This window comes from Ictidomys tridecemlineatus, unplaced genomic scaffold (assembly GCF_052094955.1).
Source record: "Ictidomys tridecemlineatus isolate mIctTri1 unplaced genomic scaffold, mIctTri1.hap1 Scaffold_103, whole genome shotgun sequence".
NCBI lineage: Eukaryota > Metazoa > Chordata > Mammalia > Rodentia > Sciuridae > Ictidomys > Ictidomys tridecemlineatus.
In genome coordinates, this window is record NW_027520990.1 from 590,029 (window position 1) to 642,315 (window position 52,287).

A 52,287-nucleotide genomic window follows, 5' to 3' on the forward strand; every position below is an offset into this window, starting at 1 on the left:
AGATTTGGAGATGGATCAAAGCATAATTTGAAGGTGCCTGGTTAAATGTATGCATTCATAAATATTTTCTTTTCTGGCTTTTTCTTCGAAGAAATGACATGAAACTATCTTAAGATGGTGGATTTATTATAAGAAACTCCTATGGAGTTTGATAATCTTTGGAGAGTAAAGGGGAAAAAAGGGCTATAGGATTATTTATACTACTTAGTCAGTGGCTAACTGAGAAATCCTTGGGTGAATCCTTCACTCAATCTATTATATTTAATTTGTAAATCAACCCTCCACTGCTCCACTACACTACTGGGAATTCAATGAAGTCAGAGATGTTTGTTCATCATTGTATTCATAGAGCCTGGAATAGAGTTTCACATAATATTTACTAAATAAAAATTAAGAATAAATTTTATTTACTAAATGGAATAAAATTTACCTGCTAAATAAAAATGAATGAATTAATAGTAAATTTTATTTGCCAAATAAAAATAAAATTCATTTGCCAAATAAAAATGAAGGAATGGATGAAGCAAAAAGCTACCAATGTACTACATCCTGTACTTTAGTATAATTAAATCAATCAATGAGTTCCTTAGGAATGATTATGTATTGCTTCCATTATTTTCTCTGTGAAAATTAATGCTGCAATTTGCATGCTCTTATTTCCATGAGTGGAAGTAATGGGTCAAAGTGCAAATGCATTTTAAATTACAATTGATAGTAGATGTTACCAAACTTTTAAGTGAAAATCTGAAGGCATTTCCAATTTTGATCAGTAAGGTATGGAGTTAGTATTTGCCTGCATCCCAGTAGCAAAAAGTATTATCATTATTTTTATCTTTTGCATTTTTTTGAATATAGTATAATATTTTCTTTTAAATTTAATTAAATATTCTTTATTGGTAGTGAATTTGAACATAGAATATTATTTGAAAAGCTTACAGTTAATAAAAACAAAACACATCTGAAGATGTATCTTCTTACCTGTTGAATTCTGAAAAAAGCATATTGACAGTTTCCTTTGTAGTTCTACATGAACAAGTCCCTTCAGCATTTTTAGTAGATTTTGCTTCACATGTTAGCTACTCTATTTTATAGCACACTAGATTTATTATTTCATATTAATGAAATGGCTTATTATTCTATTTTCTTATACTTTATCCTACTTACTGTTTTCCAGCACATATTTTACCCTAATTGACAGTAGTATTACCATTTTTCCATTCCAGTTGATTGCATTTTCCTGAGGTCCTTGATATCATTTGTTGTCAAACTTTTTTTTTAATCACTAATACTTGTATCTCTTGTATGAACTCCCAGAATTGGGTCTTCACTTTATTTTTTTGATATGGCAATGAGAAGAATTTGCACATTATCATGTTTTTGAAAATTAAGGATTTGATGAAGTCAACATAAATTGCAGGGAAATATTGCAATGCAAAATGTTTTGCCTTTCAGTTGCATAAAACAAAAAGCAAAATGAAATTAACTTTGTGATCCCTTATTAATAGCAGACCAAAATTCCAAAAAAATTGTGTCATTGCAACAGAAGAAAAATTAAATTTTAGTTCTGCATCAAATAAGACTTGACATTACTTTTAAAATATCATGAATAAACCATTTTAAGAATTATCTATTATGGACCAAGACAAATATTGATTTTGCTAAATCTCATAATGTTTAAATTTACTTAGGTGTAAATTTCACATATTTTAGAGGACTTAGATATTTTAGGACAAAATTGTATTTTTAATAAAATATTTTCATTATGTAAAATTGTGGATGTATAACCAACGTGATTCTGCAATCTGCATTTGGGGTAAAATTGGGAGTTCATAACCCACTTCAATCTAATGTATGAAATATGATATGTCAAGAGCTTTGTAATGTTGTGAACAACCAATAAAAAAATAAAAAATTAAAAAAAAATAAAATAAAATATTTTCATATTAAGTTATTTGCCTAGATGAGTCCTATACACATATATAATTGTTAATTACAATAACTATTTTTGTAGAGAAAACTATGAGGTGGATGATTATAAACTGTTATGCATCAACATTTTGCAATAGATTAACCAAGTTTATGAATATATATTTCATACTATTTTATAGCCATATGCTTCTTTATAATATATCTTTTTAATGTGGCAAAAATGAACATGCTTATTAACAAACTCAAGTATATAAACTTCTCAGACAAGCCATAAAAATAAGAGGCAAAGTAGTATGTTACTTTAAATGCATGTTTTACTGTTTTATATTTTTAAGAATTGACCTAGCTATTATATTAGATATCAGCTAAGTAATGGCCAGTGATTAAATTAATCTAAATTAGGTAAAGGTTTTAAGTACCAATAGATCTTAGAAATCATTTTTAAGATCTTAGAAATTATTTTTAGTTTATTAAAAACATAACTACTCTTGAAATAAAATTCATCTGAGTGATTTAATTGGATAAGAAACAAATTTAAATTTCTTAGAATTGTAAATTTCTAATGTAATGCTTGCTAATATGACAAATATACTTATTAATTTAGGAAAAAATATATCCAAATACAATAACAGCATATGTGGTAACATTCAAAAATCTAGTAAGTGTAAAATCATTGTTATTTCCTTGAGCAATATTAAAACAATTCATTTGTAATTTAAATGTCAGAGTTCATTTAAATTATGCTATTTGATTTTTAAAGCATTGTGATTATTCTTCATATAAAAGACTTTTGAGTTGGGCACAGTGGTGCAGACATGTAATCCCAGCAATTCAGGAGGCTGAGGGAGGAGGTTCACAAGTTTGAGGCCAGACTGAGCAACTTAGCAAGATTCTAAGCAATTTATCAAGACCCTGTCTCAAAATGAAAACTAAAAATGACTGGGCATGTCACTTAGTACCCTTGGGTTCAATCCACAGTACTGAAGAAAACTTTTCCAAAAAAAATATTTTTTTAATATCTGCAAATTAAAATTTATATAAGCACTTATTTATCTCTGAGTTGTGAGTCAATAAGAATACAACTTTCCAGATTTCCTTAAGGTTTTTATGATCTAATTTTGTTTATACCATCTGGAATTCTAAAATAACAGCTCATTTATGCACATATATACACTCTTACCAAAGCTCTGCACCAATTTGTACTGATTTGTCTGTAGACTCTAACTCCCATCTAACTGAATGAAAGATTATAGGTTGAAGTTGATCATGACAATGGATTTTTCTGTATTTGGGAAAGTCAGAATATCTTACCTATTCTGATCAACTAACTTCAGCCTTAATATAGAAATGTGATGATATACCTGAAGAACAGTTTAGAGAAAAAAATGTTTTTTTTTTCATTAAAAATGAATTCTATTGATTTTATAGATTTCTAAAAATCATTTTTGTTATTCATACTCCATGAATAGAATGATATCATTTTAATGGTAAATATAATAATAAAATGAAGATAATCATCTCTTTCTTGTAATACCAATCTCTAAGTTATTGGACATCATATACAAAGCATTTGGGGTTTTTATCTGTAATTATCAATACTGTAAAAGTAGGGGCAAATATGAAAAAAAAGCCAAAATATCTATTTATTCAATTGTGCAATGAAGTGTGCTTAAAAGCCAATACTCATTGTTTACTGTGTGTAGTATTTCATTTGAGATGGACCTTTGATATTTAAATTATTAATGTAATTTCCATTAAAATAATAAGCTTTTTTGCTATGCTCTCTTAAAATATTACAGACCTTGCTTTCTATGACATTAGAATAAATGGAAATTACTTTTTTCTATAGTTTCTTGGAAAATATTGATTAAAACTTATACCTGATAATCTAGTTTTATAAGTAAACCTACAGTAATGAATGACTTTGAAAGGTAAACACAAGCTGGTGCCAAACCCTTTGCCGTGCAGGAGAGAAGTGGACAGGGATTAATTTGGCACAAGTGTCCTTTTCAATACTTTATAACCTTAAATAACCTAAAAGTGTACCTCACTTCAAAGAAAGCCTTTGTGGGGCTGGGGATGTGGCTCAAGCGGTAGCGCGCTCACCTGGCATGTGTGCTGCCCAGGTTTGATCCTCAGCACCATGTACAGAGATGTTGTGTCCGCCAAAAAAAATAAATAAATAAGTAAATTCTCTCTCCCCCCCCCTCTCTCTCCACCCCCCTCTCCTCTCTCTTTAAAAAAAAAAGAAAGCCTTTGATGTGATGTTTCCTAGTATAACACAGGGAGCATCAAAGGCCCAATTCAGAAAAACTGGCTCTAAACATTGGCCAAAAGAAGACCCAGGGCTTTGTCAATTCTGTTGAACATGAATGCATATGCATTCATAAAACTTATGAACCAGCAAATTTGGAACTAGAAAACAACCAAATTCAATCCAAGAGACAACCTAATACAAGTCATCTGAAAATTCACAATTATATTTGTAAGTTAATCTGTGATGTGTTAATAGTGTATATTATTTTCTTCCCGGCAGTATCACATACTTTTTTATCTATTTAAGTTTACTGTCCAGTTATAAAGATTAAAAATACAAACTAAGTCATAACATCTTTGTTTCCCTGTATCCTTACCTCAAAACAGGGCAGTGTAATATCATCCTTAGTATTTATATATTTTCTACATAGCTACTATGATAGTTAAACTAAATGCAAAATGGGTGATATACTCTCTTATTTTTTTCTACTTTTACACCAGATTGCTAAGAAAAATTAGTCCAAATTCCTCTTGTAATTTTGATTGTCTGCTGAAACCTGAGTATTCTTGCAGGTGTAATGGGAGTTTCTGATGAATGCATTTTCTCACAGTAGAGGAACTGGCTTCATATTTGCTGTTTACAGGTCCTAGGATATTGCACCCAAGTATCTGCATGACTCACTCCCTTTACTTTATTCAGTTGTTGCTCAGTAGCCATCCAGGCACCTTCCTCCCACTCCAGGTAAACACCATCAGGGCCACTCAGCCTTAGCTTCCTCATGATGCTACTTGGTTTTTCTTCCTAGTTTGTATTGCTACTTCACAATCTTACTGCATTGTTTTCTTTTTCTTCAAAATAATATGTAAGCTTGAGGAATTAAAAAATGTTCTACTCTGCAATCCCCAACTACTGGGAAACTATTGTCACATATTATGGACTCAATAGCAATTTGTATAATGCATAAGTTAATAAATCTTAACACACATTATTATCTAGACAGGAACCTAATTTCAAAAGTGTGACAAGCAGCCTGTAGCTGCTTTCTTTTGATCTCTGAATAACCTGCAGTTTCCAGGAGGACAAAATTATGACAATAGCAGGATTAGATTAAAAGGTTCAAGACTTGACACTTCAATGGAAAGATGCCTTACTTAAAAAGGTGGTATGTCCTGAAAGTGGAATAGGAAACCATATGCAGAACAGTTGGTACACTCTCTAACTTAATTTTTTTCTACTCTTACACCAGATTGCTAAAAAGGATTAGTCCAAATTTCTCTGATAATTTCAATTGTTTCCTGAAATCTGTCCATTTTTAAAACATTTGGTTTCATACTCCACTTTTAGGGAATCCTGCACTTTTATTTATTTATTTTTTGGGGGAGGAGGGTACTAGAGATTGAACTCAGGAGCACTCAACCACCCACCGAGCCATGTCTCCAGGCCTATTTTGTATTTTATTTAGAGACAGAGTCTCACTGAGTTGCTTAGCACCTAGCTTTTGCTGAGTCTGGCTTTGAATTCATGATCCTCCTTCCTCAGCCTCTGGGATTATATGCGTGCACCACCATGTCCAGGGGTATACTGCCTTTTTAGAAGGGATTTGCTAACCTCATACACTGGTCATCAAAGCAGAATTGCTACACATTTTACATTATTTAAACATCACATTGCTCTGACAAAAAAAGTATATTATGGTAAAAAAATGATATATTATTTTCTAATAGTTGTTTTAGTAGTTATTCATAGCTCTCAAACACAATGTGGCACTAATATGAGATTTTAGTAAACTATGTTTTATTTTGTTTATTTATTCAGTTTATTTTTTGGTACTAGAGATTGAGGTATTTACCCCCTGAGTCACATATCCAGCCCTTCTTATTTTTCTTATTTTGAGACAGAGTCTTGCTAAGTTGCTTAGGACTTCACTAAGTTGCTGAGGTAGGATTTTAAATCAGGATCCTCCTGTCTCAGCCCCGAGCTGCTGGGTTTCTATAAGAGGGCCACTGTGCCTAGCAGTTAACCAGATTTTCTCACAGACTTTACATAAAGAATTACCCATGCCATTGCCCCCCAAATTGCTTTTTATTTTAATCTTAGTGTAAATATTTCATAGTTAAATGGTTTTCAAAAAGAGGATGATGAAGTCATAGCTTTTAAATAAATTAAGCCAGATGATAAATTTACAAATCGTATTTATAATTTAAGTCCATTTGGTTTATAAAAGATATCAGACCTCTGGAATATATTTTGTTGAGATGGACTTTGAAGTGAACTGAAAAACAAATGAATGACCATAGAAAACCACTCAGATAATAAAACGTTAAAATGGGTTTTTGGATAAGAAGAAATGGAGCTGTGTAGACCTGATTCTATTTATCATTACCTTGAAAATACTTGTTTGAGGTTTTGTTGAATAAGTGTATTTTACAGCTATTATAATTTATATACTTTGATTTGCTTCTATTGCTTAAATCTTCAGAAGTCGAACAGGAGAAATACATCACCCAGTGTTTTTAAGAATATGGTTGCAATGGAGAATATCTACTTTTTTTCAAAGTGTTATTGTATTTATTTTTCTTTTTCAATTTGGAAAGCTTCAGGATATCAGCATCATATGCAAAACTCCTCAGATCATTATGATATGATTATGATAATGTTATATCATTTCTTTCTTACGCACCAAATGTTCTCAGTCAGAGAAAATGATGGAATTACTTAAACCCCTAGGGAAAATGAACACATTCTAATTTTTTACTAAGATATTGCTCTCTTTATGTCATGCTGTCTTCACACTGAGAGGAAGATTGAATTTGGAATCAGATGGCTTAAAAATAATGCCTCATTTTAATGCAATTAGGAGCCTTCTAGGTAGAGCAGAGAACTCTAGCTTTTGAAAACAAAGGTTTAAAAAGTTCAAAGATAAATTTTCTTTTCTTATTTTAAGCAGTAAATTGAAAGATACAGATCATTGCTTGTTTTGGTGGTTCTAATTATTGAGACATCTGGCATTTTCTTCTTTTATTAGGTGGAAACTGTAACTCTGTATACTAAAATTTAATTATATACTTTAGTTTTAAGAAGGTACTGTCTTAACCTATGGATGTTTTAATTTTATCAAAATAACATATTTCATATTAAACTGAATTATGTACTTCTATTTTACTATTATTTACTGAGGAGGAACTGATTAAAACTTATGGATTCATATCCTGTTTTAAGGAAACTATCATTTAAACATGCCTCATTTTTGCAAAGTGTAGTGTTTTCAGTAGTATAGTACAGCATTACTATGTGATGCTATGCTCACATTCAATTATTGGGAGCACTTATATGGTGTACAAGACCCTATATCATCTCATCACTAACAACTTTCTATTTTCATTCACCAAAGTTTTCATTCATATTTTTCAAGATCTTTTCATGCCACGTAGCTATTACCACTCAATTTAATGCTGTTTCACCTTTTTTACACACTGCCTTTTAATATCAACTGGAATCCCTTTTCTTCATTGTTTCATTTTAAGACTCAACTTAAATATGCCGTCAATATGAAGTCTTCTCCTAAACTGGAGGAGATGACATATCTTCCATCTCATGTGTGTGTGCATGTGTGTAGATTATCATTGGATACATTCAAAACTACAATTCCATATCCTCTGTTTGGAAGTGTTTGGGTTCTCTTGACTTTCATTGTTGTATAAGCATCTCTTAAATTCAGTCTTATAGAACACAGTTTAGTGGGAATGGTCAGAAAGAGATATTTATTTCTATTTGTATAATATATAGCACAGTATATGGTATATTCCTAAAGATAAATGTTTAGTTAGTAATTTATAAGTATGATCATACTCCGCACTAAATACTTAAACATTAGAATGTGAGTTCTAGAAAATTAGAAACTTTTCTTTTTTTCCTGAACTTTTTTTTCCTATGATGGAAACATCATTTTTATTTTTTTAAAAAAAACCCTAAATATATAGTTAGAATATGAAAGCCATTTATTCTTATACCATATTAGATCATAATTTTACCCCCTCCATAAGTTTTACAATTTTGATATGATAAATAGGTGGTTGATTTAAGTTTATAAATTATAATTCATTTGAACTACTAATCTTTCAGTGAAGCAGATGGAGTATCTCCAATAAGGAAAACTTTGAAACATTTTCAATGGATCTAAGGCCACAAAAAATAAGAAAATCAAATTTCCAATATTTACTACTTTAAAACAGCATTTTTTTGACATAAACTCTTATGTATTTTATGCCAGTTCACTTTGAAAGTGAGAGAGAACACTAATAACAGAAATATGCTAGTTTATATATATATATATATATATATACACACACACACACACACACACACACATATTTTAATTACAAAGATAGCTCATCAAAATGTAAAACAGATTAATTAGATCCAGAGTCATCATTAGGTTACATGCCACTAAGTAGACAAATGTATTAGCATACTTAAAAGACACACTGCCTGAGTTTTGTCCTGCTTTATATACCAAAATGCAAAAAAAAAAAAAAAAAAAAAACCCTGTGACAAAACTGGTGTAATCCAAGTAAAACCTGACCCTTATAGCTGCCAGGATTATAGAAATATTAATTTCTTAGATTTTTACAAATGTGCTCTGATTGTTTGGTGCATGCAAGAAATTATCTTTAGGAAAAGTTGAGTAAAGGATTTCTGGTAACTATGTACTAGTTTTGTAAATTTTTAAGAATTTAGCATTATTCTAAGAAGACTTTATTTAAAATGTTTAAGCTTAAAGAAACATACAATAATCAAAGTTAATGGTTTGATGGTGTCTTGATTACCAAACATTCAAATAGTTCGGGGCGCGTGGTAAATTTGCAATTATCTATTTGTATGTCGGTCTATCTATGTACCTACCTGTTTACCTATCCATTCATCCACACATATATTCCATTGCTAAAAGTAACATAGCCAAAAATACTCATGAAAACACTAAAGAATACAGTCCAACTTCTCTGAGGCACTCAGCATTTTTCACCCCATCTTTAAAATATTTGCTTTATATATTCTGAGTGTATATCTATCTTTATCTATCTGTATACCCATCAATTCTTACATTATTAACCACAGAATTAGAAGTTTCTGCTGACGTTTTAACTTTATTATTGTTTAAATCTCTTTTTACTTAATAACTTTCAAATGAACATTATATTAGGGTAATAAAACAGACATAATATCTTTCAATAGGTGAGGTAATAAAAGTAAGTTTAATAGCTTTCAAAAAGTTCATTAATTTTTTTGCTGAAATTTAGTGCAGTCTATCTTTGTTGGATTAATATTGATTTCATGTTGCTGTTTCCCTGGGGTTATTTATGTAAGCAATAAAGCCTTCAGAAGAATGAGCTATGACTCACCTAGGAGTTTCTGTATCCCTTGTCGCTTCTGAATATTGCTGAGCTCCGTCTGGCAAGGTGGGTCTGTAATGACATTAAAAATGTCACCTTTAGGATTTTAGTCAAACAGAGAATAGGTAACTTCTTTGATATCAATCTTCACTTAGTCTTTACATGCTTTTAGATGACACATTACATATTGGTTGTGTTATATTCCTTACTTATACAGATAAATGTTCATATAGATTGTGTGTCCGGAATGAGAGTTATCACTCTCCCATCATCTTGTTTTTTCTTAGAATGACTGAATTGGATGAAAAAAGAAAAAAGCAAAATAATTATATGATGAAAATATTTCCCATCATGTACTATTAAAGCATCAACTGACTTGGCAATGAAATTCTAACCAATTGATGAAATTTCCCTCATTTAAAAGAGTTGCTAAGATATAGAGAAATAATTTAGCATTATGATCTATGGAAAAGTTGATACTTCTTTTAAGATGTGTCAGAGAAACTCATAAATTCTAATATTGAATAATGTTAATAATGTACCTTGGTCTTTCTATTGTCACCCAGATGCTCCAAATATATGTGAAATTTAGAGAGAGGAACAAATTTTTACTCCTCACACTTCAGATAGAGCCCTAATATCCAGAGTATACAAAGAACTCAAAAAATTAGACAGTAAGATAACAAATAACACAATCAACAAGTGGGCCAAGGATCTGAACAGACACTTCTCAGAGGAGGACATACAATCAATCAACAAGTACATGAAAAAATGCTCACCATCTCTAGCAGTCAGAGAAATACAAATCAAAACCACCCTAAGATATCATCTCACTCCAGTAAGATTGGCAGCCACTATGAAGTCAAACAACAACAAGTGCTGGCGAGGATGTGGAGAAAAGGGTACTCTTGTACATTGCTGGTGGGACTGCAAATTGGTGCGGCCAATTTGGAAAGCAGTTTGGAGATTCCTGGGAAAGCTGGGAATGGAATCACCATTTGACCCTGCTATTGCCCTTCTCGGGCTAGAGCATGCTACAGGGATGCTGCCACATCGATGTTCATAGCAGCACAATTCACAATAGCTAGACTGTGGAACCAACCCAGATGCCCTTCAATAGATGAATGGATAAAAAAAAATGTGGCATCTATACACAATGGAGTACTATGCAGCAATAAAAAATGACAAAATCATAGAATTTGCAGGGAAATGGATGGCACTAGAGCAGATTATGCTTACTGAAGCTAGTCAATCCCTAAAAAACAAATACCAAATATCTTCTTTGATATAATGAGAACAACTATGAACAGAGCAAGGAGGAAGAGCAGGAAGAAAAGACTAACATTAAACAGAGTCATGAGATGGGAGGGAAAGGAAGAGTAAAGGGAAATTGCATGGAAATGAAGGGAGACCCTCATTGCTATACAAAATTACATATAAGAGGTTGTGAGGGGAATGGGAAAATAAACAAGGAGAGTAATGAATTACAGTAGATGAGGTAGAGAGAGAAGATGGGAGGGGAGGGGAGAGGGGATAGTAGGGGATAGGAAAGGTAACAGAATACAACAATTACTAATTGGGCATTATGTAAAATTGTGGATGTGTAACCGACGTGATTCTGCAATCTGCATTTGGGGTAAAATTGGGAGTTCATAACCCACTTCAATCTAATGTATGAAATATGATATGTCAAGAGCTTTGTAATGTTGTGAACAACAAATAAAAAATAAAAAATTAAAAAAAAACCAGAGCTCTTAACATCTTGAATATTGTTTTTTAATGTATAACCAAAGTGATTTTTATTGTTGGTTTGTCTTATTTTGTTACATTTGTCATATATTGCAAAGGAAATAATTTTCTTTGTTAAAGCAGTATTTTTAAACCCATTTTTTTGTGGTATCAAACAATATATTTAGCTACATTTCTAGCATTTTCAAGAGTGTCAGATAGCCTTGTCTCTTTTACAAATACATAGGCATAACAGAATACAACTGTGGATTGGTTGAGATAATATCAAAACAACAATTCTACCCACACATTTAACAAATTAATTCAAAATAACAGACATGGTGCTCTTGAATTTAAACTATTTTCTAAATTGTCTCCTTTCAGACTCTCAGGAAAGAAACTAATTCAACAGAAAATATTAAACTGAAACATTAACATGAATGAACTTTATATCCATCATTTTATGTACAAAATACACTTGTATATATGTATATAAAAATTCTTCTGTGGCGAACTTTAGATCTCATGATCATACTTCATTTTAAATATTTTGCCTCAACATAATTGTACTTTTATATTTTTCATAAAAGTATAAATGCTGGGCATCTGTGGTAAGCTAGTCATGCTTCTCAACACTAGAGATTCATCAGTGAACCTATAGTCTTGCAGTTAATATTCTAGTTTGAAGTACAGACAATAAGTCTATTTCCATTTCACACTACAATGTAGTTGATGCTCCAATAGAATAAATCCAACAGATTTTTTCCCTAGATTTAATTTAAATAGAACAAGATATTTTGAATCCAATTAAAACTCCTTAATACTAATCCAAAATCCTAAGGGAGAATTTTCAATTAAAAAAATTAACTACCCTAATATTTTGTTCTTCTTTAAGTTGATTCTGATTAATAGGCATGAAACCATGCTAAGGTGAGACATCAAGCAACCTTATTCCAGTGTTATTTTGGAAAAGACACATGCAAGTCAAAAACTGCAGGATATTCAGGATCACAACAAATTAAAAATTAACACTGATGAAAATAGTAGAAAAGAAAAAAATATCAATTGATTCTGATATATCACAAATCTAATAGATAAAGTTATAAATGCTTTCTTATTTTTATAGACAGCACAAATATTTACATATGCTGCATAATACCATTTAGAGAATTAAGCTTAAAATAAACATAAAACATCTTAATATTGATCAAAATGATATGCAGTCTAAGGCAAACCGTGTTTCTGCAAATCATTTAATAAAATAATATCCAAGAATCCATAACCAAGAATATCCTAATTAATAAGTAAGACAAATATTAAGAGTGTATGCATTTTTATATTAACCTAAAGAAGATATGAAAATAACTCATAAACATTGATCCTGTTTAATTAAAGCAGTGGCTAATTTAAAGCCAGTTTAGAAGATTGCAAAAATAAACAACTGATTCATAACAAATATTTTGATGAATTGTTTATATGAAATCAATGCCTCAGCTACATGCAGCAGGTCATTCAGGACCTTGTACACAGATCACTTTTTAGATGCCTAATAACAGAAGAAAACATGTAGAACCAAACCAAACCAAACAGAACCTCTAAAGAAAGTGAGTTTATTTTGCCTGTTTTATACTCACACATTTACACACCTGATTAGTCCATTTTTTTTCTTGCAGTTAAGAAAAAATGACTGAACTGACTCACATTTATTTCTCTTATCTCTTGTTCACTATGAGTAAAAAGAACTGGACTGTATCACAGGTTTTTCAATTGAAATAAAAGGAAAAAACATAAGTCTATCATATTTAAGTGCATGAAGATGTAAATAGCTGATGATGATGTGAATTCCCTGCAGGTTATTCTTTTCAACATTGTTTTAAACATCATAGTTGACACTGAGGTAAATATAATGGAAGAAGACATTTTTATTCCTTCTAGTACACATTTTTTATACTAAACATTATTAGCTTTTTACTCATCTTTAAAATATTTTATGAATTATAGCTTGACTTCATAAAATCTTTATCGATATTTGAGTCAATTTACACCTCAAAGAGAGCATCTTAAGCATTAACTCTCTACAGTATATATGTCATCCCTCCTGGGGCAAGGCAATTTGAAAAAGTCTTTCTGTATGATGATTGTTTTCTCTGCTCAGTTGTGTATGATTTGTTCTATCTTTGTGGAATTTCTCTGTGTCCTTATACTAATCTTAGCTAGCAAAATTAGGATAAATCAGTACATAATAAAACATGATTTAAAGTGACATAGTAAAAGCTGTAGGTGAAAAATCTAGTTGAAAACAATAAGAAAAAAATAATAAACTTATATAATTATACCCATATTCACTTAGTTCAAAGGCATCCTTTAGGATTTATTTTTAATATACTTGTAATGATAAGTCACCTTCTTGATATTTAGAAGCATAAACAAACACACACTTGGGTTTAGAGTCTTGCCATGTTATGCATTTCTCGCTTATTGAATGCAGTTTAATATATTCATCCTATAGGATATCTGTGAAGGTTACATGTGATACAAATTCAAATCAAGAACTTTTCTGTCACTTATTAGGTTGGCACTGTTAATTTTTTTCAAGTCTTTAAAATAGGTTAGTAAAATTAGTCTTACTGAAGTTTGTAAGACATACTTCCAAAATCATCTTTTTTTCCAGTTTTGTTTATCCAAATAAATTACCTAGCTTATAATATGCTTATATAACAAAAAAGTATCATAAATAGTGCTTGCATCATAGGATCAGTCTGAAGATAAAATGAATTAAGTCATGGTATCTGGAACACAGTAAATACTAAATAATTGCAATTTGTATTGCTACATGTAGAAGTGTGGTATTCAAAATCACATTAAGATATGAAAAAATTAATTCCAAACTTGAAAGGCTTAGTGTTAGATTTAACAAGAATTTCTTAATTGTTAATAAGTATATTGTGTACTTTTGCTATATGTACTGTACATTGAATGGTACATATATTAAATACACACAGTGATCCAATAGCTGTGTACTTTTTCTCTTGCATTAAAGATAAAGATTTTCAGAAATCACTGGCACTAACACCCATGTCCCCTCTACTTCCTTGGCATATGAGGCAACATTCTTTTTTTTTCCCTAATCAGGTTGAGGTCTTACAATAGTTTTGACCAACTGTCAGCTGAAGTAACTTGTGTGTTGACTGGAAGGGCAGATCACAACCACCAGTTTATATACAGTTGGGATTAGTGACAAGCTGTGTGTTTAACCTGCCTTCCCAGTTCCACTGTCATTTCATATAGTCATGCTACTTCTATATTTAAAATTGCTACCATTACATAAACCTTATTCCTTATTCTTATGTAACATACAATGTATTTTGAAAGTCAAATTTCTCCAAAGTGAAGCACTGGCACTAGTTAATCTACTTATTTTGGGGTGGGGGCGGTGCTAGGGATTGAATGTAGTGCCTTATGCATGCAAGGCAAGCACTCTACAAACTGAGCTATATCCCCAAACCCCAATATAGTTATTAATGGAAGGAATTTACATAGCAGTACAGGAACAGCAGTTTCTAGAGCCAAATCATTGAACTCAGTCTTGTATTGCTTTCTGACATTGTACAAACTCTCAACTTACTTTACTTCAATTTGTTCATATAAAAAATAAAAATAGCATTAAGTTTTAATTTATAACTTCACAGTGGAGGTTCAAAGAGAATCCTAATAAAATATCAAACTCAAAAACTTAGCTATATTATTAAAAAAAACTAAGAAAAAAAGAGTATGCATAGTGGTAAAAACCTTTGGCATACAGTTTGACTCCTGGGTCTTGATATTGGCTGTGGCTCACAGACATTAGGCAAGTTACTTCTCATCTTTGTGGATCAGTTGTTTCATCAGTAAAAGAGATAAGATATTAATTCCTATCTCACTGTAAGACTATGGGAATTAACACACGCACACACACACAGACATACACACACACACACACAAAACACTTAAACAGTACCTGGCTACTTAATAAGCACTAACTAATAGTAACTATTAAGAAAAGAAGAAGAAAAGAAAAATCTATGAACCACTTTACATAGAATCATCACATTTTTCTTTTCAAATGAGAATACAGAGAGTATTATCTTGGTTTCATTATAGGAAAACTATTCCAGGTAAATTAGATGACCTCTAAAAGTCACCAGGGACATCAATGTAGAAACCAAAGTACAAACTCAGCACCAACTCACTCACTCCTCCTTCCTTCCTTCCTTCCTTCCTTCCTTCCTTCCTTCCTTCCTTCCTTCCATCCTTCCTCCCCCTCTTTCTTTATTTTGTATGTGTGATTTGGGGGATGGAACCTAGGGCCTCACCACTAGAACACAAGCACTCTAGTGTTGAGATGCACCCCCAGGCATCTCAGTACTGTATCATGTTAACTATCTTTTATTCTCTCACAAAAGTTCTCCCTTAAAAATGTACTTTTTATTGAAGGGATAAACTTTCAGACATTGATTATCTACAGTTTAAGATATCCTTTCCAAAAGAATAGGTGTTTATAAAAATTTCTTAATATAATCTTTCTATATCAGTAATTCTTGGTGTGTTTTCGATTGGGTTGTCAAATAATTCTAACTTTCATGAGAGTTTTTAGCCCCTTTGAAGGTAAGATTTATAAATGCCTGCATTGAAATAAAAACAATAATTAGATTCTGTAAATCTGTTTCAGAATTTAGCAGAGGTTGCACTAAAGTGTTATTTTGAATTTAGACTAAAAATCATAAATTTTGTGGAAAGCTTTAAAAATAAGATTTTGTGGGAGGAGAAAAAAGTAGAGGTAGAACCAATAGGGGACAGACAGATGATGAGAATGATGGAACATTAGGTTAAGGGGATTATTCTATAAAATGGGGCTATGATGTTCTGACCTCCACATGTTGTCTTTTGCAAGAAGCAAGTTACCTGCAGCTCTGTCTGTCTTAAATAGACAGGATATATCACATTCCTCAACAAACTACTTGTTATCTGCAGGAGAAATGTAAGCTCCAAATATTGTCAATAAGAGGCACCCAAGTTATCCTGGAGGGGGAGACTTTTATGACCCTTTTCATACATCAAATCCCAAAATTCATGAAGATAAGAATAATTCCTCCTAACCATAAACTCTGTAAGGATTTATAGTTAACAATCCAATTAGAACTGGTCACCATGAGTCAAAGTGACCTAGAGAGCTCATGGTAGTGGGGATTTGAGTCTGATGTCATCCTGCTGTCAGTCAAAAGGCAAGAGGCAGACCTGGGTAGGACTCTCTGGTAACTTCTCTGGGATCTCCAATAAAATTGGAATGCAGGAGATGCACTCTCTCTTCTTTCATGGGGACCCACTCTCTCCATTGAGATTGTCCCCTTTTTTCTCTTCTCTGTGCCTTTAATAAATTCATTCCTTTTACTCTGAGCAACATGTCATAAATCTTTCTGACTTGATTGCAAGAATAGGACCTTGAATGGGGGGTTGAAGCAAGGAGTCTTTGCATTGCCTTCATTTCCCAGAGCGCCCCAGCCCTGTAACTGAACTGTGAAAAGTATGGAGCATACACTTTAAATCTTTGAGCAATCTCAAAAAAAAAAAAAAAAAAGTAAGTCCGTGACATTAATCATTTTACACTTGTAAACAAATTGAAAACTTTTATTTTATCATATGAATAAATATTAGTATGGAATTCTGCCATTATTGTTAAGCTAATTCTGAGTTTAATTTAGCCAGATACAATTTTTTATATGACATGTAAATATTTAACATTTTTTCTCTTTTAGGATAATGCATTCCAGGTGTTCATCATTTTCACTCTAAACAAAAGACACTTTTTCTGAACTAATTTAACCATCTAGAGAAAGACAGATAGGAGATAAGGGGAAAATACCCATTACTGTAGGATAAATTTGTGGAGAAATGAACAGATAAAAACCTTTAAATTGGACCTCACTTTTTTCTTATAAATTAAAATGACATCAATAAATTATATGTATGGTAATGGTAAATTATTTGTCTGGGTTGGTCAAGGCAGCCCTGTAAATCATAGACGGTAGAGGCTATTGGCTTATGAATCAATATATATATTTGAAAGACCTCAGCTTTAATAAGAGGAGTAGTGAGTATCCCTGTCACTCTTGGTTCAATTTCTGAAATGTAATTATTTGAATAAAATGTTGTTTTCATGTGAATCCTTTAGTCTTATATTTCACTGAGGTTCCTTAAAAGGGCCACTATTTGAAATAAAACTGCCTCTTGATTATTTAAAATTAGGTGAAGTACATGAGAATTAATGAGGTTAAGGAGACATCAGGTTAATAACCATATATGCCTGACATTGAATACTTTTAAAATATTCCAGGCTTACAAAGACATTTTAAAATTAATTCACTCAGGCTTCTAGGCAGGTGAGAATGAAATGATCACTTGCCTATGAAAATAATCTGATCATTTACCCAGGATTCTATTTCAAATTAGCTTTACAAGACCTTGCTCTTCTTTTTGTCAACTAAATATTCATTTGTGCTTTGATCCCATTTAAAGGAATAGCAACACATTGGGTATCAAATAAGCCTAGGCAAATATCCCTTAGGAATGTTCAATGGGTACCAAATTATTGTGAACAGTTTCTATTTGTGCCTATGATTATCCCTATTAGGAAGTGACTTTGTAACTGGTCTTAGCTACATAATGATACATTCTCTAGTTTGATGACAGGAACATTTGCAGTTCAAAATTTTGCAAGGTGGAAACACAGCAGATATAGCCATTTGGTTATATTCTTCTCTGCATGGTTATCATGTGAGTCCCTTTTATGCCAGGAAAGACATTGTCATATTTTATCAGCAAAAACAACTTCCCTCTGCCCTTGCAGTGCCTCAGGTGGATTAATTTTAACACTGGACTTTGATGGGTCCATTCAAAGAGCTGTTCATTTAAAACATGGTCTTGGATATGCTGTAAGGGAGATCTGTTAAACATTTATAAATATCACAGCTTCTATTTTAATTCCTCATGCTAATGAGAGAAAATGACAAATAATAAAGCCCAAAATGAAAATTAAATTTATGTAATAGATGTCACACAATATTGCTGTAGTACTTAGTTAAAAATACAGCATCTCTATTAATCCCTTTCAAAAACATTGCTAGGGCATTATCCAAGCCTGCACTATTACAGATGTGACTATCCATGGGTTTCTAATGCTTCAAGCCATATTGTTTTTTTCCCTTCTCTTATATTCATATTTCTGACTTTTGGGGAAACAAATGACATATTAAAGGAGAGAGGTCACAAGTCGGTCCATTTTACACTTGTCAGTGTCCAGACAAGTGTAGCATACATGATGGACCTAGGGAAATTTCACTGAATTTTCATGAGTCTTTCAATCCTAGAAACCCAATAACATATATCTTCAAACAAATAGCCATATAAATGGAACTATCCATGTAAAAATAAACCTCTGAAGAGTATGTCTTAGTAGGGATAAAAACTAAGGAATTGAATGAATAGTGACATCTCATCCCCTAAAGATGAAAAGAAAGCAGTTGAGTCGCTGAGGTCAGAGATGAACAGCAAACAAAAGTAAGGTTGTGACTAACCCAAAAAGTCATGCTCGCTAGACTTAGCACAAATATCTGCACAGCACCAAGAGCTACTGAAATGAAATCAGCCATCTGATCAAGTTACATATTCATAGATTTTTGCCCCCTTTTCAACTTTAGCCAAAACCTTTGTCATAACCTTCCCCAAAATGTATACAAAGTCACCCTTTATGCTGATGTATCATGTCATGTCAATCACACATCTCTCTCTCCTCATGTTTATTCTGTGATTTTAGACACAGTGAAGAACAAACAGAATTGTGAAAACATATTCTTTTTGATAACCACCTTTTCCTGCTAAAACCATATGTGATGGCTACTTTGAGTTTCTTCAGATTTGTTAGCCAGATGGAGTCTTGATATCAGAATCATCAGCAACTCCAAGCATTCCTTTGCTTTGTTTTTCCATCAAAAGATAAAACAAATGACTAGAAATTATCCTGTTACATGTTAATTTATATTGTTCAGTCTTCCACATAGATATTTAAAACTGATTGCAAATAATTGTTCTACATCACACTTTCTCCTACTTCTGTAAAACATTGTGATTCATTCTTTTCCTTCTTATTCCATCTATCAAAAAAGTGACTGAAGGTTGTTGCCTCAACTACATTTATTCCCTCTTTTCTATTTCTTTCTCCTTCAAAATGTAAAAACAAAAATACAATTTCCAAAGCATGTATACACACAAGCATGCTCACACCTGTATACCATATCTACACACACTGAGGAGAAGGGAGAAAGAAAATACTCAAACATATATTTTTATAGAAGTGGAGAACTTGCTTGAAAACATCTTTGAGTTCCCATTCTTCCTCCACAGCATTCATAATGAGCAAATATATAGAACATAATTACACTTGGAAAGTTGTTTATCAACTTCAATGTGTTAAAAACTAATTATGCTGAAAGTTCTATCAAAGTTGTGTTGGTATTGATGGAGCCTGTAATCATGTCTTCCTTGCATGAGAAGGCCATAAACAAATTACTGCTGCTATGCAAGCACATTAATTTGTGATTATAGGAGGAAGTTTCTTTTTTGACAGGCTGAGTTCACAGTCCAAGCATTAACACCTGTTTAATCACAAAATCATATGCTATCATGTAATTGAGTTCTAAGTTAATTCCTTCATAAAATTAATGAATAAGAGATTGAGTGATTATTTTTATATTCTGAAATAGAGCTCTAGAAGTCAAATCTGATAAATGATCTACCAAACCTACATAACAGTTGTTCTAGTATAATAATGTAAACTGTCTGATTTCTATAACTTCCTAAAGACAAGTGTTTAACTAGAATCTTCAACATACTTAACTACAAAGCAATAATGTTCTTGAATTGTATATTTATAAAGAATGTTTAGCAAATTTATAAAAATGATATTTAATCTATTTTCTTTTGGAAGATGGGAACTCTAGATACGGCAGGCAAAGAGAAAATTTTCAAGTGAACAATGATCAAACTTCAGGTTAGGGCTCATGATGGACATAAACTCTTTCCCAAATCATGCCACCTCTTTTTAGACACAGTTCCTCTGCTCCTCCACAGTATTTCGCAGAGAGTTGCAATTGCACAAAACTTCCAGTACTGAAATTTATTGTCATTTGTTTATCAGTCTCTCAGAACAGTTGCTCAATCTTTAAATCCCAACAATAAACGACCAGTGGATGTAGTTGATGTTAAGAATTTGTTGGGGAATCAGATTGTTAAAAACAGAAAACAAATGACTCAAACTGCAAAAGTGGTGTAGTCTGAGAAAGAGCTAGAACTCAGGATGCAGAAGGTTGACAGGGGACAGACAATTCAACCAATTATAGAAAAACAAGTCTAAAAGGTGCCGGGGCATGGAAACCACCTTAAGGAGGAGATATGTAAAGATGGTTCAGGTTTTGAGAGTCAAAAAAAATGTTACAAGGAACAGAATTTATTAAAATACAAGTGTACTGTAAAGGATAAGAAGTGTTGATGGTCCATTCCATCAGTAGAGTTTTGACAAATGTGACAGAAACTGTAGTAATTACTCTAGGAAACATATTAAAACTTAACAAGGTCTAGTCTGAAATGTTCTGACAAACTCCAATATGTCTCAATGCTGTTTCATGGGAAAAATCACCTATCAGTCCCACATGGATGCATTAGCATCCCTTGACAGCTATGATGCTTTCCACTCATTACATAGCTCAAGGATAAGAATCTGTTCATCTGTTGCAGGGGAAATCTCTTATCTTTTGAAGCCTAATGAACAAATTGAACTAATATCATTATTTCAATGAAATATTATGTTTTCATATGTATTATTTTCACATGACTTAAGAGCCATCCTACAGCCAAGATACATTCATTCTGAAAGAATATTAACTTGATTCTTGGAGATACAAGTAAAAGAAATCAAATTCAAACTATTACTAGGAAATTATTACATTTTATAAATAGAGGCCCAGAGTGAGCCTCTATTTATAAAATGTAAATGTCTAGGATGGTGCTTCTGCTTTCTTTGAATTTACCTCATGCTAAAGTGAGGCATTATCAGTCCTAGACATCCTCACGGTCACCTTAATAGTGCAGGAAAGAGAGAACCTTTTCCACTAAATGCTGTTTAAAAAAAGTCAAGAATTAATGCTGACTGGTCCTATTTGAATACCATGCTATTTTTTAAATCATCATTGAGGCCTAGACATTGTAGCATTTGTAGGTGTTATCCCTGAATTAAGGGTCCAACTGTAGGACCATAACTGATTGGCTCATCCATGTAGATGGGAAGTAAGAGATTTTCCAGATTAAGTGATACAGGCCCACATCCTTACATGTGAGGTGGAGTGGAGGTGGTGGCAGAGCAGAGATCCAAAAATAAAGAGATATGTTGTTGTGATTATCAGTTTTCTTTTCAATAACAAATATCAGCAATCACAAACTCAAAGGCAAGAGTTGATTTGGGCTGCCCTTTTGGAGGTTTCAGTCTCTGCTTATTTGGCCTGTGGCAAGGCAGTGTATCCTGATGGAAACACACAGGAGAAGAAGCTTCTCACCTCCTGGCAGCAGGAAACAAAGAGTAGGGGATGAGCAGGCCCCACAATCCACTTCAAGGGCACACCATCGACCTCTAACTTCCCACTAGGCCTCATCTTTTAGTTTCTACTACCTCAATCTGAGGCCAAACTGGAGACTAATTCTTCAAAACATGTACCTTTGATGATCATTAGCAGTTATAAAGACAAAAGTGGATGCTATTTGCATAAAATTTGGGTGTTTAAAAGAAATACATAAGAGATTGTTACAGCTAATTTCTGTCTGCTAGGTTGTCTTGCCTTTCTACAAACACTTCCACATGCAGCCTCCCATCCCTAGACCCTGAACCCTCTTGAATCCTCCTTGCAATTCTTTAAGAACTCCAACTGATTCTGAATTGCCTACCAAATGCTGTGAGAGAGACTGTGAAGAGGTAGACACTTGCACACACAACAGGTGGAGAAACCAGTGTGCCAGTGTAAACTGGTACAAACTTTCTGGTGGCGAATTTTGCAATATCTAACCAAGCTGCATATCCACTTACTGTCTAATCAGAAATACCACTTCTGACAATATTCCCTGCATATACCCACCAGAAATCCAGTAGTACATATACAGAAGATTTTCTTTAATTGCAAAGTATTAGAAACAATCTGCATTTTAATACATAAGGGAGCAACTGAGTGAACTATGTCACATCTTAATAAAGTACTTTGTAGGTATAAAACATGAGGAAGTCTTCTTTAAGGCTATATGAAGTAATTCCTTTGTTATGTTTTTAAGTAAAAAACAAAAGAAAAAAGATGTTTGCATAACTCTTTAACATGATGCTTATGTGAATTAGCCTGGGAAAAGAATAGTAGTTTTATGGTGGGCAAATGTGACAGACACCATGTTACCCATAAAACCATAGATAATACACCCAGGAATAATGCCTACCTACATCTTATGTCCCCTAAAATGAACCACAAAGAACAGCATGGTATCAATTCTCTAATCTTCTTGCAAAAATTTATAATTTCAATTTTATCACAAGCAAACAAGACAAAAAGTGTTGGAGTGGTATTCTACAAAATAAAAGACTTGGACTCTTTCAGATTCTCAAGGTCAAAGAAAAAGAAACACCAAGGAACTGTAACAGATTGAAGGAAACTAAAGAAACACAAAACTACATAGAATTGAAGATCTTTAGAGATTCTGGATCAGAGAAGTTCATTAAAAAATTAAAAAGTTTTTAATAACTACAGATTAATTAGTAGTATTTTATTGATGTTAATTTCCTGGATTTGATAAATTTGTTATGGTTCCGCAAAAAGAGAAACTGGACAAAAAATACAAGGGAAATCTTTGCAAATTTTTATGTTTCTATAAATATAAATTATTTCAAATTAAATATCTAAAAACAAAAAACAATCTTCAAAAATTAAATATAGAATTGATCACAAATATTTAAGAACTGGCTATAGTCACATGTGGACAGGAATTCTCTTCAAATAACTCAGACTATAAAGTAAATTAGATTTCTATTTGAGCTGCAACAAAGTACCATAAAGTGAGTAGTTTAAACAATAGAAATGCATTATCTGATAGCACTGGAAGCTAGAAATCCAAAAGCAAGGTGTCTGCAGGGTTGATTCCTTCTGAGGTCTTTATTATGAATGAAGAGTCTGCTCCAAGCCTCTTCCTTGTTTCTAGGAATTCTGTGCTCTTTGATAGTATAACTCCTAAGTGTCCCTTTTTCAATAAGGATACTATGTTAGTCAGGGTTCATCAAAAATATAAAATCAATAGAACATGTAAAGAGGTATAGTGATAGAGAAACAGATTAATCCTGAAAAATTGGTCAACCATTTATGGAGGCTGGGAATTTTCACAACCTACTCTCTGCAAGCTAGAGACCCAGGGAAACTAGTGGTTTAATTTAGTCAGACTAAAAAACTCAAGAATCAGGCAAGCCAGAAAGCCTGAGAACCAGGGGAGCCAATGTTATGAATCCGAGTCCTAAAACAGGAGTAGACAAAATGGCTCAGCTCTATGGTGAAGGAGAACAGGGGCAAATTCCTTTTTTATCTTTTGTTCTGTTCAGGTCTTCAACTTATTGGAGGAATTCATGCATATTAAGTGGGACTATCTGTTCTACTGGGTCCAGCAAATCATAGGCAAATTTTTTCCAGAAACACCCACACAAAAATATCCAGAAATAATATTTATCTAGGCATCCTATAGCCCAGTCAAATAATGCATAAAATATTCATCAGAAACACTGATTATATTACTTAGGGCCACACCTGATGTCTGTATGACCTTATTTTAACTAATTATATTTGCAGGGGTCCTATTCCCAAAGACCATGTTACGACAAAGTACGAGGTCTTCAGAATACAATATATCTTTTTTTTTTTCAAATGTAAAAGTCAGAGTTTTTTATTTAGTTATTCATTAGGCACTTCATGCCTCACATGAACTTTTCTAATGTTCTCAAATACCCACAGAGTAGATTTTATTTATGCATAGTTTGGATGAACATAGTGATTATACATCAACATATTAATATACATTTATTTTAAATTACATTCATGAAAGCTCAAATTGTTTACCTGAAGTTTCCCCTTGGATATCTTAATATTAGTGCATATTAATTATACAGAATTGAGAGTCATCTTGTGTCATGGTTGTCTATGAATATAATATATTTTTATTATTTCCACCCTTACCCTCCAATCTTCCCCATGATTCCATTCCTCTTCATTAATATGTCCTGAAAGTTACTTTAAACTTAGGGTATCTCAAGTCAAATTTGGGATCTTCTCCAAAGGAGTTGGGCTTTTCCCGTCCTCCCTAGCTGGTGAATGACACCCACTTGTGAATTAGAAGGTAGATGCTCCAGAGTGGTCCTTGATACCTTAATCCCCCACATCTTGATGTTCAACCCATTTGCTACTCATTTCACCTTCCTCCCAGTAACTAGCTGATGTTCAAGCTGCCATCACCTCTCTCCCAGGCCATCACTACAGGGTCTCATCATATGTACTCATTCCCCAACTGGTTTTTCTTTTATTTAAAATTTCTTTCTTAATAAGAGTTTTAATATTTTTAATTATAAAATTCTAATTTAAAATTCTGAAACTTTAAAATTATATAGCAATATAGGATATTCTAGAAATGTGTTAAATAAACATTATTCACTATTCTACCCAAACACATCATTCATTCTAACTTACATCTCTTTTAGTTTCCATCCTTATGGGAAATAGAGCTTGGATATTAGTAAACAGGGCTCATTTTTTTACTTTCTATAACACTATGTAATGTTCAATACTGCAACATCGGTTTCATTGGTATTACTTTTTTTCATTTTTTAAATTTCAACTTGTTACATATGACAATGGAAGGCATTGCAGTTCATGAGACACACATAGAGCACAATTTTTCCATTTTGTTTTTCTTCACCTTCCGTCACAGAAAACTCTTCTTAAAGGCAAAAAGCCATTCTTAAAATTCTTCAGTACTTCCTACCATTCTTAAGTTAAAGACCATATCCTGGAGTGTACTACCAGAACCTACATGGTTAGACCTTCCCTACAAGTCCGTTTTTTTTTTTCTTTTTCTTTTTTATTGGGGGAGTACTCTGAGAAGGGTGAATGATGAAGAAAGACAGCATAATTTGAACCATAAGACAAACACATCTCTGATCCAAAATACATCCTACCATTAACTCTCTAGCCAAGAAAGATATTAACAGAGAAGGTTAAGGTCATTTCGTAATTGTGTGCAAAAATTCCAGAAGTGGTAAAAATAAAGTCTGATAGTATAAAAAAAAAATCATATGGTAAAATACACTGAGAAATTTCTCCACTTTCCCAGCAAAGAAAATGTGCAATTATAGTAATTTTGAGCACTAAATCATGAGTCCTGGCTTCATGATCTCTCTCCCCGACTTACCAACTGTGTGATCCAACTCCTTGAATTATTTAAAACAATAATTTTCTTTAACATAGGTAATACGAGGTGAGTTTCTGTCACTTGCAGATAAGCATCTTGGAAGACAAGAAGAATCACTGTTTTGTTCTTTCAAATAGTAAATATCTGGACATGTTTTATTATATGTTAATGTATGTATAAAGCTGTTCCCATGGAAGTTCTCTGAACTTTCCAAGGATACAGAAAGAAGATGATGAGAAAAAAAAGATAAAATAATTTTAAATATATTAAAAGGGCATTTTAAAATAACAAGGCAATAATCTATAAATTGAGTAGGATGATTAGTAAGTTTTCTGGGGGAAAATGTAAAAGTCATTTCTTACCTCACATATACATGGCATTAAAATTTTAATAACATAAAATGTAAAACTACTTTTACTTGTACATTTGGTTGTACCAGTTATGCTATAAGTAGTTTTATCCAAGAAACTCCAAATGACTTAATGAACAGATTATGACTCCTATTCCTTCTAGTACCCTTGATCTATTGACTCTGGTTCCTGATACAAATTTCAGAGCTTTTATAAAGCACATTGATAACTATGAGGATTTAGAGAACTTCATAAAGTAGATTTTCATTAATTTATCAGTTAGTAAGAAGAAAAGGTACTGGTACTTAGAACCTAATTTACCAAAACTTTACTCTGGATACAGTGGCTGCACTCTGCTTTCAGGATTATCTGGATTAAAATGTAGCAATTAAAGTAGCTATTTTTGTCCTTAAAACTGCCTTAACCAATATCCCTTCAACTGTGGATGCTATTGATGGCCACTTTCATGTTTTATTTCCTTTGAAAACTAAAAGCACCTGAAAATGCTGAGCATGTTCCACCTAGAATACTGGAAGTCTGAGAATCAATATGACAATCCTCTTTTTGTTTTTAATCTTCAAATTTTCTGTGATTAGGTGCTCCATAAATTTTGTTAGAGTTTTCTAGAGTTGCTCCTCTCTTATATTGTAGACAATATGATTAAATGCATGAATGGCATGAGCACTTTCTTATCCCTACTCTTCAAGACCCAGGGGAAAGGATATGAAGATTTTGTTGGTCATCACTCTTCTTATAATTTTTCAAGCTTAGAGTCTATCATTTTTCATCGTGATTCAATGATCATATAGGGAAATTAATAATGACCATATGTCACAGAAATGGCAATGAGAGTAATTTGCTGTAAAAACAAAAGTTACCATGACCTTTTTTCAAAGTCTTAATTTGTCTCAGCTGAATAATTTCATCTATATACTAAAATACTTGCAATTGTATCAAACGTAAATTACTTTGATTTATTCATGAGGCAGTGAGTAATATGGAAGCAACCAAAGAAAACAATGGCTTTCTTCTGTTCCTTAATGCTGTTCACCAGGCTTGGGTGACTGCCACTTAGCAGACCACAGACCATGGTTCTCCTAGTCCCAACTTCCATGGAAAGTTGCTTCAGACAGTTGCAGCTATTCTTATTAAAATATGTACCTGATTGCCCTCTCAGTATGGATCATTTAATTATTTTCAATCACCTCCAAACCCTTGAGATGGCCCCTCCAATCCACTCAACTCTCTGTCTCCATACTGTTTGTTTTGTTAGCCAGAATAAAATGTGCTCTTATTTCCTGCTGTGTCTTGGCACTTTTTGAATAGCTCCTTCTTTCTCTGCCTACATTATTCCAGCTCATCTCATGCAAGTGGAAACAGGATTCAATTCACCCATATTTGATGCTCCTCCTCAGGGTACCTATTCTTGTAAGAGCCTGCTTACCTCAGAAGACAGTCTGTGGCTTGCTTCACCTAATGGTATGTATGCAGAAGTCTCATGAAGATTAGTCGTTAGTGTATGTGTTCCATCATCCTTTAATCCAGATAGAAACTGCTCCATCAGTTTGTACCCAAGTGAAGATGACACAGAGCAGAATTGCAACTGACCTGCGATAGGGAACATAGAAGTTTTTATATTGCTAAGTAATTTCTAGGCATTGCAGTACAGAAAAGCCCTGCCCTCAGGAGTATAATGGGTCATTAAAAGAGAGACAACAGGCTAATTTAATAAACAATCAAAATATAATGTGATTGTTGCAAAGACAGAAAATCACAAAAAAATCCAAAAGTAAAAAATAAAAATCTCAAGAATTGGTTAATATTTATTCAAGTACAAAGAGCAAGACAGGCAGGTTAGGTAGAGGAAATACCTTGCACATGCATGAAGGCAAGAATCCAGGGGGAGCTTGGGAAAGGGGATGCAAGAATATGGTCAGTGAGCTGGACTCAATGTAGTGAGTGGTGAGGATGAGCATGGAGAAGCAGTAAGGTGGGATCCCAGGGAACTGATGTGCTCCATGAGCAGATTGAGCTTTATTACAAGATAGAAAAGCATTGTAAAAAGCAATTCAATGATACAAGACCAAACTTGTGATATGGAAGTTAAAATATATGGGTTCACAGAGGAGAGATGGAAATGGTGAGGGTGATAAAATGAATGCATGATAAAATGAGTGACAAAGATTTAGCAATGGTGGCTTTGTATTAAAAAGATGAGCTGGAGCAAGGTTACTTTTTTTCTTATGAAGCTGGGAAGTTAAAGGAAATTCCTCAATTTCAGATGATGTGAGATGGTGATTATAACTGAACCGGCAACAGATCTCAACGAGGACTGTAGAAAAATGGACATCTGTCAGATGGGGAGAAACTAGTCATGGCTCAATGAAGATGAGGGATTCATATCAAGTATGGAGCATTAGAGTGGAAATTCACACACCTGCTCTGTATACCCCTTCATCAGCCTTAGTTCTTGCTTCAACTCCCAGGAGCTCCATGTCTACCATGATTTCTCTACTTGACTTCAAGTATCACATCCATCTCCTATGTTGTTTCCCATGTGCCTCTAAAGAAATCTACCCATTCTGCAACCTGAGACTGTTTCTGCTCTCAGTAAACAAAGGATCTTGAAACAGGTGTTAGATTGATAAATATGTTATCAATAACCCAAATAAACTTCCTATAGGCAATGATACAGGAGGAACTATGGACTCTGGAATAGAGACTGATATTGAGGATAAAATGAGGTTTAAAGAGAAGGAATATTTTAAAAGATTGCACATTCTAAAATAAATATATTTCCATCTACTAAGATATTAATCACCCTGTCCCTGTATTTCAGTATAGAGAAAAAAAATTCAAATTGCACATCTTGACAAAACACCTTGGGATATTTTCAGATGAAGGATGTGTACATCTTTCAGGTAGGATGTGGGAAGTGCGGATGCAGTTCAGTAGTAGAGTTTTTTCCTGGGAAGCAAGAGTCTCTGGGACTGATCCATAACAGGGGGGGGGGAAGGTTTCCACCTTTTCAGTTTCAAAATAACTTTCTTTTGAACATTTTGATTTATGTAGCATTTGGAATTTTTTGCAAAATAGTTAAATTAAACTTTTTAATTTTAGTTCTTCAATTCCCCCATCCCAGTATATGTCATAAACATCTATAACCGTGGATATATTTATTGATTCAAAATCATTCACATGTTCATTATTCCATTTACTCATCAACTCTCTTTCCAGTTACAAATTTAGTGACATCATGGTGGATATCATAACAAATCTCAGTCTAGCACTTTGTTTTTCCCTACTGAAAGCCAGTTGTAAATCAATCATTTACCAGTGTTCCACAGTGAAGGCATTGACTTTTACTGAGTACTGCTTTGTACAGATGCTAAAAATGACTATTATTCCTGTCTTGAAAATGAACAAGGCTCAGTGGGTATTCATTGTTTAAGAATAAAGAACCCAAATCTATAGTAACAAAAAGACATTTCCAGTCTTTTCTTTACTCTTTTACCCACACTTCCACTGGATTAAAAAAAAAACAAGATATGTAGAAAGGGACAATAGTTGTTCCTGGAAAGGAGACTGAAATAATATCCATGTGAAGCAACCTAGATGCCCTTCAATAGATGAATGGATAAAGAAACTCTGGTATACATACATGAACATCCTAAGAATGCAACTCTAAAAAGGTAAAGTATAATTATACAAATAGGGACTATATCAAAATGAGTTTTTTGTGGCTCAGTGGTAGAGCACTTGCCTAGTATGTGTGAGGAACCGGGTTTAATTCTCAGTACCGCATATAAACAAAATAAAATAAACAGTCCATTAACAACTTAAAAAAAGTTTTTAAAATGGATTTTATAACTAAAACAACCAATAAGTGAAAATTAATAAAATGAAACATTTCCTCGGTTCCTTTAAACATTTTAATAACACTCAAATCAACATCAAATGAATGGAAAGAAAAAAGGGCTTTTAAGAGTGGGTATACTCTCTCCCACTTTTCTGCCAAATGATGACTCAACTATTGGGACAGACTTTTTCTGGCTTCTTACCTCCAGAACTGTGGGAAATAATTTTATATTCTTTATAAATCTCATAATTTTTACTATTAGAAATTAAAATTAACAAATTTCAATATTAGACTAATTATCTAAAATATAACAATACCTTTGAAACCGGAGTTCGAAGACGAAGCTCCATGGCTTCTGCTGGCAGGTAGGGCGCTGCCCGCGAGGGGCAGGGAGGCCTGGGCAGCAGAGAGGAGTCCTAGCTCTTCATGGCGGGCCATTCCACGCAGGGCTGCAGCAGACCCCAGCAGATCCTCAACCATTTCTTCTTCTTTCGGCAGCCTCTACGAAGTCGAGGAACCATCTCCGGGAAACAAAGCAGGCTGGAACTTCCTCGGGACTCCGGCGAGGCGAGGCCCCAGCGAGGCTCCGGCGAGGCGAGGCGAGGCTCCGGCGAGGCGAGGCGAGGCTCCGGCGAGGCGAGGCGAGGCTCCGGCGAGGCGAGGCTCCGGCGAGGCGAGGCAAGGCTCCGGCGAGGCGAGGCAAGGCGAAGCGAGACTCCAGTGAGGCGAAGCGAGGCTCCAGCAAGGCTCCAGCGAGGCCCCGGCGAGGCGAGGCCCTGGCGAGGCAAGGCTCCGGCGAGGCTCGGCCCCAGCGAGGCGAGGCTCCGGCGAGGCGAAGCGAGGCCCCGGCGAGGCCCCGGCTCCGGCTCCGGCTCGGTAAAGCGAGGCTCCGGCGAGGTGAGGCGAGGCTCCGGCGAGGCGAGGCGAGGCGAGGCTCCGGCGAGGCGAAGCGAGGCTCCGGCGAGGCGAAGCAAAGCGAGGCTCCGGCGAGGCGAAGCGAGGCTCCGGCGAGGCGAAGCGAGGCTCCGGCGAGGCGAAGCGAGGCGAAGCGAGGCTCAGGCTCCGGCGAGGCGAGGCTCCAGCGAGACCCGAGGGCAGCAACCTGGACGGCCTCACAGCTTCTCTTCCCAGAACAACCTCCAAGGGGTTTATATAGCACTTGGTCCAATGCTATTGGTCCAAACTTATGCTAATTAGGACTTGAAGGAAGTACCAATGCTATTGGTCCAAACTTATGCTAATTAGGACTTGAAAAAAGTACCAATGCTATTGGTCCAAAGTTATGCTAATTGGGTTGGACACATACTAATGCCATTGGTCAGTCTCTTTTTAATATTCATAGTAGATTCATTCATAGAATCAGCCCCAAATTCCCACGCTGACAATGAATGAATGGCCTGGGAAGCGATCAATGGCAAAGCCGCAAAGTGCTTGCCTCTCATTCCCAAAGCCATGGGTTTGATCCCTGTTCCAAAAAGAAAAACGAAAAAAAAATTACAGATAAATCTACATCAGCAAAAAGGAAATAAACAAACTATTAATACATAAATCTTATTCAAAAACATACCTGCTCTGAATTCTGCAGATCTCTGTCAAGTGTCACTTACCCTTTACCTCTTCAAAGCAATTTTTCCCAAAACTTGAGAGTCATGGACCATGTCTTAGTTATGTCTCTTTCGCACCTATGCCAGAGGCGACGTGGATGTGTGGGATGTAATCCTGCTGAGGATCAAGGTCTGATTTGGGGCCAGCTTGGGAAGCATTACTGGTGATATCAAATAATAGTTATTTATTAAAATTCAAATTCATGCATGAAAAAAAGTGATATAGAACAAAAAGATGCTATGATTAAAGGTCAACAAGAAGCAAATAGGGCTGAGGTTGTGACTCAGTGATAGAACCTTTGTCTCCCACGTGTGAGGCACTGGGTTTGACTCTCAGTACCTTCTATGAACAAATGAATAAAATAAAGGTCCAGAGATACCCACCGGAGCTCAGGCCCTTCCCAGATGCACTGGAGCTGCAGTGGGATGCTCAGGCCCAGCCCAGAATGCTTCTACTCACCTGCAGACACCAACCAGAGCTCATGTACAGTCCAGATCTGCCCCTGCTGACCTGGGCAGGAGGCCAGACACAGGGTAGGCCAGTGTCCATCCCTCAACTGGGAGACCTGCACCGAGCTCAAGTCTGGCCCAGGACCACGTCCCCACACTGGCAGACACCTGTTGGAACTCAGGCTCTGCCCAGATCAGCCTCACAAACCTGCATGGAGCCCAGGAAAGGGTAGGTCCAGGTCCATCCTAACACTGGCTGACCCTCCCCAGAGCTGAGCCTTGGGCCATGACTGCCTCTGCCCACCAACAGACCACTGCAGGAGCTCTGATCCAGTCCAGAGTCATCGTGAGGACCTGTGCAGGAGACGGGGCCCAGGGTAGCCCTAGTCCATCCACTCATCTTGAGACTGGCACCAAAGTTCAGGTTCTGCTCAGGACTGCCTCCACCCTCCAGCAGCTACCTCCAGAGCTCAGGTTTGGACCAGGACAGACTGCCCACCAACAAACCCTCGCTGGTGGCCAATCCTGGCCCATTTCAGCCTCGACGACCTGAGTGGTAGCTGAAGCCCAGAATAGGCCCTGGTCCATCCCACCACCAGCAGACCCCTGCTGTATCTCAGGCACCCACCAGATTAGCCTTGTAGATGGGCACAGAAGCCCAGGAATAGGGTAGCCCTGGGAGCATATGTCCAACGCCACACCACCACCAGAGCTCAGACTCTGCTCGGGACTGACTCTGCCACAGGTAGAACCCTGCCAGAGCATATACAAGTCCCATATCAGCCTCCCCTTGCATAGGAGCCCAGGCAAGGGGAGGCCCTGTTGCAACCCGCCACCTGCAGAACCCCACCAGAGCTCCAGCTCTGCCCAGATCCAACTCAAAGACCTGGCAGGACAAAACCCGAGTCCAGGGTTGCCCTGTCCTTCCAGTCATCAAGAGGCTTGCATTGGAATTCAGGCTCTGCCCAGGACCTTCTCTGCCCACTGACAGACAGCTGCAGAACTTCAGCCCCAACCAAGATCAGCCTCACTGACAGGCACGGGAGCCTAGTCCAAGGTAGACCTGGTACCAGCTGAAATAAGCAGGCCCCAAGAAGAGCTCAGGCCAGACATGGGACCACCTCTGATCAACAAGTGGAGCTCAAATTCGGCCAAGATTGGCCCCGCTGACCTGCTTGAAGGCAGAGGCAAAGATAGGCCCAATGCCATCTCGCCACATGCAAAACCCCACCAGACCTCCAGCTCTACCCAAATCCAACTCCATGATATGGCAGGAGATGAAGTCCTAGCCCAGGGTAGCCCAAGGCAATCCAGTAACCATGAGACTAGCAGTCTCTGCCCAAAGGCCTACCCTACCAAAAGACATTTTGGCAGCCACCCAGATCAGCCTTGCTGACAGGTGCAGGAACCTGGCCCAAGGTAGGCCTGGACCCAACTGCCACAAGCAGGCTGTGAGCAGAGCTCAGGCCAGAAACAAGACAGTCTCTACCCAAAGGCCCACCTCTGCCAGAGCTCATCTGTGCCCCAATCCACCTTGCTGATCCACTGAGAAGTCCTGACAGGGTAGATCCTGTTCCCTCCTGCCAACAGCTGACACCCTGCTGTATCTCAGCATCCAACCAGTTAACCCTTGCAGATGTGCACAGGAGCCCTGGCACAGGGTAACACTGGGAACATGTGGCCACCACCAGACCTTCACCTCTGCTCAGGCTTGGCCCAGGACCGACTCTGCCCACAGGCAAGACACTCTCCAGAGCTCATTCCCAGCCCAGGTCTAGCTGGAGCATCTTCAGCAGAGCCAGGGAAAGGTTAGGAATGTTCCATTCCTCTACTGTCTGAGCCCTGCTGGAGCTCAGGCTTGGCCCAGGATCACCACCACCCTCATGCAGTCCCCTGCTGCTCATAAATAGCCCATATTTTCCTTGCTGACCTGCACAAGAGCCCAGGCAAGGGGAGGCTGAGCTCCATCCTGACAGCTGCAGACCACCACCAGAGCTCCAGCTCTGCCCAGATCCAACTCAACAACATGGTAGGAGGCAGAGGCAGAGCCTAGGGTAGCCCAAGTCCATCAAGTCACCTTCAGACTGGTACCTGAGCTCAGGCTCCTCCCAGAAATGACTGTCCACTGTCAGACAGTCACCAAAGTTCAGCCCCAGTCCAGATCTCCCTCTGACAGGCAAGCAAACCTGACCCAAGTTAGGCCTTGGACCAATGCCACAAGCAGGCCCCAAGCAGCCCTAAGGCCAGACACAGGACCGTCTCTGCCCACAGGCAGAGCTCAAACATGCCCAAGATTGGCCTTGTTGACCTGCGCAGGATCCTGTGCAAGGGGAGGCCCAGTTCTATCCCGCCACCTGCAGAATCCCACCAGAGCTCCAGCTCTAACCAGATCCAACTCAGTGTCCTGGCAGGAGACAAAGCCAGAGCCCAGGGTAGCCCAAGTCGATCCAGTCATCATGAGACTGGCACCAAAGCTCAGGCTCTGCTCATGAATGACTCTACCCACTGACAATCAGTCACCCAAGTTCAACCCCACCCAGATCAGCAGTGCTGACAGGTGTGGGAGCCTGGTCCAAGCTAGGCCTGGGATCAACTGCCACAAGTAGGCCCCTGGTAGAGCTCAGGCCACAAGTTCTACAGCCTCACCCCACAGGCAGACACATTCTGGACTCTGGTTCTTCTCCGATCAGCCTAGTCCACCTACTTGGGAGCCTACACATGGATAGACACAGTGCCATCCCACCAGTGTGTGATCCCTGCTGGAGCTTAGACTCAGCCCAATACCAACTCTATCTATGGTCAGATGCACACCAGACTCAGGCCCGGGCCAGGACTGCCTCTGCTCATTTGCTGACTCCTGCTGGAGCTTGGGCTCAGCCCACATTATCCTAGTACACCTGTGGGAGTCCAGTAGTAGGCCTGAGTTCATTTCTCCACTGCCAGATAGCAGGTGGATCAGGATTGCCTCTCCAACCTGCACGGAAACCTTGGCAAGTGTAGGACTGGTTCCATCCCACCACCTGCACACCTCACCTGGACCTCAAGCTCTGCCCAGGAGCCAGGCCCCAGGGAAAGCCCTGGTTCTACCTGCCACCACCTGACATCGGTGGTTCTTAGGCTCAGCCCAGGACTTCCTCCACTCATTGCCAGACATCTTTGGGAGCTCAGGATCACCCCAGATCTGTGAGGATGACCTGCAGTGGAAGCCTGGGCACAGAATGGCCACAGGTCCATTCCCCCACCAGCCAACCACTGCAGGAGCTTATGCCTAGATCTGATCTGCCTGGCCAAACTCTCCTGAGCTCATGCTCAGGGTAAGCCTAGGAACATCCCACCACTGGATGACGTCTTCTGGAGCTCAGGCTCTGTCCAGATCAGCCTATTGCAACCACATGGGTGTCCTTACCTAGGGTAGGCCTGAGGCCAGCAGACACTCACCAGATTTGAGGCTCATCCCAGGACTATCTCAGTCCACTGGCAGACACTTCCAGAACTCAGGCAGGGCCCAGGACTGTATGCACCCATCAGCAGACTCCCAATGGAGCTCAGGTAAGGCCAGATCCTCCTCATGGATCTGCATGGCTGCCAGAACCCTAATTAGGTATGGATCAATCCCACCAGGGGAAAGCCCCCAGGAGCTGATGAATAAATAAATAGCCAAAACAATAAATAAATAAAGGAAGGAAGGAAAAAGAAAGAAAACTAGTTCATTCATATTTTTGATTTTATTCACATTTACTTTCAGTAGGACATCATGGATTGACTCTATTCTTCAATGCAAGAGACTTACTTATATTACCTAAGCCTGATTTGGGTGACCCAAATGTTATCCATGCAAAAATTAAACATAATTGTAAAATATTGAAGATTTCTTCCCTGACTTTCACCAATATCAATCATATTCACCAGAATACCCCATCTGAAAAATTTGATTTCACATCTGAAATTTGGAAATAGAACCAGAATTCCCAAGCTGGCAAAGGGCTCTCTACATGAGGCAAAATTGTTCCCAGTTGGTAGAAAACAGTATTTTGATGATGTTCCTTTGGGTTTCCGAACAACTCACTAGAGGTTAATCATATACGAAGCTCGTAAAATTCAAGAAAAAGAAACAAACACCTTAATAAAAATGGGAAAAGACAAATGTAGGCTGTTTATAAAATATCACATACCTTACACTTGAGATGGCATTTCATGTCAATATAGTAATCCAAAGAATATATAAAGTACATTTGTGTGTGTGTGCATATCACATAAAAAGAATAAAGAGAATGAGAAAACCTAATGTTGACAGTGTTGGAAAATGGAATTGTCATGCTCTGATAATTGCAATGAAAAATTGTCATAACCCTTCTGCAGAGAAGTTTAAAATATATATCAAAATTTGAAGTGCACACTTTCCTTTAACCCAAGAATTCCAACTCAAATAACTTATGTATAGTTATTATGGCAAATTTTTAAATTTTACCATGAAATTGATCATTGTAATCAAGGTCCCCATTGGCTAGGGATCAGACCTCAGGTCCCTGGGGAAAGTCATTGGGCACCATTGCATTGCTCACACCCATGCCTTTCCTGGGGGTTGCTTACAATCATAAACAGCCCTCCTTCCAGAGATGTCTCTCTCAGCTCTTGGGCCATAGTTTCACTGGATTGGTAACATTTTTCCCATTAACTCTAGGACATTCTTATATATTTTGGAAATTCAGACTCAAGTGTTTCCTCACATCTACAGGTTGTCTCCTGCGCTGATTTTTGTCCCCTTCTGTAGTATGGGCAGATGTTCTCCATTATCTATTCTTGCTTTTGTTGTCTGTGCTATAGATGTTGTATCAAGAAAGATAGAAAGAAAGAAAGAAGAGAGAGAGAGAGAGAGAGAGAGAGAGAGAGAGAGAGAGAGAGAGAGAGACAGGATGGAAGGAAGGAAGGAAGGAAGTAAAAAAGAAAAAAGAAAGAAATCATTGCCAAGACTAATGAGAATGACTGGACAATGAAGGGTTTTTTTCTCCTGTTTTTTTCTAGGAAATTTGTAGCCATAGGTCTCACACAGGTCCGCCTTGCCGACCTGCACAGGAGATGGTGCCCAGGGTAACACAGGGTCCATTCCTCCACCAACTGACCCCTGCTGGATCTAAGGTTCTGCCTAGATCTACATTGCCAACATGCCCAAGAGCCAGGGGACAGGGTAGCCCGGGTCCATAAAACCTCTGTGAGACCTCCACCAGAGCTCAGGTTTGGTCTGGACAACCTGCACCCACCAGCCAACCATGCTGGAGCTCAGGAATGCCTTCGCCCACTGGAACTCTCTCCAGAACTCAGGCATGGCCCAGGATCTCCTCTGGCCACAGACAGACACCAGCTGGGGCTCAGTACTGGCCCACATCAGCTTCTATGACCTGAACGGGAGCAGGAGCACAGGGTAAGCCCTGATCTTTCACACTACCTGCAGACCCCAGCAGGAGCTCAGTCTCTGCCCAGATTGACCATGCAGATTTGCAAGGGAGCCTCAGCACAGGTTAGGCCCAAGTTCATCCTGCCAACATGATACACTGCCTGGAGCTTAGCATCCACCCAGAATCGCCTCTGCCAACAGGAAGACATGTTCTGGAGCTCATACACAGCCCAGGTCCTCCTCAACGACCTGTGCAGGAGCAAGAGTTCAGGGTAGGCCCAGGCTTATCCCACCACCTGCAGAACCCCGCAGGAGCTCTTGCTCCTCCAAGATCTGCCTTGCTGACATGCATGGGAGCCCATTGCACAGGATAGCTCTGGATTTATCCCGCCACCAGGAGATCCCCTACAGGAGCTCAGGACTGGCCCAAATCTTCTTTGCCAACCTGCATGGCTGCCAGGGCTCAGATAAAGTGCAAGTCAATCCCTCCACCAGGACAGTCCCCAGGAGCTCAACAAGAAACAAATAGCCCAGATAGATAGATAGATAGATAGATAGATAGATAGATAGATAGATGAATCTAGATTATGCATATTCCTGATTTTTTGCATTTCCTGTCAGTAGGACTTCATGGATTGACTCTATTCATTATTTCAAGAGATTTATAGAACCTAATCCTGAATTGGGTGGGCCAAATGTTGTCCATGTAAAAATAAATCATGATTGTGAAATATTGAAATTATCTTCTCTGACTTGTCAACAGTATCAACCATATTCACCAGAATATCTTATCTGAAATACTTGATTTCACTCTGGAAACTTATAAGAAGAACCAGAATTTCCAAGCTGGCAAAGAGCTCTATACATGAGGCAAAACTGTTGACAGTTGCTTGAAAACAGTATTTTGGTGATGTTCATGTGGGTGTCTGCACAGCTAACTCACCAGAGGTTAATCATACACTGAGCTCCTATAATTCAAGAAAAAGTAACAAACAGCCTATTAAAAATGGGAAAAGACAAATGTAGGTCATTTATAAAATATGACATACTATAAACTTGAGATGACATTTCATGTTAATATAGCTGTCCAAAAAATATATAAAGTATGTGTATGTTCCTACCTAATAAAAGAATAAAGAGAATGAGAAAAATCTGATATTGACAGGGTTGGAAAATGGAATTTTCATGCTCTGATAATTGCAATGCAAAATTGTCAGAGAAGTTTTAGAACATATACCAAAATTTGAAGTGCATGCTTACCTTTTGGCCAAGAATTTCAATTTAAGTAACATATTTATTGTCATTGTGGTAATTCTTAAATTGATCATTGTAACCAAGGTCCAAACCAGCTGGGAATCAGACCTCGGGTTCCTGGGGAAAGTCACTGGACACCATTTCTCTGCTCACACCCATACCTTTCCCAGGGAGGTTGCTTAGGTTAATAAAGACAGGTCCCTTTGCAGAAATGTCTCTTCCAGTCCTTAGCCATGATTTCATTGGATTGGTAACTTTTTTGGCTATTAAACCCTAGGACATTCTTATATATTTTTGAAATCCACAATGTGAAAGCATTTCCTCCCTACTGCAGGTTGTTTTCTGCCCTGACTTTGTTTGTCCCCTTCTGCAGTATGGGAAGATGTTGTCCAATATCTATTCTTTTTTTTTTAAAGAGAGAGTGAGAGAGTGAGAGAGGAGAGAGAGAGATAATTTTTAATATTTATTTTTTAGTTCTCGGCAGACACAACATCTTTGTTGGTATGTGGTGCTGAGGATCGAACCCGGGCCGCACCCATGCCAGGCGAGCGTGCTACCGCTTGAGCCACATCCCCAGCCCAATATCTATTCTTGTTTTGTTGTCTGTGCTATAAATGTTGTAACAAAAAACAAAACAAAAAAGAAATCATTGCTGAGACTAATGAGAATGACTAGACAATGAAGGGTTGTTTTCTCCTGTTTTTTTTTTTTCTAGGAAGTTTACAGCCATAGATCTCACATTTAAGCCTTCCACTCACTTTAAAGTGATTTGCATGTGGCATAAGATAAGCATCTTGTTTCATCTTTTGGCATGCAGGCATATTATTTCTCACTAATTTTTTTTATGGAATTGTTATGGTTTTATATCCATAAGATCACTATATGCAAATAGAGACATTTTTTACTTCTTTTCTGATTGGGGTGTATTTTCTTTCTTTTTCATTCCTAGCTACTCTGGTTAGGGCTTCTAGTACTCTGCTGAACAGAAGTGGTGAGCTTGGGCATTCTTGCCTTTTTCCTGATCATACATAAACAGCTCCCACCGCCACTGAGGATTATATTATGAGGTTTTCATATATGGCCTTTATGGGGTTGAGTTAACTTCTGGCTCTTTCTAGTTTATTGTGTATATTTGTTATGAAGGTGTTGAATTTGATAACCATGTGATCTTCATTCTTGTTTCAGTTGATTTGGTGTGTGACAGATGACTGTTATGAGGTGCTCAGGGAAATGAAAATCAGAACCTCAATTAGACATCACACCACATGCTACAGCTCTGTGTTTTCTTATCAAAAACCCACAAAAGACATCAAGTGCTAGTGGAGACTAGGGGGATTGGAACCCCTCTATTGGTGGGAGTGAAACATGGTGTGGCTGCTATGGAAACTAGTATGGCAGTTCCTCAAAAAAATTGAACTAGAACTCTCAGAAACTGGCCACACCATTTCTGTGTATTTATTTTAAAAAAACTGAAATTGAGTTTTGAAAAAGGTATTAGCACTTCCACCTTCATTCTAGCATTAGTCACAGGAGTTGGGATGTGGAAACAATTCTAGATGTCTATCAAAAGATGTATAGGTTTACAGATTATGGCTGATCACACATGAAGCTTCAAATAAAGAAATAATACCTTCAGTCCAGGACAACACAAGGGAGTCACAGATGACCAAAAGAAGTGGGCCAGTTCCACAACAAACACTGCGGGACTCCACACACATGATGTCTGTAAGATGGTCCAATTCATATACACAGAGAGTAGAAGGGGAGTTGCCAAAGGTGGGGCATAAGGACATGTTAATCACCAGAGATAAAATTTCAGGGATGCAGAGGATGCAAATCTAGAGAGCTGGGCTTGTAGATATCCAGGCCGCACTGTTGTGACCTGGAAGTTAGTGAAGGAGGCTGCTTCCCTCTTCAATATTCTTACCAAATTCTAACAATAAATAAATAAATTGAAGTACATTCACTTCCACAGAGGCCTTGGAATATTTTCTAAAAAGAACCCACTATCTCCTTCAGAAATTAAGTTCCTTCGTGTATCCATTGGTGTCTACATACTTTCCCCAAATTTAACAAAGATGTTTGGTTATAAAAGATTGTTTTTACAAAAGTCACACTATGCATAATTGTAACTGGGACACACATCAGGCTGGGCAAAGCTTTCAACAATGAGAAGATACCCAAGTCTGAGTATTCAGAGTTCAAGGGCTACAGGGAGGGCAAAGATTTGTTTGTGACCTTCCTGCCACACACACCATTGAGGCCATTATGTTCCCAGCCAGGGGAACCAAGGCATGGGACACATAGGAATCTAATTTGGCCTGATTGGCTCAAGTGTCCATATGCAGAGGTTTCTAGAATTTTCTTAATTATTTTCAGTCAGAACCAACATGGACCTGGGATTGGTTATGGCCAGATCCACCCCATCCATCAAGGCATAGGATGTGTCATCATTGTTGGTCACCCAGAATCCAGCAGATCCTCAAGCACAATGTCTCCCATGTGGAGCCACCATGAACAATGGCAGATGTGCATGCCTTTACCATTTTGCATGTTGTTTCCTCCCTGTTTGCTGCTTTTGTGAAAGCAGGGATTGAGTTCAATTCATCTCAAAATCTAAGAGCCTAGAAAATGACCAGCCTGTAAGTGTGGATAAATAGCATTTTTGTTGATTTCTTCCTGAGCAAGACTTCATCAAAGCTCATTCTGAAGAGAAAATATTGTAACATTGGGATGTGCTTTGCTGCAGTTATAGAACATCCAACAAACGGTGTTAGGATTTACAAGATATCTTTTTGTCCTTTATGAACAAGACTCCTGAAGCCCTGAGTTCCTAGGGATGGGGTGGCATCAGTGTGATATCACTGTAGATTCAGGGTCTTTCAGCATTCTGCTCTTGTCTTCATCTCTTGCCTGCATCCTCACGGTCACAACATGGATGCCAAGCTCTCACTCTTCAGTTCCTAGATGGGAGAGTGAGGCCTCCTTAACTCAGCTCAACATGCAGACTGGTCTCAGTAACTTCACCAGTGGAGACCAATCACCTTACCCTTCTGAAAGCACCCCTCATTCACCTGCCACCCTGTTACTATCTACCACAACTCCTGATTATGTCCTTCACCACATAAATCTATCCCAATGTGAAGTTAATCTTTTCAATGTGAAAGAGGTTACTAACCCAAAGGGATCCTCTGTGAAGGTGAGTCTTCAGCCTGTGACCTTTTCATGGAGAGGTGGGTGATCAGAGAGGCCATTGTGCCATATCTTCACAGGCAGAAGTGGAAGGCTGGTGGAAACCAGGCCATACCAGTCCACAAAGTGAAACTATCATCATGAACAAATTTTAACACAGATCTTTGATCCAATTTTAGAAATTCTGAAGTTTGACCATGTTTAGTCCACATACCTGTGCATGGTGGCAATCAGCTGGAGCAGAGTAGCAGATCTGTGTGCTCTCCAGTTTGCCACAGTCCCCACCTGCCTGCTGCCCTGTGTTCCATCTCATCCCATGCTCATTCATGTTCCTGGTCTGGCCCTGAAGGTGACTGGGCTTATGTTCCTATTTTGGTGTACAAAGAATGTTTTTCAAATTAATTTTCCTTTACTCTTTTGATCTGGGCATAGTGAGTAGATATAGTTTTCTGATGGGAGCTATGAGGTTAGAGAGGTAGAAACATCCCCAAGGTCAAACAGGTCACTCCCCATCTGCAGGGGTCCTAAGCATGTACTTAAGTTTCCTGAAATTGCAGGCTCCTTCCACCATGTGCAGAGAGACAAGAGTCAGAGCCCAGGTGGAAGACTATTTGGTTTTGCAAAAGGGGCTCAGTGGAAAGGAGCAAGGGACTCACAGGGAAAGATCATGGTCAAAGACAACCAGGAGCAACCAAGGTCAAAGCCAACTTTACCCAACTTCAACAATTCCAAGCAGCTTCTGCTCCAGCTCCTAACACAACTGATCCCTGTTTGTGGCAGTATGTGGGGCCCAGAAAAGTACAGAAACAAGACACATGAAAAGAGAGTGACAGAGACAGAGAGAAGTGTGCAAAGGAAGACAGGCTGAAAGGGACAGAAAAAGAGACTGAGGGTGGGAGGGAAGAGAACACCAAAGAGCAGGGGGAGAGAGATGGAGGTTGGCATGGGACAGAGTTAAAGAGCTTCAGAGAGCTGGGTGAAATTATGCTATTGGGACTGATACTCCAAGACAAGAAGCTGCTTCCATCTCCCAGGAACTCATGGACCTTTTTCCTGGGTTCCCAACCGCTGACTCACAGGACTGAGAGTTTTGTGCACATTGGATACCACAGGCCTATGTCTTCCAAGGGTCCCGTCTGCCCATCCCATCTTTGGCCTCATCTCCAAGGCTGTCAGGGATTCCCTTGCTGGATAGAACAGAAATCCCTTTCTCCCGCACTCTCCCATGGGTAGAGGGAATTCCATGGGAGGTGCTCCCCACAACCCGCGACCATTACACAGGCTCTGGGTCCTGCATTGTGGATTCAGAGCAGATGCTCTGCCTAGGAAATGCAAGGGAACATATGTGCATCTGTGGTCTCCATGGAGAATTGTGAGCAGGGCAACCTCCTGGGTACCTGGGCAGTAAAGCCTTTTTTCTCCTTTTGTAGTAGGGCCTGAAATCAGGGAAACTCAACCATTGAACCACATGCCTAGCCCTGTTTCATATTTTATTTAGAGACAGCTTCTCATTGAGTTTCTCAGCACCTTGCCTTTGCCTAGGGTGGATTTGTACTTGCTATCCTCCTGCCTCAGCCTCCTGAGCCACTGGAATTATAGGTGTGTGCAACAACAACCAGCTAAGATTTTGTCTTTGCCAAGTCACTTGTTGAATGCAAACACTATAAGTAAATCTGCAGGTGTCCTGAGGGAAAGAAGCTGCCCTCCTGGCCCCATGGAGCCTAATGGGCCAGAACACCCTTTTGGAGCCCTTGATGAAATCTCTGGGAACATTAGGCACAGGATTTGGTTGACTGAGGCTCAGCTCCCGCTGCTGTTTTTAAAATAGGCGAACACCAGCTAGGGTTCTACTATGAAGGCACCACATTTTCCCTGAAGAAAGGAAACAGTCCTGGGTGGCTTGGACAAGAATCAGATAGCATGTTAGGGAGGCAGAGGCAGGAGACTAGGCTGTGGGAGCTTGTTTGTTTATCCAGAAAAACCCAGAGCCTTGCTATGAATCAGCAGTGAACTTCCCACACTGCCTCTCCTCTCACAGCATTCACTGGGCCCTCAGCATGTTATCAAGTAAACAATATGCTTCCAGCCTGGGAGACAAGCCTGTACACTGAGTTCAAGATTCGAAAGGGTATGTGCCATTGGAGCATGCAGAGAGCAAAGATAAAGGCGTGGGGAGCTGAAGACAAGGATGACCAAATTACAGCACAGGGAAGAGTGGCCCAGGAGGGAACAATCAGGGCAAAGGTTCAGATTCTACCTTATGAAGAGTCTAAGGCCTTCAGGATGGTTCCCAACCTCTCAGGATGCTTCTTGGCTTCCAGAAGTTGGAGGACAGCATGAGGTGACCTTGTAACATCTGCTTCCTCTTCCAAAAGCAGGGTGGGTGAGGGGTGCAGAGAACTCCTAAAGGCCCCCCTTGAGATAACTTGTACACAGCCTGATGACTAGGATCTTTGTGCTTTAAAGCCACAGAGCAGAAGGCTCCATGAAGGTCACTTAGGCCAGTATTTTTCACACATGGGCATCCACCTCTTCCCACAGTTTGTGGTGCTGCTTCCTCCAAGGGCACATCACCTACATTCTCAGCCTTAGGCCTCCTCTCTAGTTAACCTGATCATGACCTTGTTGCCAGTTCTTTTGTTCTGATAGTTAATAAAATAAATGCTGTTGGACAACTCCATGAAACATTCCTGTTTTAGTCAAATCTTTGTTGTTGTGACCAAAATATAGGGCAAGAACAACTTAGAGGAGCAAAAGTTAATTTTGTCTCATGTTTTCAGAAGTTCAGTCTATGGTTAGCCAACTCCATTGCTCTAGGACTTAGGAGAGGCAGAATGTCATGGTGGAAAGATGTGATGGAGGAAAGCCACTCTGGACATGGCAAAAAGGGACATGCATGTCCCTCCATGCACCAGGGACAAAATATGATTGCCAAAGGCACACTCGCATTAACCCACTTCCTCCAGCCACACCATAGCTGCCCAGAGTTAAGGCCCAGTTAATCCATATCAGTGGATTAATTAGTCCACAACTCATAATGCAATCACTTTCCTCTGACAATTCTTGCATTGCTTCACACATGTCCTTTGGGGGAACACCTCATACATAAACTATAACAGTGTCCAGAATGGACCCTTGAAAAACTCTGCCCTGGACCAGTCCCTGAGTTTATGCACAACTGAGGCCCAGAAACAGGAAAGGATTTACACAAACCACATGATTAGTGAGCCACACACTGTCCCAACTTCCCTCTGTCCTCTGGGCTGTATCATTCCATAGGTACTTGACCCTGAGGGTATCCAGTCTTTGTTCTTCAATTCCTATGTGAAGCTGTCTCCTCCCCTTCATCTCTCCTCTCTGTCCCTCTCTTCCTATAGTCCCCCTCTTCATCCCCCTACCTCTGCCTTGTTCACAGCTTTAAAGTCAAATTGGTTTGGAAGCTTGGTTCTTTCTTATTTCAAACCACTTCCCAGGTCAAAGAACAGCAATCTCACCTTCTGCTTATGAAGGGGAAGAAGATCCTACCTGCTCGTGATTGGTTTTAAGCAGCTCATCATGTCAGAAGCCAGGAACTTCACATCCCTCAGAGCCCAAGGCAGGCTGTGTTGGCACTTAAGGACTCTGCAGTTACTCACTAAGGGAACAGGTATATATCAGACCTTATTCAAGTCCCTAGAGAAGAAGTTTGAAGATAACAAACTCGTGTTTGGGTGAGCTGGGATTCCCCTGGAGCAAAAGGATAATTCACAAACAAGCAAATGAAGGCATCACTTACAGCAAAATGAATAGACAAATACTCTTCATAGCTGTTCATGAATGGATTTCTTGTCATGCTTCAGGTCTGGTTTCCCTCTGCTTTCTCCCCGCAGCCCTCCTCAGCTCCTGAACCTGTGATGCTGCATGCTCTGGCCAGTCACTGAGAGCTGCCCTGCATGGGTCACCAGCACCTCAGATTCTCCATGGATGAAAACATATGTTTATGTTCAGAAAGAAGCACACTGTGTATGTGTTTCCTGCACTGCTGAGAAGCCAGTGTGTCCTGTGCATGCTGCTGATGGGATATGTGTGTGGTGAAGTGTGTGGTGAAGGGCATTGATTTGGGAGTTGAAATTATGTTTTCTTCTCCAGGATAAAGTAGTGATTGAGTGGCACCTTTGTGTGCCTATGCTTCTTGTATGTGTTATGCACGCATTGAAGATGAACATATGTATGCGTTGAAGGGTGTGTATGTGTGGTTTTCTTTTTTTTTTTTTTTTGCTATGCATGTGTACAAGTCTGTGTGAGCAAGAGAGTGTGATTGTGTTGACATTTTTGTAATTAAAGAGGGTTCAGGCTTCTTCTGGCCACACACACCCAGTGTGCCCCCCACCTGGGACCAAGAATGCAGAGCCCCCAGGTCTGGGGGTCCACACGCCTTCACATCTCTTTGCCTTTTTGGTTCGACATCACTGGTGATCTCCTCCTCCTCTTTCACCATAAGATTCCCTAAACCAAAAGAAAAAAAGGAACCAAGTCCATTCCATGCACATCCATATTCTGCCTCTGCCTTAGTGATGCATGCTCACATGACACTCTGGCAAATCTACTACTATAGCCCTAGTCCCTGCATCCAGCATGGTGTGTGAACATCTTCCTTGCACTCCCCAGGCCTGGATAAACCCCCTGATTCATCCCCTTAACCAGCAGCCTACTAAAAACTAACACAATTTATGTATTATAGGCATAGGGCATCATGCCCAACACATACGTATCATTTTGGAAAAAAAAAAAGTCAGGGATTTAGCATCAAGAGTAATCTTCACACAGTGAATTGTAAACTCAAAGATGGCAAATGGGAACAGAGTGACAGAACTCAAAAGAGAGATAAGGAAAGACTTGCATAGATAAAACACTTGATAACGTCACAAAGGTCACATTTCTATTTTTTGGAGAAAGACATATGATTCTGTAAAAGTTAGTGGGAACATTGTGAAGATGCTTAATGATGTAGTTAACAACATGAAATCCAATCCCTATCTCAATATTTCCATCCAAAAAAACTCCAGATGCTCTGATACACTAAATGTATAAATCATCAAAGTCCAGGAACAAAATAAATGAATGTTTACACAATGGAGGAGGATTTCTAAACCTCAATGTGGAAAGCAAGAAGGCAAAGTTGGTTACTAATGCGAGTTTTGTATGTATATGGAGGTGTAGTGTGTGTGGACATGTACAAACATACACCAGCACACATTGCTCTTGTACTTTGGTGGTGTTAAAATAAATCTTTGAAATAATCCAATTCATACAGACAGGAAGTAGAACGGTGCTTACTGGGATGAGTTATAGGGAAAAGTGGCAAGAGAGTATTTAATGAGGACAGGTTGAATTTGTGAGTAGAAAAGTTCTGGGGATGGACAAATGATAGTGATGGCTGTATCTTAATGACATTCTCTTTGGTGCCATAGAACCATACTCCTTTTTAAAAAGTTAACATGTTAAATGTCTCATATCGTGAACATGTACAACTGCAACTGTGTTAATTTTGTTTTCAAAATACCAGGTACAATCTTTTTCTAAAGATTTTTTTTTCTTAGCTGTTGTTAGATCTTTATTTTATTTATTTATCAAAAGTGCTCAGAAAGGAAGACAGGGCCTTGGACCTGCCAGGCAAATGTGCTTCAGCTGAGCTCCAGTCCCAGCTCAAGTGGTAACTTACTAAAAAATAGAGTCTGAGATATAATCACACAGGAATATGTTTACAGATATGTAAAAGTATTTTTAAGAAATAAAACACCAGAGGGGATAGGGTTGTAGCTCAGTGGTAGAGTGCTTGGCTAGCATAGGAGGGGCTCTGGGTCTGATCCTCAGCACCACATCAAAATAAATAAATAAAATAAAGGCATTGGGTCCAAATACATCCCCCACTGCCCCCCACCCCCCAAAAAAACCTTTAAAAATATATAAAAATCATATAAAATGATTACAATGGACCACATCAGGGTATAATAAAAAACTTTGCCACAGTCACAATGAATGACTTGTTTAAACTGAAATTCTTGGCTAAAGATAGGCATGCACTTTAAATTTTGGCATATTTTCTGAAACTTCTCTACAGAAGTGTTATGGCAACTTTGCATTTCAGTTCTCAGAAGTTGACAATCCATTTTCCAACACTGTTGAGATTCGATTTTCTCCCTCTCTTTATTCTTTGTATTTGACAGGCAAAAACACATATGTACTTTGTGTTTCCTTTGGATTACTAGATTGTGACGTGGAAAGACCTCTGGATCTTTGGTATGTCATCTTAAAAACAGTCAATATTGGGTGTTCCCATTTTTCTCAGTTATTTGTTTCTCCTCATTGACTTGTATGAGCTAGGTATGTGATGAAGCTCTGGTGAGCTGTGCAGACACCCCAAGGAACATCACCAAAATACTGTTTTCTAGCAACTGGCAACAGTTTTGCCTCTTGCATGGAGCCCTTTGGCAGAGTGAGAATTCTGGTTCTTCTTATCCATTTGCAATGTAAGCCAAGAGTTTTCCAAGGCTCCAGCGGGTGTCTGTCCATGGGCAGAAGTGGTCCTGGGTAGAGCATGGACTCAGGCTGGGTTCCAATGTGGCAGGATGAACCCAGGCCTATACTGGGCCCTGGCTGCATTACAGGTTGGCAAGGCGGATCTTGGCCAAGCCTGAGCTCCTGCAGAGGTGGGCCGGTGGCGGTAGGGACCTGTGGTATCCTGTGCCAGGTTCGTTGTGGAAGATCTGGAAGGGATCCTGAGCTCCTGAGGTTGTCTGGTGATGAGTGGAGGTAGTCCTGGGCCGATCGTAAGGACCTACAGACTTCAGCACGTGGCAGGTAGAACCTGGGCCTTCCCTGGGGCCCAGCTCTTGGGCAGAGTTTCAGTTGCAGCAGGGGTCAGACGGTGGCTGGATGGAAGGTGGTGTACCCTGGGCATGGTTGCCAGGCAGGTCGGCGAGGCCTTCCTGAGCCAAGCGGAAGCTACAGCGGCAATCTGGCGGGGGCAGGATGAACTCTGACCTACCCTGTGCCCAGGCTCCCTTGCAATTCTGGCAAAGTGAATCTGGCTGGAGTCTCAGCTCTGGCAGGGGTCAGCAGGTGGCTGCATGGATCAAGGCCCCTCTAGAACTCCCGCGCAGGTGGAAGAGGCTGATCAGGGCAGAGTGGTGAGCTGCAGAAGAGGTCAGCCAGTGGTGGGATGGACCCGGGCTTACCCTGAGAACGAGCTCCCTGCAGTTCAGCTGGGCGGATCAGGCCTGGGCCTGACCTGTGCAAGGGTCTGCAGGTGGCCGGATGGAACTTGGCTTACCCTTGCCCAGGCTCCTGAGCAGCTGGCTTGGCTGATCTGGCAGGAGCCTGAGCTCCGGAAGGTATTCCCTGTGGGCAGAGGTGGTCGTGGGTCTGGCTTGATATCATAGTGGGAAAACCAAGTAGAAGCCTCTGAAGTTGCCCTTACCCACCCCAGTCATGTCAGGAAATTAAAAACAGTATCATATCCCAAAGGGAATGGCAGATCCCCATTACACTTTCATGTAATTCATCTCCAGAAAAGCCACATGGATCTTGGAGGATGACCAGAGACTTGCACAAACTCACTTAACACTGGTTCTCTTTGCAACTGCTTTGCCAGATAGAAGGGCTGGAATTGCCTCAGGTGTATTGATTGCTGTTCTGATCTGATAAATGCATTCTTTTCAATCTCTATCAGATAGGGAGATTAGAAATAGTTCTCTTTCATTAGGAACAGATAACAATTGCATTACAATCTTATTCCAGGGCTGTGTGGACCTGAGAAGCAAGAAGTGGAAAGTATTTTAGAGGCCTCAGTAAATGCATGCTTAACAGATGAATCTGCCTATGCAGATTCAATGACTCATACCCTGTTTTCACAGGGAACACAGATAACATCCCATTAAACAATAAGGTGTAGCTGCCACTCAGTTAATTCACCTTCTTCATTACAAGTAGACAAAAAAGGAGTATTATGACATAGGAATTGACTCTGACCAGCCGTCAGTAGGAATGCTTTTACAGAGAGAGCAGGGAAGACTGTTTGCAACCAGGTAATCCACTTGGGTGTCTCTCAAAGGGAAATCAATAAGTACAACAGTCACAGCCTAGTTTTGCAGCCACCAAGTAAACTATTTGGACCAGATAAGGAGAAGGGTGGGCTAGAATGGGTAGGAAAAGAGGAAGACAATGAGGATCAGAGTAGCTGCTGGGGTGAGGGCTATAGTTTATTTCATTCACCTTCATCTTATAAGTTTCCCCAAAAAGAGAGTCCATCAAAATCTGACAGATCTATTCCAAGAATTTATTACAGGAAGCAAGTCAACTGCAGATTTATCATCCCTTCAAGCCCAATGACTCATTTTCTCAACCAGAAAGGTTGATGGCTATCAGCCATCAGCTGAATCCCTCTGCAAGCATTGCCCTCTGTTCAAGAGTTTCTTTACTCAAGATCATTCCCTTTCCTGGAGTTAGTGACTGACCAATGATGGGGTCAATCTTGTCTCAATTCAGATGACTCCACGGCCACCATGTGAGTAATGAAGCCTTTCTTCTGACTGCATCACAGTTCACATTCTCCCTCCACCCAATAATGCTACCTTCACTTTACAAAATTTTTGATCCCAGGAGGACTTCCCAGTAGCCTTTTTTTATGCGAATCTCCACCTCATACTCTGGGTCCCAAGGAATTAAAAATGCAAAACACGCATTATTTCATTTCATCCTTGCCATAATTTTTCCACTATTTTACAGAGGAAAGTCAAGCCTCAAGAGCTTCCATAAACTTTCACATTCCCTGATTCTAGAACCTGTGCACTTAGAACCAACTGCAGCAAACTACAATCCCTGTACTAGAATTAGGCAACCCCACCCCAACCCCGGGATGAGAGTACATCAAGTACAGACACTAACTTGCAGAATGTATCTTGCCATTATGTGTTCCCTTGGACCTACCCACATGTTTCAGAGGAAGAAGCCTCTGAACTCTCCCCATTTTATTGCTGTGTGCTTCAGAGTTTGGCTACCATGAGTTCCCAACTGAGTTTCATGCTACTGTGCTTGTGGCACTGTGGAGAAGAGTCTCCCTGACATGAGCAGCTACCACCCCCAGTCCTAAAGGTCCCATGTTCCAAGGTCATTGAAGTGATTCAAATATACAGTGATCTTTGTTTTATGAATCTAGTGGTTTAATAAGAGGCTTTTGACCAGAAAGTTACATAACTGTAAAGATCACCAAGTCTGTATCATGTCTCACTTCCCTCCCTTGAGTAAGGCTAGGTCACTTAGTCTCCTGCAAGTTCCAAGGGAAATGCTCTAAAGGAATGTGGCTTAAGCAGTCTCCACTATGGCAAAACGACATACTGTCTTCAGCTGTTGCAGATAACATAGAAGCCCTTCATCTTTTCTAACAACTTCATTCTCATTTATTCTCTGAGCAATCTCTTAGTGGCTGGACTCCCACTGACTTCTGCACACACATAACATGGATAAGTAACCAGGGAGGGCAGTGAAGCATGTTTAGTCATTTTGCATAAGAACTTCCCTTGTAGACCTTTCATATGTAACTTGCCTGGCAACTCCCTTTTCTACCACTGAGGCACCAATGCAGAACAAAGGAGGAGTGCTCTCAGCCCCTCCACTGGAGACTCCTGAGACAATAGTGCCCCCACCAGGTGCTACTGTCCCCTACCCTTACACACACATCTTCCAATGCCTTCTAGACTTACCTCCCCTTAAACCCAACAATGGTTCTTCTGCTTCAGAAGGTATGGCTCCTTCTCATGAGACATAGCAAACTCAGTCCTGCCCTTGTTGTCCTCCTGTGTAATTTATTTATTAACCTTTTCTTAATAGCAGGTGCTTCTTTGACCCTCTTCAATAATCCAAACTCACTGTTTCCTCCCCAAGAAACCATCCCTGAAGAGCCACCTGGGTCATGCCCTGATACAGGCTATTGGGCTATAATCACCAGCCTTCAATGGAATCTGGTACAGTTTTAGAGGCAGAATACTATTTCTAAGCTCAAACTCTACTATTTACTGAAATGTGATCCCAGGGAAGTCCCTTAATTTCACCAAGCTCCACTGTCCTCATTTATAAAGTGGGGACAGTGGAGCCTACCCAACACACCCATGGAGAAAGCTAGTGAAGTAATGTGGTAGAAAGTGACCTTTAAGTTTTAAAGTGCTATACAAATGTTAATTATCATTATTGTATGGTTCCTCTCCAATGAGCTCACTGAGGACACATCTTTTACTTTATTTCTCCCTGGGTCACACATACAGTGCCAGTAACACTGTAGGCTAA

At 38.7% G+C, this 52,287-nt stretch overlaps 1 protein-coding gene across 1 annotated transcript; it reads right to left on the minus strand.

Moving 5' to 3' along the window:
- Positions 1-8,742: 8,742 nt before the first annotated feature.
- On the minus strand, positions 8,743-48,609 carry LOC144372436 (uncharacterized). The gene is made up of 6 exons (XM_078035811.1): positions 48,381-48,609; positions 46,337-46,452; positions 42,182-42,334; positions 30,393-31,264; positions 27,661-27,824; positions 8,743-9,648 (listed from the first exon to the last, which is right to left on the minus strand). The coding sequence occupies exons 1-4, from the start codon at positions 48,607-48,609 to the stop codon at positions 30,548-30,550; spliced, it is 1,215 nt and encodes a 404-aa protein (XP_077891937.1). The 3' UTR covers positions 8,743-9,648; positions 27,661-27,824; positions 30,393-30,547.
- Between the last annotated feature and the right edge of the window lie 3,678 nt (positions 48,610-52,287).

Excerpts from the sequence above, each read along its gene's own strand:
- LOC144372436 (XM_078035811.1), bottom strand. The coding sequence starts at position 48,609 with ATGCAGCCAGGGCCCAGTATAGGCCTGGGTTCATCCTGCCACATTGGA. Across the intron at positions 46,453-48,380 it reads TGCTAGAAAACAGTATTTTG|GGAATCTTATGGTGAAAGAG; the intron begins GTGATGTTCCTT and ends CTTTTGGTTTAG. Across the intron at positions 42,335-46,336 it reads CTCTGCATTCTTGGTCCCAG|GAACATAAGCCCAGTCACCT; the intron begins GTGGGGGGCACA and ends ACACCAAAATAG.